We start from the raw sequence: 72,089 nt of genomic DNA, 5'->3' as shown, positions 1-72,089 counted from the left end.
TGTTGTACATTTTTACCGTAAACTGAACATCTATGTTTGATTCTCCTGTCGTCAAATTTCTTTCAAATTTAACGTTGGTATATCCACCCATCTCCGTGGCTTCAACTAGCTCAAAGTTGTTAACAGCATCTTTTGGTGGTGCTGACCTGCTGGTGCTCCAGTAATCCTGTAGGTCACATATACAGTCAGTTTGGGTTATTTTGGTGTAAGTTGTAATTGGAAGTAAAGTTTAGCCGTGTCTATGTCAGATATAAAGACACTAATTAAATATAATTTGTTTGTTTTTTCCTTTACGAATTATTAATGACTCTGGATATCACAAAAACCTCATCCAATAATTGTTTATCATCGTATGGAAAGACATAAACGAGTATATTTCTATGTAGTAACAAGTTCAGTAAACAGAATAGTGTGGGCAGTGATGCCTCTCCTCCTTCGTTCAGTACAAAAGTAAATGAGATTTTACTTTTTAGAATTCGTCCCACCTTATGTATCTGTCTCAAATCCTGAATATGTTAATAATAATAACAATATACAACTATTATTGTTATTGTCGTTGTTATTGTTGTTGTTGTCGATTAGAATTCTTGTTATTGGGTTTACTTGTCCTCTGACCATCTATTTGAAGTTTATTACGACAGCTTATTTTATTACAAAGTGCGATAGGTTTTTTATTACAAAGTGCGACAATTTTATTACAAAGTGCGACAATTATTACAAAGTGCTATATGTATCTATTCACCTAAGCAATCTTTGTCTGGCAACCAGGTAAACGATCAATTAACTTATAGTTTACTTCACTTCCGAAAAGTACAACCGGTCACATTATACAAACTTACCTCAAGATAAGATGTGTTATTAGCAGAGACCCCGCCGGCAGCGATATCGTAGTTTACCATACCTCCACCGCCAGGATTTTCTGTAAAACCCACTGCACACCAGCCGGTTGCTTTACAAGTCATGTTGAAGAGCAGCTTGTTGTTGCTATAGGTCCAATGCAACATGAAATTGCCGTTACCAGCACTAAACACAGCGTAATTCAATACGTCTACTACATGGAAAAAAAAGGAAACAAGATAAGTATAAAAATGCGTAGTTCTTGAGAATCGCCATCGAAACAACCCTAGGTTCGGATGCCGAGAATTCCCTGAACGAGTGAGCGGATGAAGCAGCAGGGAAATATTTCAAAATAGATTTACTAGAGCGCTGTCGAATTGTAAAAAAGAAGAAAAAAATCTGTGCAGAGGTTTTGGTCTCAGTTCGAAAGCCGGAAGAAAATGTGAGGTGCTGTACGATTTGAAATATGTGACTTAACGTTAAATCCCGTTTACCCAAGCAATTTGACATTTACAGTGGAAATCAGGGCAGTCAGTTGCTCGCGCGGGGTCTCGGATTATGCAAGATTATACATAATCATTTAAAGAACATATTTTATAAGAATGGCGAGGGTGAAATCTGCGAAATTCTAAGAATAAGTGCAGGTGACAAGAGGAGCCCTCAATCCTAATCTCCAGGTTGTTCTTGCGTATGCGTCGCATGTATGTAGCCACCCTTTTTTCAGACTTCCACTAAGAATGAATGCCGATGCACAGAAGGCAATTTGACCACGCGTGTTTGGACCTTCGATCACTCGTAATCTGATCACGCCTGTTTAGACAATCTGTCTACTGTTACTGGAATATTTGCTATAATTTTTTTGAATTGTGGGGTGATGAAAAGTTATTAAAGTAGAAGAATGATGTAAATCTTCTTTGTTTGGTCATTCATAGCTTTTTCTGACAAATTACGTACAGTGGAACTTCATGATATAACGAACCTCTATGTAACGAAGTCCTCGATATCACGAATGATTTTCTTTACCCTAGTAATAGTAAAATATATCAAAATCAACCTCGATATATAACGAAACCTTGTTATAGCGAGCAAATTTTGCCCGTCCCTTGGCCCTTCGTTATATTGAGGTTCCACTGCCAGTAATTGCGGGAAGTAATCAAGTTAATTAGAATCCGGGACTATATTATTTACATTAACATCTGTCATTACCTGTTGGTTGAGGCGTAGAAACAACAGATGTGGATGGCATCATCATGGTAGTGGTGGTAGGTGTCATCGCTGCAGCCATGGCCATAGCGATCAGGTTTTGCTTATTTGCTGATCTTCCCCTGTTAGTATGGAATGGGCTCAAAGTTGCCGACGCTGAATTGGCATCCGTAGTTGAGTGCATAGCCCAGACAATATAGACTTCAGTATTGAACTGATTTCCAAAGGTAGACAAAGAAAGAAACTATGTAAAAAGCCAGCAGTAACTTGTAACTGAAAATTATCAATTGACAAGTTTGCGAAGTGTTTTTTTAAATTAAAGGCCTACGGTACTCATAAAGTGCACTTGTTGCGATTTTATAGCCGAATTTAAAACGTGTTTTATAAACTTTTATGAACTGAAGGGAAATTTTAAGTTTGTTTTCTCAATTACTGCACGCGTTATCTACATTCCAATTGTCTATTAATGAAAACAGTAACGGTACCCTAACTCAAAAATGTCGCAAACAGATGAGTTTTATGGCTTTATAACTGAAGTTGAGAAAACATTCTATTTTTGTGATTGATTCCTTTTTAAAAGACAGTGTATTTACAGCAGTTAAAAGGAATGAAAGTTCTAAACAAGGTATGTTAAAGGGATACCGTTCGTCAATAGAAGGAGCTAGAAGGTATACGAAAGGGGTACCTTTTTCGTGAAAAATAGTATGATATAAAATAAAGCTTCAGACACAAATGATTCTTTTTTTACTTCAGGTTAACTTAAGTCTTTTTTCCCAGGCACGCAATATAATTAAGATTGATTGACATGCTTTGCCTCAAACAAAGCTCAAGAAAGCGCAAGTTCCGAAAGTTGGTTTTAAGGATGGTTTTTAAGTCACTTGAAGCTTTTTTTCTTGAATCGTTTTCAAGTTTCCGACTTCAATGAGATGCAAAGTAAAAGAACTTGAAATTGTTCTTAGGCCTTCACACACGTATCTTTGGTTAAGTAACACATAGCAGCTCGTAAGTTTTACTTAACCGTCTAGTGTAAAGGCTAGCTCGGCAGAGTTCACTCACACATGTTACTGGAATATTTGTTGTACATTTTTACCGTAAACTGAACATCTATGTTTGATTCTCCTGTCGTCAAATTTCTTTCAAATTTCACGTTGGTATATCCACCCATCTCCGTGGCTTCAACTAGCTCAAAGTTGTTAACAGCATCTTTTGGTGGTGCTGACCTGCTGGTGCTCCAGTAATCCTGTAGACACATATACAGTCAGTTTGGGTTATTTTGGGTAAGTTGTAATTGGAAGTAAAGTTTAGCCGTGTCTATGTCAGATATAAAGTCACTAATTACATATATTCTTTTGTTTTTTTTTTTACGAATTTTTAATGACACCACCCTCTAGTGTTTGACCATGCATGCAGTCGCCTACGAGTGCTCATTCTCGTAATCAGCACTTAAGTAACGACCAGTTTTTCGAATTTAAAAAAGCACTGGTTGCTTGCAAGAGCTTTGGCTGTAACTTAAACAAGTGTTCACATAGTGAGTTTTTGATGCCTGCAGAGGAAGTTTGCATTTTCACAAGTAATTACTTAGCTTGTCTGTTTTTCCTTTACTTTATCAATTTTTTCAAAATTTGATAAGCGTTCATTCTAAACTTCTGCTTGGTTTTATTGGTTATTGCATAATTTCAAGAGATTTTCTGCGTTTTCTAATTTACAGAAAACATTCTATGTGTTTCCTAGAAGTTTGTTGCAACTCCGCTTTTAGGTTTCGCTAGGAGCCCATGACCAGAAGCGAGCAAATCACATACTAGGACCAATTTATTTGTAGACACATTTTAGGGCACTGTTTGCACGAAAATAGAATCTCCACCATGTCTATGAGGGCATTCGAAGTATAAGATATCAAAAAGGGAGACTAAACGTTATTAAAAGGTAAAAAATATCATTTTTGGGTCTGTAGGTTTAAGTGACTGGTTTGTGGAATTTAAAAGATATTCAAAATTCGCGCCAAAACCGTTCTAAAAATAAACTGGTCGGTGAAAACGCCGTGACACGCGGAGCGCATGGAAGTTGCTCACTCAGGGTTATGGGCTCCTGGCTTGTCTAACTTTGGTTAATTGAAATTGAAACGTATCCATGGACGCGTGCATGCCTTGGAAGATTTCAAGCGATCTTGCTAAGGGCTGAAGGATTTGAAAATTCGTAAACGGTCTCCAGAGTAGATAAACTCTCGCCCGGTAAACGTTGTAAACGGATAAATGACGTTTTTATACACTGTACTTCATATCTGTCTTCTCATTGGTTAAGAGCCTACTGCTAATTTTAGAAACCAGTGCATCTACAGATTAGTTAGTTATCTGCTGAGCAGATAACTGTCTAATATGTAGGTTGCGAGCGCAATGTATGATTTACTGTAACAACATCAATTCAGGTTCCTTGCGACGGTGTGTTTGTCGTTCCTTTTTTTCAAAACAATGTATAAAAAAAACAATCTACCTGGAGTTATGAAAACTGGGATAGTAAACATTTTGTAATTTTTCTCAACTTCCCCTGTCTAATAGCTTGACATATGTTTACTGTGTTACTTGCTTATGCCGTTTTTTTTGCTTATTTTGTGGAGAATTACCGCCCTATTTCCCTTCCCCCTGTCATCTCTAAAGTTCTCGAGCGCTGCGTTCTGGCGGGTCTACGAGATGATATATCCCACCTCATCAGTCGCGAACAGCCTGGCTTATTAGCTGGTAGGTCCTGTGTGACTCAGCTCACCAGTGTCTTACATTACATTGGCGGTCAACCCGACGCCGGTAAACAAATAGACATTATATAGCTTGACATGAGTAAGGCATTCGACAAAGTGGATCACACCAAGTTACTTGGAAGGTTGCACCAATACGGCATTACTGGCAAACTTCACGACTGGTTCCGTTCATACTTACAGGGACGCAAGCAACAGGTTACAGTTCTAGGAGCCACTTTCCGAGAATTGCCGGTTACATCCGGGGTACCACAAGGATCCCTGCTAGGGCCGATATCGTTTCTGTTGTTTGTGGATGATCTACCAAATACTGTTAAGACATCGAGAGTTGCCTGTTATGCCGATGATACCATATTTTCAAGAGCATCGATTCCATCGCAGCCTGTAATGCCTTGTAATCAGATCTTAACGATCTTGTCAGTTGGTCCGAATCATCTGGGCTCATATTTAATCAGTCCAAGTGTAAATACCAGTGTATCACCCGCAAAAAACCGCCTGTACAGCCCAACTATAATATCAACGAAATGCCTTTGGAATCTCCCGATACAGAGAAAGACCGTGGTGTGTGGGTGTCAAGCAATCTTACTTTGGACAAGCAATTGACTGAACAGTGTGCGAAAGCCAACAAACTCCTTGGCTTTGTGCGCCGAGCTTCTACGTACATTAACGGAGATTTGTAAACAGAAATAAGGCACTACCATGGTTTTTTATCAACGTACTGACAATTTCGAATTTGAAAGTATGTAAACTGATTCGTGCTTACCTAAGGGTATTTTTGGTTAAGGTACGGTAAAAGGGGCACCAAACAACTTGTTTTGCAACATTCAGAGGTTTTACACTTAGAGCCGCTTTGTGGTTTCCGCAGTGGTTTTGTTTTTGCGAAGTCAGGGGCACCCAACGACAAGTTCGGAAAATATCTGTTCGAAAGACGATTTGAGATCTAGAATTTTTGGGAACATTTGTTGTAAAATTTCTTGCTTGCCTGCCTCTCCTAGGATTTTCGAACATCTTAAAAAGGGTATAACTGCCCATTTTTAACGGATTTTTACCCTAAAAAGGTCACCTAGAACTTTCGGGAGCCTTTTTTCTGGCTGAAATTTTCGAAAAGGTAAGTTTTCATCCCTATAATTTTCGGATCACTAGACTTTCAGCTAGGAAATCCGAACAGATGAAAAATTTTTAGGGGATAAAAATATGCCTATATCTACCGTTTAAATACTGAAATACGTCGTTGGGTGCCCCGCGAAGTGTCATGTTGTCATTCGACCTTTTTGCTATTTTCACCGTCAAGTGTAATCATTTTTTCTTCGTTAAGGACCAAACAGCTTCTTTTCAATTAAAGGAAATTTCTGTGTTTTTGAACTAAGAGTTCCGTGTGTGTATTTATGCGTGGTTGCTACCGAGTTTGAATTACAACCGATTCAGACTTCAGGGTACTGCATACAGTTAATAGTTTGAACTTTAAACATGAATTACGATCGAAAAGAGTAAAGCAATTCTGTTAGCTGTCCTGTATCATATAGACATTTTCAAACGATATTTCTAGGTTTGCCACTTGAAAATCGTGTTTTACTTTTTGCATGAATAAAAGCACAGGAGTAGTGACGTCACTGGACTGTATAAACGGTCGGTCTTTTCAGATATTACTCGAATAAATTGGATTAAATTCTGGCTAGATCACATGTATGAAAAAGCCAAAACGTCGGAGTTCTTTCATAATGTTCCAGAAAGACGGCGAACTATGCAGAAAGGGTACTTGTCGAGCCGGTCTTTTTCTTGTTGGTATTCAAAAGTCGGGTTATTAAACTTAAATCATTTTCATGTCATGCGAATCACAATGAGTTGTTTTTAGATCTGCTCTATACTAGAGCAATATCAAAAACGTACAATACTTCAGAGTGCGTCAAACCAACCGGCCTTGTATACATTCCAAAGATGTCTTTCATTATTGGAGAAATAACGCACTACCATGTTTATTTTATTAACGTATACTGAAAAAGTTGAATTTGAAAGTTTTTAAACTGATTCTTTGGTTATCTATTACAATTTCTTCACACTTTCATGACTTTTTAAAAAAATTCCCCTGAGAACTTTAATAGTCAAATTTAACATTTTTTCAGGTTATACACAATATCCTTAAATATAGATTCTAGGATCATAAAAAGAGTTTTGTTTAAAAAAGGCTTACAAGCTATTGTTGCATCAGAAACAATCGTACCAAACCAAACCAGAAAAGAATGAAACCTTGAGTATACAAAATCGTAAATATTAATAGACTTCTATGTCAACGAAAAATGTCTTGAGTAAAGCAAATAAATCATTCGTTCTCTAACAGCCGTTTTCTCGTGCCAGTGGCTACTCGTACCTGATGCTCATAAAGAATTTTCACGCACATTGGTTCTGCGCAAAGTGACTTGCAAGCGTGATTTCATATCACGCCGCACGGCTTGTGTCATATAGTTAGTTTTCGGCTGTAGTGAGGCAGATATAATGCTTTGTCCAAAGAATTGTGAAAACAGCTTTTTCATTTAAACACTAGTGTGGAAACAGGTTTTGCCTTCACAAAAGGGTAAATTGACGGACGAGGAAAAACTCTAAAAAACCTCCCTGGGAAAGGCCTTTTCCTGGGGACCCTCGCCGGCTGCCGGCTGAAGGCACGGAATCTCTTATGCCTGCTGCTACCCCGGAGACAATGATCACAACAGAATCTGGCTCTAGTGTAGAAGCTTAATCCAAGACCATATCGCTGGTACAGTCAAAAGATAACAAAGAAAACGTAACCAAGACTAGATGTAACCAAAGAAACCCTCACAACACTCTCGTTTTTAAGCCTAAGCTAGCGAAGCGTTACAGATCACGGACATTAACACAACGAGTCAAATTAGAGAGCACAAAAATCATCTCTAGAATACTATTGGTGGAAACCCAAACCTGTTTTGAAACTGTACCTACTTCCAAAGCTTCACAAATGGATAACGGCTTCTCACGGGTTGATTACAGTTTGAAGACTAAATACAGTTATGACTTTGTGAAATACTGTAACTTTATTAGTACGCCTAATGAACAGCAAGTTATTTGCAACTTGGAGAAGTTAAGACTAAAGAATATTGGATTTCTACATTGGCTTTTCATATTTTTATCAGCGAAAGCAAAATAACTTAACAACAATAAATTCTCTCTTCACAGAAAAGAAACGCTAGGGTCTTCAATATTGCCTTAAAATCCGAAAAAGGCGCTTTGGTGTCTCCAACTGATTTGTGTTTCTGACATGAATTATATTGCAGCAATAGCTGGGAAGATTTGAGACGCGAATGTTCTGAAGTCTAAAAGTCCAAAATTTCCGCAGAAGTATTTAGCGTAGTTGGCACACGATAAGGCGGACGTGCAGATGTTTCGTGCTGCGCTAACCCCAATTCAGTCAATGCAATGCTAGCTTCGGCGGTTTTGTTGAACACTATGCTTTTTCCACTAAGCAGTCTTAATTCAAATTAAAATCATTCTACGCCGTCTTTCACTGTAAATAGACTGAAAAGATAGTGGGTATCTTGGCAATCAACTGGACATTGTTCAAAAAGTAACTTTTTTTTTACCAAAACAACCAAGATGCAACACTGTCTTTCTGAGTACGCAAATTGTTGCTTTCTACTCGATCCGTATTTCACAAAAATAATAATTATTCTGAAGGCGAACTCATATCTTAGCCTAGATCGCCGCTATTCACATTACTGTCAAACGAATATATCATTATTCATCACTATTCATCCAAACAATCTTTCTTTAGCAACCAGGTAAAACGATCAATTTACCTATATTACTCCCCTAAAAGTACAGTCGGTCACGTACAAACTTACCTCAAGATAAGATGTATTAGCAGCGACCCCTCCGGTAGCGATATCGTAGTCTACCATGCCTCCACCGCCAGGATTTTCTGTAAAACCCACTGCACACCATCCGGCTGCTTTACAAGTCATGTTGAAAACCAGCTTGTTGTTGCTATAGGCCCAATGCAACATGAAATTGCCGTCACCAGAACTAAACGTAGCGTAATTCAATGCATGAACTACATGGAGAGAACAAGGAAACAAGATAAGCACAAAAAATGCGTAGTCTTTAGGGAACGCCATCGAAACAGCCCTCGCTTCGGATGAAATTCCCTGCAATTGTAAGTGCGATAATTGTGGCGCAATGGTTTGACTGAAGTACTGCCTTATCCAAAATTTACTTTATTTAAAACGTAAGCATTTTTGCATCCAAGATCATTATCTCAAGTGGTAACTATTGCTTAATCATTTGCCTAGTCATGAACTGATAGAGTGATTTTTTTTTTAGTAAACGTCGATTTAGATAGTGGACCTCTGTAGTTTTACAATCTAATTTCATTGTTTTCTTTTGTTTTAGTACTTGAAAGTATTTGGCACGACTAGTTAGATATTGTTCACCGGTCACTTTTGTTGTGATAATAGAGAGATTTAGGTTCAAATTTAAGACAAACAGCATTGATATGACAATTTTTACCACATGAACAATTTTGTCGGGATCTCGAGCCGTAGTGTCCTTATTAGCGAGAGTCTGTAATAGCGGTAGTTTACTTTAATTAGCCAAACGTCTGTATTAAAATTGTTTTTGCCTGGGATTTAGCTCTGTCCATATTATCGGAGTGTCCGTGATAACGGGATGTCCGCAAGGCGAGAGTTGACTCTATGGGAACCCCATAATCAGTGGTTTCTGGTCGGCTTCCGCGCTGACGTCATCCAGTGTGGAGTCACGGACCAGACAACAAAGTGAATTGAACGGTTTGCCACCTATGATCATGGTGCACCCATGTCTTAGGGTCTGTTTACAAGGAGAGAGGGTGACCCTTGAGTAGTCATAGAAGGATGAAATTAAGCCTCGTTGGTGTATAGGTATACGTATAGGTATAGGTAAATCATTTATATTAACATGCCTTTCCGCATACTAATTCGGTATAGGTTTACTAATGAGCGTCTCCCTTATACAATAGAAACAATAGGCTTGCCTTGGCTTGCCTGTTAAGTAACTTGAGCCCGGTTTTCAGACCGTCTATTAAAAGAAAATAGGAATAAGAGAAGCGATCACCTAGCAACGCTAAAACTCAGACATATAAACAAAACACATACACAAAGTGGAGTTGAAAAGTCTTTATTTCAATTTAGTTTATGTCTTCTTATTTAGCTCTAAAGCTCGGATATATATAAACAAAACACATATACACAAAGTGGAGCTGAAAACTCTCTATTTCAATTTTGTCTGATGTTTTCTCCGTTATATCTCGAGGACTGAAAAACTATTAGTCCCAGAGTTTCACGTACCGTTAGTCAGTTAACTATGCGAGTTCATAAGCCCAAAGTTGAATACAAATTAGCTCTACAGGATAAACAATATAAACAATATAAACAATTTTAAATAACTTAACAAGGATCAATTAAAACACGCCACTAATAATTGCTAGCAATAAAACCACAAATGAGATACCGTTTTAAAAACTTTATTGAAAAACAATGACAAAAAGAGTCAAATACACAGCGATTTGTAAGGAATGGAAATTAATTAATCTTCATCTTCGTTCTCCTCTTTAGAAGGGAAATAGAAATTGGTTTCCAACGTCTTCGCGTTTTTGTGTGTAACTGCTCCCCAATCGTGACACCGACGAAAGCCCTCTTTCATGTAATTTCTCCCATCGGGAATCTGGTGATCGCATATAGGACAGATCTTGTAGTAAACGTGCCAAACGCATTTAGGACATTTCATGATCAATGTCCAGTACACATTAGAGTTCTCGCAATGTTCACAGGGACTTTTAGAGTGAAAGGCGGTGGACGTTTCAGGGCTACTACTTTTCTGTTTCCTGACTGTCATTACGAGCCGCAAGGTCGATTTTCGCGCACGCACCAGGGATCCTTAATTTCCATGGAGATACCCACAAACTGGACTCAAGTAACTACAAGGCGTTAGTCTTGACACATTTCCTTGCGCACCTCAGGTGTGCACATTAATCGCTTTCTGTCAGTTCATCTGTCAAGAAACTCATTTTAGGACAGGACACAAAATTGCGTCGAATATCAGAGCTTGTCTTCTGCGCGCCGAATTTATACCATCGGAGCGAGATATTTTAACTCAGCTATGGTTCTCGTCAAAATCGCTTAAGGAAAATAATTGAATTCATGGTTGGTGTTAAAAAAGGGTCTTGTTGCAAAGTCTTGGAAAAATAGAAATATTTTTTTCGTTACTCAAGCGAAAGGCAAAATCTAGCGCTTCATGAAGGTCGAATTCGAACCCTCCAAAGTAATATTCAGTACGTTACCTGGTAAGTTACATATTGTCGCCGAAATGGTTTCAAAAGTTCAACGTGAAGAGTTCTGGATGTTATTTCGCATTATGTCCGAAGAACAGGAACTTTGTTCGCCGATATAAGGTAAGAGAGAACTTTATTATTTAAAAGGTAGAGGAGCAGCTTGTTATGGCTGTCGCATGCGGAGTTCGAGCACATCGGTGAAGCCGGTTTGACGACACAGAAATCGTGGTTCCAGGAAAAAGCAAACTGAGGAAAATATTTACTTGCCTTTGGTATTGTGTATATCCTCGATCACTATACAATAACGCGCAAATATTATAATTCAAAGGGCATTTACAACACGCGCCAAAAGAGCCGTGATCCCGCCGAAATGCTCGAACCATCTAACAGAGTGTAAAAGGGGGCTGGTAGGCAACACACGACTTTTACCTCGTGCCAAAATGCTGCTTGTTCCAAAAATTGTTTTCTCTGGTGGGTATATTATATTCTGGGTTCTACTCTTTGAATGAGTAAAAGTGAATTTTGCCGCTTGTTTCATACTGAGAGGTCATGACACGCATATTGATTTTCTGCGGTTATTATTTCTGGTCGGCATGATTTGCACTCTGATGCAAGAGCACTTTCTTCAACCTCTTTTGAAACGTAAATCTCTTCCTTTGCGGCTAAATAAGAGTTTTAGGTTGTTTATTCGTCTCCAAAGTGCCTCCTGGATCTGAATAGCTAAGGGGCCGGTCATTATTTATCGCCTGGGGGGGGGGGGGGGGGGGGGGGGTCGGAGGATTTTGGGCTAAACACGATGAAATTTAGCCGATCCCCCCTTTAAATGTTATTTTATTGAAGTGATCCCCCCTCATAACTATATATAACTTTCGTGACCCCCCCCTCCATGTCTTTGTACCCATATTCACCTTTCGACGTGTATATTTAGTGTTTTAAACGTTCATATACAGGTAGTATTTCTAACTATGATGTACTTACAGCATAATAAAGCCGTTATCGCGCAGTCTTTTTGTAAAAGTGTCTCTTGATCCGTGTCTTTTTCTAGTCTGGATCCAGACATCTGAATTCAGTTGACATACAAGCAATCTTGCTTAAAACTGCAAAGTGCTTGAAACTGCAATCAGTGCTTGAAACTGCAAAGTTACTTTTTTTAGAGTGCCAAATAGCAGTCCGCCAAGTCCCTATCAGCAGGTCATATTTAGCGACAATTCGGCCATCTGGAGGATCGGCCACTGTTCCTGTCTCCTTTTTTATTTTCATCTATAATGTAATAGATCAGCCTTTGTAGCTTTGCTCACATTTTTATAATTTTTTTTTGTTCGTTTTTTTGTTTGTTTTCTTTTTGTTTCCCTTTTTTTTTTTTTTTTCATCCAGTGTTTGCTTGTACAGTAACTTCAGCTATTTGGTCATCTGGTACAAAAGTTAAAACTGGCATACGAACAGTTGACTGTTAGCTAAGTCATGAGCACGTTAGAAAAGGAAAAATATAAAAGCGTTAAAACAAACCTTTCTCGATATAAATTGAAATGCACACATTCGCCAGTGTGACATACTTCCGTTTTTTAATTAAAGTTGTGTTAATAGAACAAATTGAGATTGCAAATGCCATCATCTCCCAGCAGAATGGGCACATTTATGTTGTATGCTTTCAAACTGGCATTGTTCAAGCAGATTTAAGTGGTCCCCCCTCTGAATCCTTCCAAAATTTTCAGTGATCCCCCCCTTTTGGGCTCTCAGTTACGACTGATCCCCCCCTCTGTTCTCCTAAAAATCAAGTGATCCCCCCCAAAATCCTCCGACGCCCCCCAGGTGATAAATAATGACCGGTCCCTAAAGGCGGCATTCTTTTGTCCGTGAATGTGATGGTTTCCTTTAATTTTTGTCACGCTGGGCGCAGCTCGTTTAGTATTTTCTGCAGGATGTTAAATTTTCACCGAAAGTGATTTACAGATCCAAATTTTGGAGAATGGATTATAGGAACGCATTTTGTGAAGAGAGGTTTTTTTAAGTAAACAGAACTCGGATCCTTAAATCGATTATATTTTAGCTAGCCAATTGCAGTTTTCATATTCTGTGTTAGTTTGGATGATTCAGTGGATTATTCTCCCCTCTCCCTCTTGGCTTATAGGCGGCGCGCCCAAGTTTAAGAGGTGAAGAGAGATTTTTTAAGGTAAAAAACTCGTAGATTGAATCGTCATGTTTTAGCTAGCTAGCCAATTGCAGTTTTCATGCGTTGTTAGTTTGGATAAATCAGTAAATTTTTCTCTCCCCTCCCTCTTGGCTTACAGGCGGCGCGCCCAAGTTTAAGAGGTGAAGAGAGATTTTTTTCAAGGGTAAAAAACTCGTAGCTTGATTAGATTATGTTTTACTAGCTAGCCAATTGTAGTTTTTATACGCTGTGTTAGTTTGGATAATTCAGTAAATTTTTCTCTCCTCTCCCTCTAGGCTTACAGGCGGCACACCCAAGTTTAAGAGGTGAAGAGAGATTTTTTTAAAGCGAATAGTACATAGCTAAAATCGATCGTGTTTTAGCTAGTAAATGCAGTTTTTTTACATTGCTTTAGTTTGGATAATTCGGTAGATTTTTCTCTCCTCTTCCTAATGGCTTACAGGCAGCGCGCCCATACTTAAGCGGTGATAAAGTATAAAGTAAATCACAGCTTGAATCGATCGTGTTTTAGCTAATCGTTACAGAGTTGTTGTTTTTGTACATATCGTTGGTGTATATAATTCAGTAGATTTTTATTTTCTCTCCCTCTTAAGTCTTTAGCTCTTATGCGATGCGCCCAATCTTACGACAAGTAGTGTTGGTTTTAAAAGTGAAATTTAGTAATTGTAATTTTTTCTGATCTATGGCTATCAGTCTGGATAATATTGAGCGTGATGCTTGTGTTTGATGTACACCGGAAACCGGAAAAAAGCTGTAGTTTTGTCCGCCGGCGGCAATTAATTTCGACAGTTTAAGGTAAAATATTAAGATAATGTCTAAATCATTTGTGACCTGTGATAGTTTTTTTTGCGTAAATATCTCTCTTCGATCAAATGTGACAATTAGGCCAGATTTATACTAGCGATGTAAAAATTTCCTCCGAACCGAACAAACCTGGCGGGTATCCGCTTTGACGGGTGATCTCCTTGAGAGATTATTGAGTTGTTGTTTTCATTGTTTATTTATCAAGTTCTCAGTTGTAATGATTTTTCGGTAGTATTGTTCTTATTTATTGTTTATTGAGTGGGTCGGCTAAAATTGAAGACGAAAGAGTGAGGCTCCAATGCAGAATTTTTGAAGTCTATTTGATATTTTGCTCCTGAGGAGTTGACATGAGTTGGCTCGGTTCTGTCTGCGAAAAATCCTTCAGTAGAAAAGATAATATGCAAAGGCACGTGATGTCTAAACATTGCAATGCTGGTCCCGCCCCATTTCAAACAGTTCCAATATTTTCACAGAAATGTCAGCGGTTTCGCTTCGAGCATCTTTTCACCTCCATGATTGCCGGAATGACCGGGTCCGGAAAAACGGCCTGGGTTCCATCTATTGCAACAAGCTTCAGAGACCATTTGCCCTCCCCCGGAGAGGATCGTTTGGTGTTATTCACAATGGCAGCCTGCGTATACACAAATGTTAGTCGCCATGCCACACATTGAATTCGTCAAGGGAATTCCTACGTCTTTGGAGCAGGATTCCTATTTTGAAGTGGACAAACGGAATTTGATCGTGTTTGATGATCAGATGATTGACGCCAGTAAAGACAAGAGAATTGTGAACCTCTTTACTCGTGGTTCTCATCATAGCAATCTGAGCGTGATTTATATCGTGCAGAATCTATTTTATCAGGGGAAAGGTAGCCGCAGCATAAGCCTAAACAGCCATTATCTGGTGTTATTCAAGAATCCACGAGACAAAATGCAAATCTTGACTCTGGCCAAGCAAATGTATCCCGGGCAGACGGATTTCTTTTTAAATCAGTACAAAGAGGCTGTAAAAAGACCTTTTGGTTATCTTCTCATTGATCTGAAAACTACTACCGAAGATAATTGTCGGTTGCGAACAAACGTCCTGCCCAGTGAAGAAGGCTTTAACCAAGCAAGGTTTCAAGAAAATATTCCTCAAAAGCTTCTAAAATATCTGAAGAAGCAAACTCTTTCGCCTGTCTCGCTTCTTCAAGCTATGCAAGAAATACAAAGCAACATGGATGACCTGCTTTCTCGAAACGATCTTCGGGACGATGAAAAAGCTAAACGATACTTTCAGTTGCAAAACAGATACCTGGCTTTTAAAGAACAATTAAATACAAGAACACGACCGGAAGAAATAATCAGCACTGTTCAAGACTTAACATCAAGGACACAAGATTCTTCGACAGCAACGACAGCATTCTCAACGCCCCTCAAACACTTCAATGTAACACCTGAATTAACACAAGCGGCTATCTCTCAAAAACCTGACAAAGAAAGCCTCACCCCATCACCACCCTTAAATCCTGCTTTCCTGACCCCTCCTCCCACAGTAGAAACTCCATCACAACAAGGCCCGAAGCGCAAAAGGCATCGGATTCAATTTGTAAATTATTTGGATGATCATAAAGCTCATGCCAAACAGCTGTGGACACGTCGGCATACGAAATTCAAACCTTACAAGTACTCAATGGGCGACGAAGATGAAGATTAATTAATTTCCATTACTTACAAATCGCTGTGTATTTGACTCTTTTTGCCATTGCTTTTTAATAAAGTTTTTAAAACGGTATCTCTCTTGTGGTTTTAGCAATTATTAGTCGCGTGTTTTAATTGATCCTTATTAAGTTATTTAAAATTGTTTATATTGTTTATCCTGTAGAGCTAATTTGTATTCAACTTTGGGCTTATGAACTCGCATAATTAACTGACTAACGGTGCGTAAAAAACTCTGAGACTTTTTAATAGTTTTTAATTTCCTCGGAGAAAACGTCAGACAAAATTGAAATAGAGAGTTTTCAGCTCCACTTTGTGTATATGTGTTTTGTTTATATATATCCGAGTTTTAGAGCTAAATAAGAAGACGTAAACTAAATTGAAAAAAAGACTTTTCAACTCCACTTTGTGTATGTGTTTTGTTTATATGTCTGAGTTTTAGCGCTGAATAAGATATAGGAAGCCATTTCTCGCGTTGCTAGGTGATCGCTTCTCTTATTCTTATTTCTCTTTTAATAGACGGTCTGAAAACTGGGCTCAAGTTACTTAACAGGCAAGCCAAGGCAAGCTTATTGTTTCTATTGAATAAGGGAGACGCTCATTAGTAAACCTATACCGAATTAGTATGCGGAAAGACATGTGAATATAAATGATTTACCTATACCCATACGTATACCTATACCTAAACCGAATTAATATGCAGGAAGGTATGTGAATATTAATGATTTACCTATACCTATACGTATACCTATACACCAACGAGGCTTAATTTCATCCTTCTATTATTACTCCCTTGGGCTAGGGCAACCTCGTCCCCAGTGCTTTTCCCTTAAAAAAATGGGTAAAAGCACTGGGGACGAGGTTGTGTAACGGTCCAAAATTTGAAATAATCTTGAAGTTCTCTACGGAAAACACGTTAAATTCACGATAAAAGGGAAAATATTATCATCATAGACAGAAAATAACTTTTTGTTTTTCATATGTTTATAATTAAGCTCCGAAATTGGATAATACCGTTCAAATTGGCACGATTACTGGTCACGCATGACGGCGGAAAGTTGACACGGGCAGGCGAGTTATCTTTAGCTGAACGTTTACAAGGCAGGTAGGGTAACCCTCCTGCTAGGGTAACCCTAGCACTCAAATAGGGTTACCATAGCGCTAGGGTAACCCTACCCTCCTTGTAAACACGTCATGTGAAAAAAGAAGAAATATGCGATTGCTGGGGTAACTCTCTTGCTAGGGTAACACTGGCACTAGGGTTACCTTCCCTCTTATCTTCCCTCTTTACCTTGTAAGCAGGGCCTTATTTAGCGGGGACTGTAAGTTATTAATGGATATGGGGGAGGATGTTTAGAGGCGGGGAGGAATAAATTATCAAAATCAGTGGAACCGTTGGAGTGTGTTTCAAATACAGTAGCATTTTTTTGGTGTGTTAGTTTTAGCTTAATAATGTTTCAACTCTTGTGTTACCGCTTTGCACAGATGTGTTAAACTTTATTTCCTCCACTGGTACCGAAGAATCTGGTTCAGCAGTTAGCCTGTTCACACACCCTCTATTTTCTTTTTAGAGATCGTCGAACGCACGTTTTGAAATAAAAACCGCAGGGAACTGTTATGTACTAGTGTATAGATTAACTCGAGCGCTGTCGAATTTTTAAAAAGAAGAAAAAATCTGTGCAGAGGTGTAGGTCTCAGTATTCGAAAGCCGGAAGAAAGTGTGAGGTGCTGTACGATTTGCAATATGTGACTTTTTTTATTCTGTTCCTAACAATAGCTTCCCAACAACACACAACCAACAACATTTCTGGTTTATTGTGTCGTAATAGGCTACTACGCTTTATTTGGAGACCAAACTGAGCCCACTAAACGAAATTGTGAAAAATACACCACAGAATACATCAAGGGAAATTAACAGAGTTTTGGACTTCGAGCCAGGACTCGAGACAGGACCTCGAGCCAGGATTTCGAGCCTTTCACTTTCCCACCATTTTCACCTCCTGCAGGTCACATGACCATTGAGAAGACGGTTAGGGTTAGAGGTTAGGGTTAGGGTAGGGTTAGGAAGTTGCGAGTTAGGTTAGAAGATCTTTTTGTTGCTTATATTTTACTCTTGTTTATTGGTTTATTAATTACTTTTACTTATTTATTTTTTTGCTTACAGAAGTCCTGGCTCGAGTCCAGGCTCGACGTCCTGGCTCGAGTCCAAGCTGGAGTCCTGGCTCGAATCCTAGCTTTGATGTTAGTTTATCTCGTTTTGGATGGTATTTTTACGTATCTACAAGAGACACTCGGAAGCCGGGAAAAACCTCTACAAAAGACCCGCGAGGAGGGCGGGAAAAATAGGGAAACCTGGGTAGGATCCAAGCCCAAAACCTCCACGACCTTCGATCCTACAAGGCCGAAAAAAAAAATAAAAGATAAAATATAGAATTAAACTTTCACGCAGAAAAGGAAGCGTAACGACTGGGGTTGACTCGCATACCAAACAGCCTATATTTACACCAAAATAATAGTCTTGCTAATTCCACTCTGCACGTATTAAACATCACAATTGCTTTCAGAAATACTTAGTGTCATAATCATTTAAAGAATCTCACAAGTAATCAACAGCTAAAATAATAGCGAACAGAAGTCAATTTTCTTCTAATGCCACACAACCGAAGAGAATTTACAAATCCCGTTAGCCCATGCAATTTGATATAGAAATCAGCGCGGTCAATTGCTTGCGCGGGGTCTCAGATTATGCAAGAGAGGGATTATTCCCTCTTAGTTTCTGTGTTTCAATATTGTAGTGCGTACGCATTTTGCCTAACAGCTTCCTTGTTGACTGTATTTAATATGCTGAGGATCTCAGATTGATCGCATTGAAGTGAACGTGTGTTTTTGGCAAACGGTATTCTATTTGAAACTATCAAAAAATTTCAATAACCTCAATAATATTAACTCTAGAATATTATAATATTTCTTGTTGATAGCATTGATCCTTTTATCTCAAGAGTTTTAGTTTTTTCTTTTTGTTTTCCTTTTTTTTTTGTGACAGGTGAGTGAGACAATGTTTGCATTCGCTGAATCAGGAGCAATTTCTCATACAAACACAATGGCAACGCTGGATTCAACAAGTGGCTGGAATTCCTCGTTTACCACTGAACTTCTCTGGAGCGAGAGTGCCGACTTGAAATCCATCGCGAGCAGCGAAGAAAAAAGCGGACAGCAAGAAAGCGCGGAACAGAGACCATCGTTTAGCACAACGAAGACAACACCGTCAGCGAGAAAAAGAGGAACAGGGGACTAGCATAGAGAGCGTATCCATTACATTTTCTTCCCAAAAACCTTTTACGTGTCTCAGGAAAAAGATAATATATGAAGCAGCTAATTTGTTGAGTTCAGGTGGCCTGCTCCCAATGTATGGGTCAGTCATAGCTCAAAAGGACGGTGTTGTGTCAACTGTTAAAATATCTAAAAAGGAAAGCTTTCCTTGTGTCCTTATTTGAATGATGTAAGGATGGATGTTACGATTTGTGGAAATTAAGTGCCTTTTAATAATGGCTCGTTTGTGTCTAGTGTGTCTAGATTTTGTACTCGGACAATGCTCTGTCCAGAGGCACATCCCCGTATTGGCCATATAAGGAAGTACGCCTCCCTCCCCCCCGGGTAACCATTGCATGCAGACCATCTAGCATAATAGCCAGGTTTAAGAATACAGAATTTTGTAAGTCAGATAACTAATCAAGATTGATGAAAAAAAAAATTGTTTAGCTCCCCCTGGACCCCCAGCACCGTGAATAAAGTTAAATGGTTTGAATAAGCGGAGATATGAATTATATAAGTAATTTTGTAAGTTACGTGCTTGAAGACGTCATCATCTTTGTTTATGACATACCATTCATGTTACTTTAATGTTGACGAAGTAAGTTCAATCACTCTCAATAAATTATTACAAAGTGCGATGGAATTATTACAAATTGCGTCAGCTTAGTTTATTATAAAGTGCAATGGACAGTTATTACAAATTGCGACACGGTTTATTACAAATTGCAACAGGTATTACAAAGTGCGATGAATTCATTACAAATTGCAACAGGTATTACACAGTGCGATGAATTTATTACAAATTGCGACAGCACACGTTACCACGGTAGCACTATTTCTGGATGACAAAACTAACGACGACGGCGACGGCAAGGAGAACGGCAAAAAATAATATGTTTACTAACAAACAACAACTTTGCACGTGAATCACGTTTTTTTGAACATTTCTTTGCCATCGTTGCACCACTACGACATGGAACTTCCTGATTTCACGAGCCCGCCTTCTGGAGTAGGTGAACACAACACAAAAATTGTCGCTTTCTTTTTCTAATCTTAGATAAGGATAGATACGGTCCCAAAAGAAAATTTCGCCAAGATTTGCCAAATTAAATGAAATTGAGTAAGATCGATGAAGTTTGAAATGGTGCGAATAGACTTTTAAGTGACTTTATTGGTTTGCCGTCATCCAAAAATTTTGCTACCATGGCAACATGACGTAAGCACTTCTCCTTTATATTCTACGGATCCCTATTCTACATGAAAATTTCGCGCGGTTTATGACGCATGCTTTGTTGCCAATGTTCCTGAGGGAGTCCAGGGTGCTAGGGTGAATCCGGATACGTGCCGGATGAGGGGCAAATTCGATTTGAATACGGATACGTGTGGACGGGGAAAGTTTTGAATCCGCTAAGAAAAATTTGCGGATTCAAAAATATCCGGACACGTACAATCGGTATTGAAAGCGCAGTGTATGTATGCAAGTAGAAATAGTTCAAAAACAGGAGCCCATAACCCGGAGCGTGCAACTGCCATAAATTCGTGCAACGGCGTTTTTACAAGTGAGTTTATTTTTAGATAAGCTTTTCCCGCGAAAAATGACTGTTGTCGCTTGGACCTTTTCACAGTCGGCTGTTTCGGAGATGATTTCGATTTCCCTTTCCGTGAATTATGCGTTGTCGCCGATGAAGTAGACGTCCCGGTCTCTTTTACGTTTTGCAGATCTTCCTCTGAACTGCTAGTTTCCGTGTAAATACTGAAATTGTCGCTTCAAGTACTGTCAGAAGAATCCTCTGAAGATTCCTCAAGTGCGTCCGCCATGCTTTTTTTTCAATGTGAAGGAGTTGTCCTGGTTACGCATTAAACGTTTATTATTGATCACGCACTTGCTTGTGATTGGCTTTTCGAAAGCAATTCGCGGGAAAGGCTTATCTAAAAATAAACCTACTTGTGAAAACGCCGTTGCATAAGCGCAGTATGGAAGTTAGACGCTCCGGGTTATGGGCTCCTGTCAAAAACAATTTCTGACTTGACTCCGTTTGCACAGTTTATTATATCACATGTAAGAATACAAAATCATTTCGTAAACTGAGACTAAAGCTAAAAAATGACATTTATTACAAAGGGGAATAAATTATTTTATGCAGCCTGCGCGGCGTTCTTAGTATCCCGGATGGGGTGCATCCGGGACTTACAATGGTAGATACTTAAACATCCGAACATGTGATTTTAGACCTCTTTCAGTTCAGCTTCGGTGCAGGGCAAATATTTTCCCACCCTATTACCCCGCCCATGGTTTCGGATCAGTCCCATTGGTGCGTTAAGTTCTCATTCGGTGGGTGTTTGCCCTCATCTTTGCTGTGATGAGGTTTTTATTTCCGGTTTTTGTGTAATTTGATTTGGTATTATCAATAAACGGCCACTTAACTGAGTAGCCAAATTACGGCAAATAATGGTGTCCGTTCAGTTCTCCCAGCAAACCGAGCTCACCCCTAGCAATGCACATTGTACAGCACATGGTTTATTGGCAAGCGAGCAAGGAGCATAAATACGACTTAAGAGCGGATGTCAGTAAATATCGACCAGAGGTCTACAAAAGTGAAAAATCGAAAATTCTCAAAAAAATTCACAAAGTAGCACTAGGTAAGCTATTAACATAAATGTAATTTTTACCTCGAGCCGATAATTATTTTCCACGTACGGGGGGGTTATTGGTTTCGCGGCTCTCGGACTGGGTTTTCCAGGCCCGAGACCATCTGTCACAAAAAAATCGTTTTAAAATTCAAATCCATTGTAATGCGGACAACAAATAACTTATTCAAAAGAGTACATAATTGCACACATTTTAAGTGGTGATTAACTCAGTTTGAACGAAAGTGTAATATTTTGGAGATTTTTCATTATTTTCAATATTTTGAACGTTTTCGTTCAAGGAAAAAATGGCAAATTTCAAAGCCCAAAATCGTCGACTGGTACCTCGATTTCAGTAACGAGTCTTATACCACGTTAAAGAACGTTATCTCTTCTTTCAAAATCTGTTTTCAAAACTATGGGCAACTGAAAAGAAAATTTTTGAGGCCAAAAAATACAAGTAGTATTTTTCTGAAATTTGAGCTTTCCAGACTCGGCGGGCCGATGCTAAAAACTCGGAAAAATACAATAACAAATCAGTTTGAGCAACAGTGGTTTCATGTTATCAGCTTTCAGAAACCAAGACGTGTTTATACAGCGATCTGATATAAATTAATGCCGTTTGCTATCAAGAAAGGCAGATTTAAGCTGTCAACCCCTGCCAAGTGCACCAGTCACGTGAAGTTGTCAAAGGGACGGCAAAGCACTAATTTAAAAAGTCTTAAAATTCAAAATGTTTTACGTCCATGAAATCAGATTTTAGCGTACAAAACAATGTTGTGAATGTCTGTTGTTCGTACCTTAGCATGGTGTTTCCATATATTGGAAATGTCAAGTATCCACACGGGAGAACATACCAAACAACAACGTTTTAAATCCAAGCGCCGAAAGATCGTAAACCGTAAAGATTGCGTTACATTTCACAGAACGACCGCTTACCACTGTTGTCACTCCTTTTGTCGCTGGAAGCTACGAGTAGTTTTCATTCCGTCATGAGTGATTCTTGATCAGCGCTTCCTTGAAAGTACGACCCCGGACAGATGATAACTGAGGACGTTTCGTCAAGACTCCTGTTGTTCAGTTTCAGGTTTTAGCAGGTGCGTAGTCAGGATTTTTCCGGACGTACGCCCAACTTTTTCTAGATCGTCTTCCCCCCCTCCCCACCCCCGACCCCAAATCTCAACATTTTTTTTTAAGGTGCCTTCATTAAAGGTGGGGTTAACGGTTGTAAGCAAAAGCATTTTTGCTGTTTATGAAATGACATAACCTCTAAAATTCTTTAATTCTGTCGGCTTGTTATATTCATTGACGTCAACCGTTTATCATTAATTCAGCTATTAAAAATCAAGCTTATAGTACCTCCGACTTTAGTTTACAAATGACTCTTTTAACCCCTATTTGTCACATTATTTTTGACCGACAAAAGCACCTCACATTGACGTAATTGTGCCCTACTTCGTCTACTCCGAAGACAGGTCGTGGAGAAAACAACGCGTTCACGCTTTACATCATCAAGCTTGCTATATAAATAAATCATCCAAGATTCGGTTCTCCAATTAATGTCGTCGCTTCTCTGGAAACCGATTTTTTTAGTTATGTTTATTTCATTCTTTTTTTTCTCCTCAACATTTTCGGGTACGCACGTGCGAACCGTGCGTACAAGTAGCTACGCCCCTGTTTAGTCTCCTTAGCCCTGAGCGTTCCTCTCTTGCGGTTTTCGCGGGAGTTCAGGATGTGGTCCACCCAGTATTTCACGTCTCTATTACATGAGAGGCAGCACTTCCTGTTTACCGTTTCGTTATCAGATAGCGCTTAGACTCTTAGCCTTTCATTTAATTGTGATCAAATTTTTATCATTTAGTTACTCAGTATACGTTCGATCCTGTCCTTGTAAACTTATACTTTTATACTTTAAGGGAGCTTAATACCTATATTAATTTTTTCTTCGTTTAGTGTCGTCCAACAGACCCAGTTTTTTTGGCATTTTTTAAAAAAGCAAGAAAAAGAAACGACAAGGTTTATTTTTTTTGGACTTAAATTAATTCCTTTAATCTAAAAAATGAGCATTCTAACAGCATTTCCAGGCATAAAACTTTCGGTGGTGTATCCTTTTTGGGCCTTTTTTTTATGAAATTGACCATCACATTTTCCGCTATATTGAGTTTGTGTCGATTTGGTGACCATGTCTTGTTGTTTTCAGGCTCCACGGCAATGATGCTGGTGTTTCAGGCCTCCTGTTCTCAGATTTCTTGTGTTTTTTTTTCACCCCACCGACCGACCCACCCAAAACCAGGAAACCTATTCGACGCTAAACGAACGAAAAGGGGATGACCTAAGCCTTATGGTTTCTTTTTGGGCTTCCTCACCACATTGTTTCTGCGTATTTCTGTATACTTGTCTTTTGCTTTGTTTTGTTCTTTTTTGTCGGTAAAATAAACTGAAACTGTACAAAGACCCTCAATATTCCCTTTGGAGGTTCTCGAACGCGCATAAAAAAAATGAAAAACGCGATGATTTATTGACCGCAAGGGCAATGGGGAGGGGTTAGGGCTCGTAAACTGCGCTCCGGTTCAATCGTGCGCTGTCAAATGGTCCCGAAATACAAAATGAAAAATGACTGTGGACAGACTATTCACGTCTAGACATCAAGCATCTTTTAAGATGGGACTTATCGCCTCTCCCTGTTCATGGAGTTGATTCAAGGTGTTGACGTCAATTTCGTGATGCCCAGCATGTTGCCGGACATGTTTCAAAAGGGCCTTTCCACAGCTACGGAGTCCGCCGTCACCTTGTCAACCGTGCAAGAAATGATGTACTTCACAAAAACAAAGAGAAGTTATTTTCGATTTGCCCCGCCCCCTACCCCCGAAAGTCCCCGACAGGACCGCTTCAAAGTGCTCCCCATCCCGGGGCCCAAATGGCTGGACTTGTTCCTGTGGTTGCGCGGGGGATAATAACAGGTCTAACTAATTGCACCGTGCATCAATGTCAGTTTAGCTCAATCAGAGGCCCCTTTTCTCTGGCTAGGTCAAGGTGTGTGCACCTCCTTTAAGTTGTTTTTTTTCGGTTCTTACTGAAATTTTTGATCTTGAGGAAATTCACAACGACAGGAGCAGGTTATGAGCTTTTTTCCTACCCCTAATCCTAGATCACGCGAAATTGGGAAATCCCTCAGGTTAGGCAAGAATTCGATAATCCTTCCATAATCATCCATTTTTTCACCGCGTGAATTGGGTATTTTTTAGCTTATTTCGAGGAAATGCTTTTTGCTTCAAATCCAGGGTGGGCTTTTAAACACATTTTTTAAGCCAAATGGTTTTTGCGTGAATCTGCTTACCCAAACGTTTCGTATGAAAAACAACAAATACCCGAAAAAAGCTCGTGTTGTTGGTGGTGGTGGCATATTTCCGATAAATTCAGTTCAATGTCTCGTGAAGAAGAGTTCAGATCCGTGCCGCGCGCCTCTCGAGGCAAGCGTTCCGTCGAAATGCGAGCCCAAAATCAGCTGGTAAGCGGCCAATCTGTGAAAAGTAACGCAATCTCCTTCGTTTGAGAGCAGCTGAAGATGCTCTTGCCGATGCTGTCCTTGATGTTTTTTTATTTCCAATATCTAGGAAACCCATGCCAAGGTATGAAACATACACTCGTAGGCATTGTTCTGTCCGCTAAAGTCTAATTCCTAGACGCAGAAACGTTGTGCTTTTTGAAGTTTATTACTGTGCTTTGCCCTTTGACAACCTCACGTGTCTCGTGCGTTTGGTAGCAGAAGATGGCTAAACTCTGCTTTTCTTGTTGAAAAACGGCTTTAAATTTTATCAGATCGCTCGATAAACACGTGTTGGTTTCTGATAGCTGATAACGTTAAGCCACTGTTGCTCAAACTGATTTCTTATTGCATTTTTCTGAGTTTTTAGCATCGGCCCGCTGAGTCTGGAAAGCTCAAATTTCAGAAAAGTACTACTTGTATTTTGTGGCCTCAAAAATTTTCTTTTCAGTTGCCCATAGTTTTGAAAACAGATTTGAAAGAAGAGATAACGCTCTTTAACATGGTATAAGACTTGTTACTGAAATCGAGGTACCAGTCGACGATTTTGGGCTTTGAAATTTGCCATTTTTTCATTGAACGAAAACGTTCAAAATATTGAAAATAATGAAAAATCTCCAAAATATTACCTTTTCGTTCAAACTGAGTAAATCACCACTTAAAATGTGTGCAATTATGTACTCTTTTGAATAAGTTATTTGTTGTCCGCATTACAATGGATTTGAATTTTAAAACGATTTTTTTGTGACAGATGGTCTCGGGCCTGGAAAACCCAGTCCGAGAGCCGCGAAACCAATAACCCCCCCGTACGTGGAAAATAATTATCGGATCGAAGTAAAAATTACATTTATGTTAATAGCTTACCTAGTGCTACTTTGTGAATTTTTTTAAGAATTTTCGATTTTTCACTTTTGTAGACCTCTGGTCGAAAGTTACTGACATCCGCTCTTAAAGACTGTTGGTCAACCTAAGGTTAATGAAATCACTACATGTACTTTACGCTAAATATTTGACAAATAGTACTAAGAAACAAAGTAAAGCTTTTGGAGCCTAATTCTGAGGAAAAGTTCAAATAGAATAAAAAAGGGGCAACAAAAGCCGTTCTCTTTTCACTGAATCCCGACAAAAGCACTGATTCGATCTGTTTGTCTGGGGAGAAAACAAACCGACTACAGAGATTTGTAAATGAAGAACCATGCTTTCAAGACCGAACCTTGGCATTAAATTTGAACTATCCGGATACCAGCGAAAACAAAACACTTATAAATCCTATAAATTCAAAACATCTGTTTGAGACCCAAACTGCTCATAAAGCCTTTGACTTGAAGTCCAAATCTTATTCAGCTATCCGTGGAGCTATCCGAAACAACACCTCTGCCAAAAGAGCCCAATCAAAGAACTATATTCATTTGTTCAGTCCGTGCGTCCACATCAGCCCTTGAACGAAACCAATTTGCCCCTATTCAAGATAGCCAATTAATTAAGTCCTCAGAAAGATACGGTATTTTACTGTCAAACTGTGACCCAATTTTGGGGCTTAAAACAAATCCTTTGAATTTACTAAACTGCAGCTGTACTTAAAATGACAGTACAATTTCGACCACGGTAAATTACTAATTTAAAACGACACCCTGAATGGATTTAGTATGCGTGACCAAATTTGCGTCGTAATTATACACTCCTCATATGACTGAATAAAAAAGGAGAAACAAAACAAAGAAAAAGAAAGCAAAAAATAAAATAAAATAAAGTGAGGTGGGGGGGGGGGGGGGAGGGGGGGGGAGTAGTGTAAAAGAAAAAAACACACACAAAAAAAAACAAAATAAAACCAAATAAAAGTAGGGTTTCAATCAGAATCGGGATGCTTCCGCCAACGACTATGCATTAGTCTCATTTACAGTGATGTAAGTAGCTGCACCTAAAGGTCTCTCTTTAGGACACCAGATAGACAACAATGGCGGCCAGGATCGCAGAAAGCATGACACGTGACTCCAGCATATTTGCTACACCTGGGACCAGTGTGTACTTGTCTGGAAGTACTCCTGTGGAGGTGTGCTAAGAAATATCTGCATTTCCATCCATAGCGGCTGTGTATGGCACACGCAATCTTGACTTCAGTAGCAGGCTACATTAAGAAATATGTCAAGAATTTCATTAGTTTGCTATTTTAATGTTATTTTTAACCTTCTGAAACAGCAGCAAGTTCCTAAGACGTGTATTTTTCAGCTCCGTCAATTTGTAATGTTTTTCTCTTTGCATTTCTTCTACTGGATTTTTGTCTTAGCTTAAACATTTCTATTAGCATTTTGTCTTAGTTTAAACATTTACAGAGGAATTATTTTCATGGGGAAACCAAAGAAACATCAATCGTCTGATGCTGCAGCGGACGAATTGAACTTGGAAACTCTTAAAGATGAAGGAGAATTGGTCTCCATTGCTACACTGAAGCAAATGCTTGATGTTCAGCAGTCCATGCTTAAAACGCTTTTCGATTCCTTTATCTCCACTGTCAATGCAAGAGTCGATAAGTTGGCAGACTCAGTCGCGTCTCTCAAAGCAAGCCTTGAATTTACACAAAAGGATGTCGAAGATTTGTCGTCCTTAAAATCGAAGCTCGTGGGCGCCGAAAAGGATATTGTTGAAATCAAAAACACTGTGGAGCTTCAGGGAAACAAAATAGAGTACCAGGAAAACCAAAGCAGACGGAACAACATCAGAGTATTCGGTATACCAGAATCGGCTGGCGAGACTTGGGAAATGGCTGAAACGAAAGTGAAGGACGCCATCAAGGAGAAGCTCAACATTGTAGTTGACATCGAGCGCGCTCACCGTGTTGAGCGTAGAAAGTCTGGAGGAATCAATCAATACCAAGCTGATGCAAAGCCTAGAGTTATTGTGTGCCGACTGAGTAGATGGAAGCAGAAAGAAGCTGTAGTAAGAAAGGCAAGAAAGGAAAAACCAGAAGGACTGTTTATTTGCGAAGATCTTTCGCAAGCGACGCTTGAAAAGAGGAAACCTCATTTGGAGAAGCTCAAGGCGGCCAAGCAAGCAGGAAATCAGCATATTTTATCTTAGATCGTGTGATCATTCGTGATAAGCCCTCCGGTTCTTCAAATGATTAAGATAAGTATATTGCAAAATGTTTTTTGTTCGACTCATTAATGGAAGAATTACCGTTTATTCATTTAAACGAAGAAGACTTTCGTTTGGCTATATTTGAGCAGTAAAATGGACCTATACGTTACGATCCCGATAGGTTAGCTAGTCTCAGGTTTAATCCTTTATTATCTGAAACATATAAAAAATTTAGCCTTTCTAGCCATCATGATCCTGATGCTAATTTCTTCACGGAGTTAGTTGACTGCGAATATTATACCGAAGAAAACTTCAATGAAATGTTGCATCAGAAAAATATATTAGAAGTCAATAATTGTTTATCGCTTCTGCATCTTAATATTCGTAGCCTTCATCGTAATTTGGATAGCTTAACCACTTTGCTAAAGAATTTAGAGTTGAGGTTCTCTTTTATTGGTATAACTGAGACCTGGCTTCGAGACTCATCGCATCATACCGATATCTCAGGTTATAATTTTGTCCACAATCCACGTAAAGATAGGACAGGTGGAGGTGTAGGTCTATATTTAGCGGACAATTTTGATTTTAAATGTCGACCTGACTTAGTTTTTTCTTGCACTGAATGTGCTGAGTCTTTGTTTGTGGAAATCAATAGGCCGAAAGAGAAAAATATAATTGTAGGTGTGGTTTACAGGCCACCAAATTCAAACTTCTTGGCTTTCTTTTCGTGATAAAAGTGGGAATAATGTCGCTAAGTTTAAAGATAGGCTTGCAAACGTTCATTGGGATGTATTATCTGAATGTAAAGATCCTGATTACGCTTATCGGTGTTTTCTTGATAAATACACTACCATTTACAATGACTGCTTTCCTCTCAAAAAAATGAAAGTAAAGAATGTTACTTTGAGCAAACCATGGATAACTAAAGGTCTTCTTAAATCGGTAAGAAAAAAGAATTTATTATACAAGCGTTTCCTTGCTAACCCAACTCCTTATCGTGAGAAACTTTACAAGAGTTATAAAAACAAATTGACACATTCCCTTCGCGTTGCTAAACGTCTCTACTACAATAAAAAGTTAGATGAATATAAATCAAATGCAAAATCAACTTGGAAATTACTTAACGATCTTATTAACAAGAAGAAAATTAAGTGTAAGTTGCCTTCCACCTTCAAATCTAATGAAGAAGAAATATGTAATCCTACTCATATAGCAAACCGTTTTTGCGAGTATTTTACGAATATTGGACCTAACTTAGCTAAATCGATTCCGGCGTCTGACAAATCTCATCGTTCTTTTCTGAATGGAGGCTTTATTAATTCATTTTTTTGTCAATCGGCATCAGAACAAGAAGTCACTGAGATTTGTAGCAGCTTTCGATCCGGTACTGCTCCGGGATATGATAGTATTTCAATGAATGTTGTTAAAGAGTCTTTTAACTTAATCTACGCACCATTGACGTATATAATTAACTTGTCTCTTAATTCTGGAGTTGTGCCCCAAGAGATGAAAATTGCACGAGTTATTCCATTGTTTAAATCTGGTGATAAATCTTTGTTCACAAATTACAGACCCGTATCAGTGTTACCAGTTTTCTCTAAATTCCTAGAGAGAATCGTCTACAATCGCCTCATTAATTTTTTAAATAAATATGATATTCTTTCCCGGAATCAGTATGGATTCAGAAAAAATTATTCTACTGCAAATGCTTTAATCCAATTGTATGACAAGATCTCAAATGCACTTGATAACAAAAGGGTAACTTTACGCCTATTCATTGACTTATCTAAGGCCTTTGACACAGTAAATCATGAAATTTTGCTCGACAAATTAGAACATTATGGAGTACGTGGTATTGCTTTACAATGGTTTAAAAGTTATCTATCTTGTCGAAAACAATTTGCGCAATATAATGGTTACAACTCTTCATCATTAGATATCACTTGCGGAGTCCCTCAGGGATCTATCTTGGGTCCCCTGTTATTCTTAGTATATATAAATGATCTATGTAATGTGTCAAAGGTCTTAGAGCTGATACTATTTGCAGATGACACTAATATCTTCTATTCGCATACTGATGCTTCCTATCTTATGGAAGTTGTAAATTTAGAATTGAAAAAGATAACGTGTTGGTTTTATACAAATAAGCTATCTATTAATGTTAAGAAATCTAATTTTATCATATTCAGACCGAGACAAAACAGGCAAACACTTGATTTAGCTTTTAATATTAGTAATTATTCGATTGACCGTGTTAAGGAAGCTACTTTCCTTGGTGTAATTTCGGATGAACATTTAACATGGACATCACATATACATAATGTTGCTAGGAAAGTGTCTAAAGCCATAGGTATAATTTATAAATCAAGTTTTTGCCTTAATAATTTCTCCTTACGGATGCTTTATTTTAGCCTTATCTACCCATACTTATTCTACTGCGTGAGCGTCTGGGCATCGACCTACCCATCAAACCTCAGAAGATTAATCACACTTAAAAAACGGGTCGTAAGAATAATGTCGAGGAGTGCTTTCGATGCTCACACTGACCCCTTATTTAAAAATTTAAAAATTCTGAATCTTGAGAGTATCTACAAACTTCAAATAGGAAAATTTATGTATCAATACAGATCTGGCTTACTTCCTTATAGCTTCAATAAAATGTTTCTGGTGACACGCGAGGTGCATTCTTATGGCACTAGAAGTTCGGAGCATTTTTATTTACCACAATGCAGGACTAATATAAGAAAGTTCTCCATCAGTTTCCAAGGTCCTAAATTTTTTAACTCTCTTAGTTGAAATTCGAAATGCAACAAGTACCGCTTCCTTTTGCTGTAAGCTGAAAGCATTCCTCTTATCATAAATAGTAATTTATATATATATATGTATTTTTTTTTCTTCCTTTGCTCTTTTATTTTCTTTTGTTTTGTTTTGTTTTTTGTTTTTGTCTTTTCGCTTTTTTAGCCTAGAACTATGATTAGTACGACTATCTAATATACTTATTTTAAGATTTACTGTAGCTCTGCCATTGATTTTCCCGTGTGTAATTATGATAATATTTTGTTCTAATTATCTAACTGAGGGAGCCCATTCCTTATAAGCCCGGTGGCTTCTCTTGGGCTTCCTCGCCATGAGAGTTAAGGTAATTAGACTTTATTTGATTTGTATAATTTTTTGGCAAACAAAACAATAAACAAAGACCAGGCGGTTTATATGGAGAAAACTTGTCTCGGATAGAGGGATCACTTGCCTACCCGAGCTAGTATACCAGCACCAGCGCTCACATCATAGTGAGTTTAGGATGCCTTTAGAGGAAAGAAGTTTACATTTTCAGAATAATTACTTAGCTTGTCCGTTTTTCCTTTATTTTACCAACTTTTTACAAATTTTCTTAGCGTTCATTCTAAAAATCTGCTTGGTTTATTGGTTACTGCATAATAGAGAGAGATATTTTGTGTTCTCTATTTTACAGAAAACATTCTCTGTGTTTCCTAGTTAAAGTTTTTTGGAACTCCGCTTTGAGGCTTGGCTAACTTAAGTTAATTGAAATTGTTTCTCATTCCTCGCCTCAAATACTGAAAATCTCAATCTACGACAATCAACACTAGAGTGCAAATACATTAATTTCACACTGAAATGATTTCTAATCTGTTAATGCAGGACTACTCTGCAGCGTCATCTCTTTCCTTTAAGGTTTCAAGGTTATGTGCAAATGAGTCTATAATTATAACTACGCATAGAAACGTATGCGTTGACACTTGAATGTTTTAGAAGATTTCAAGCGATCTTGCTAAGGGCTGAAGGATTTTTTAAATTCGTAATGGGTCTCCAGAGCAGATAAACTCCCGACTCGCCGTAAACGGGTAAATGATGACGTTATGATATGGAAAGCTATAAACAAATAAATTTCTATGCAGTAGCAAGTTCAGTGAAGAGAATCGATTGGTCTACTTTTCACAAAAATTGAAGAAAAAATATTGATCTTCCATTTTGTACTGTTTAGTAATACATAGTCTGGACAGTGATACCTCTCCTCCTTCGTTTCAGTACAACTGAAAGTAAGTTAGTTTTTAAACTACCATAATGAAGTTAAATTGTTTGGAAGATAATTGTCGGCACCATAGACCGCTCATTGCCAACCGTTACACTCTTTGAAAGCTTCCAGTTCGAAAAAAGACTCTGTTCAAAAGTTCAAGATGCTAAACAAGGAATTAAATACCCTCATTTAGGGCTCTAGACCCACTGAAAACTATACCCTGTTCAGCGGCACATACCCTTTTACGCCAATAAGGGAATGCCTGCCCTCCCCGGGATCATTCCAACCTGCCTTCCTCAGGAAAGAGGGAATGATGAATTTATTTGCTAAATCACATGTATAAAAAAGCCAAAACGTCATATCTGGGGTTCTTTATTAATATTCCAGAAATAATACTTGTAAATATGTCGAACGTTCACTTGTCCAGACGGTCTTTTTGTTGCCGGTACTCAAAAGTTGGGATATTGAAGACTTAACTCATTTTCATGTCGTTTGACTCCCACAAACAAAACACTTCTGTAGAGTTAAGAGTTATCAGAGACCTCTAACCATAGCATTTTTGGGGGGATTTTTGCAGGCATAGCAGAAAAACTTGTAATAACTGGCCAGATTTTTACAAGTTTTTTGATCTATTTCCATCCTTGCCACCCAAGGAACAGAAGACAGAAAACATTTTCAATACCTAAAAATAGTCGTCAAGGAAAAAACTGAGGTATTATTTTTGAGATTCAATTGATGCGAATATTAAATATGTGTTAGCCGAGAGAGCAAATAGCGTGTCTCCACTCATAGGCCCATTTTAAAGGTCGAAGGAAAAAAAGGGCAAAAATGCTACCTTTATAAGTAAGGGTTTTCTAAAACTTAAAATCAGAGATAAAAAACGGCGTTTCGACCGATCTTCGGTCATTTTCAAGTAAGTTAAAAAAAGTTAAAAGAATTAGCATATATATGTGTAAGGTGTAAAAATATGTTAAGAACTATAAAAAATGTTTGAAAATGATAAAAGAATGAAATAAAGCATGCAGAGAAAAAACAACTATAGAATGTAATTGAAAGAACTATTTAAAAACTTTTGCACGAGTTGAGTCTGATTGTACATTGAGACCAGGTCTCAGTTCATTAATAAAAAACGTTTCAAACACCAGGCAGTCATTGCTTTTACTGACACTTCTTTAAAATGCTAAAATTATTACTAGGATCTTAAGGTGTTGAAGAATGTTTAACCAGGAAGTGCTGGCCGATGGATGAACTTGTGCTTTTGTGTTCCTCAATTCGCCGGTGTAAATGGCGAGATGTGTAACCAACATAACCTGCATCGCACAGGTCACATTCAAATTTGTAAACAAGGAATTGCTGGTTGGCAAGAGGTGGCTAAATAGCTTCTCGCATTTTAAGATCGCGTTCAATCTTTTGGCTGACAAACACTGGAGACACGGTCGTGTGAATTTGTGACCCAAATCCTGAAGGCTAAAAAGGCTACCAAACGGGTAATTACTAATTAAAAACAGAGCCTAGAGAAGGTAGGAAAGCGACGGTTGCATTCAGGGTTTGTCGTGTTCACAAAAGATTAAAAGCCACCTTCTTGAAGGCTTGAAATTGGAAGCGCCGTGTATGAAAGCAAGGAGAAATAACTCAAACACAATTACTGACTTGAATCCGTTTGCACATTTTATTACATCAAATGTAAAAATACAAAATCATATCGCAAACTGAGACAAAATCTTAGAAATATGATTGAAAAACTGCAGGTAAAGGCTAATGAAATCACTACTTTTAGGCTAAATATGTGACAAATAGTACCAACAAACAAAGTAAAACTTTTGAAGTCTAATTCTGTTTAAAGCTTCTAGTTTTAAACTATATTAGTTTATATTAGAAATAAGGCAGGATTTAACCGTTTTCACCTAGGGGAGCTCAAACAACAATGACGGAGACGGCTTTGAAAACGTCTCTTAAAAAGTGAACTCGCACCGCTTCGAACTTTATCGCGCTTATTCCATCTTTGGTCAATTCGTCAAATCTTGTCAAATTTTTCTGAAGTTGAATTCTAAAAGACAGTATCAGAGTTCAGGAAAAGAAAACGAAAGTCGTCTTGATTTCACGTCCTCCACAAAACGTAAAATTAAGCACTTTCACGTTGTAGTCGTGCAGTGGTGTCGAAGAAATGTACAAAAAAAACGTGGTGCACGTCGTCGTTGACCTTGCTCCTATAGAGTGTTTTCACTCACGTGGCCAGCATCTATGCAAATTTCTTGGAACAAAAGAAATCATTTGCATAAGAAAAGAGTCCAACTCCCAGAGGATTGGTTTGGGACACCAACATGGCCGCCGTTTCATTGTTTTGGGACACCAATATGGCCGACGTGACGTCATGTGAAAATACTCTATTCTAGCCTCCTATTCTTTATTGTTTACTTGGGTATTGGCATCTAATTTGAACTGTGCGGATACTAGCGAAAACAAAAACACTGTATATTCAAGCCTATTCAGCTTCTCATGGAGCCATCGCCAACAATATCGCTGCCAAAAGAGCCTCACCAAAGCGGCTTTGAGACTATACTCAGTCCGTAAGTCCATATTAAATGGACTTAAATGAAATCAATTTACCCCTAATTTTAGATAGCGTTGGAAAATTAAAGTGTTTCTATCAAAAAGCACTATCTGTTTTAGGATGAACGACCGGCATTACGAAGTCATAGTGATTTAGAAATGTTTTAAAAGTGCCATGATAGTCTTATTCAACGTGGTGTTGAGTAAATGTCTCTCATTAGGACACCAAATAGACAGCAATGGCGGCCAGGATCGCAGAAAGCATGACACGTGACTCCAGCATATTTGCTGCTCCTGGGACCAGTATGTACTTGGTTGGTAACCTTTCTCTGTCGGTGTGCCTGGAAATATCGTCATTTCCATCCATAGAGCTGTGCATGGCCCATGCAATCATGACTTCAGTACCAGGCTACATAAAAAAATATGTAAAGAATTTCATGCTATTTTCAACCTTCTGAAACAGCAGCAAGTTCGTAAGGGCCCCCCGGAGGAGGGTTCCTCCTTATAAGAGGCTAATGGGGATGTGCCGCTGAATGGGGTCGCATTTTCAATAGAGTTTCTAGAATGGGGTCACATTTTCGGATTTTAATGGGGTAAGACAGACATATTTTAGGTTAGCAAACGTACCAGAATGTTTGAACTGTAGGTAAAAAGTAAAGTGTTCTTCATTCAGTTTAAAAAATGGGTCAATTCATAAAAACAGAAAGTGACTAAGTTAGGATCGCGAAAAGATGGGGTCTGTAATTGGTCACAGAATAGACTATAATGGGGTAGGGGCTCTGAGAGGCCAGCGGCACATACCCACCTCCCGGGCTAAGACTCCAAATAAAACATGTATTTTTGTATGTATGGAGAAGACTTGTCGGAGATAGAAGGGTCACTTGCCTACCCGAGCTTGTATCCTGGGTCAGCCAAATATTCCTACATTACCTTAAAAAACTAGGTGAACTGTTAACGAGAATTAAAGAGTTGGCTCGGCTGGTAGGATAACAGGCCTATCCAGGTTACATATTTCGTTGGTCAGGCAAACTTTTCTCCATATAATCAAGTTGGTTCGTCAAGCCGGGTCAACTCAGTCAAGGTGAGCATGCACTTGCGCTGTTTTCAGCTCTTGGTTTTTTCATATAAACGCTCTGCGCTAAAGATGACTCGGTGGGGAAGTGACCCTCTGTCCAGGGAGGACTTTTCTACATGCCTGTTCTCACTCGCGGCCGTCACAAACAAACGCCCCGTTGCCCTTTGGTCCTGCGTATTTAATTTCGCGCATCTGTGGATCCACAGGAAAACCGGCTTTACACAATATTTACGAATTTAGTGTAAATAGAGGTATTTTATCCTGTTTTTCCTCTCTTCGTTGACACGAACACCTGACAACAGGCTGTCGCACCATCCTCCTCCCCGCAGGGATGCCTCGCTTTTGTACCCAAAGTCCCGCTCCTTTCCATCTCCGGGTGGGGTGTATGGGAGTGGAGGCCACGGTCCCACCCGGAGATAGAATTTAAAAAAAGGAAGAACTTACCTTGAACTGAACATCGTTATCAGTGTCGCTTGTCTCTGGATCTCTCTCAAACTGCACTGTTGTATATCCACCAGCCTCGGTTGCAGTTCTAATAACAAAGTTATTTGCACTATCCTTTGATGGTTTTGTCGTTGAGGTGCTCCAGTAATCCTACGGGTAAAGAAACAAAGTCTCTTCTTTACCTCTTTAACACAGACCGTCACTTTTTACGGTATTAAATCTTAAATTACAACCTCGTGCTGTGTGCGAAATTTCTGAGACCTGATTGCCTCATTGGACTGCTTGAATGGCCTTCTACGCACGATTTTCAAGGTCATAATGTCTTTCTCTTCAGCCAACATACGAACACTGTCTATAGTCTCCTTAGTTTCCTTATTTCTATTCACTTACGTCCTCATTTTCACGTTCAGTGGATCGTTCACTTTTCTAACCAGGTTTTTCTTGTTCGGAGATCTTGTCTTAAAAACTGCGTTTTGAATTATGTTATTTAAGAATCTTTTTTTGACGACATAAAAGGTTTTCTAGATCTTTTATAAGAACAGATTTTGTTGTTATGAACATTGAGTATCCGTTGCGGACTAACTTACCGTGCACTTAACTACCGCTACATAGCTGCGGTAGGCATAAATATGAGCGATATCTACCTCCCTGTTGACTCAAGAGTATGTTAAAAGTTTATATCGTTGCTATGTATCGACTGACCTGTAAACTAGCTTTATGACTGACCTGTAAACTAGCTTTATACCTAAGTGTTAGTCACGTTAATAAAGTATGTATGTACTATGTATGCATATATATAGTGATCTCAGTGTTGTATAAGCTACTAGTAATGGTAATATTTACTTGGGTCTTACTGTAAATTTGGAAACGCTATTCAATACACTAGCCCATCTGGAGGACGTCAAATGTTCAAAAGCAGGGTAGTTCCTTATACAGAATGAAACTCCATCTTACTTACGTCAAGATAGTTGTCACCGGAAGCGACCCCGCCCAAGGCAATATCGTAATCCTTCATGCCGCTACCATCCCCTGTTGTAAAGGCGACTGCACACCAACCAGTGGTTTTGCATCTCAATGTGAAAAACAACTTGTTGTTGCTGTATATCCAAGTCAGCATAAATTTATCACCGAAACTAACGGTCGTGGCTGCTTAACGAAGAGATAAGGATTAAAAAGATCATGTTAAACACGGTTTCTTACCAAAACGCTAAAATAATGTACTATTCGTGTGGCTTACACGATCTTATACATAGATGCATTTTTTATTGTGTTTTGAGGCAAAAGTACAATTATAACATGCTCGCGGGTAGCTGAGCTAATCTAGGTGGGTTATGTTTACAGGAAATAAATACAACTAAATACAACTAAAAGTAACAAGAGAACTAAAAAAACTAAAATTGACAACAATGACTAGAGACTACTGATAAACTAACGGTATTACTAATAATACATGACAACAGTTAACAGTTTGGGGTAACTACAATCCTCGTCACAAATCTTGAAACACTTGTGTGATTTTCCCCTCCCCAATGTTGATTTGGGCTTGCAGTCATTTCAGTGGTCCAAAATACGCTCGGCTCAACATTGGGGAAGGAGAGGGGCACATTTGAGTGAGAGCAAAGGTGTGAAGAGTGAATGTAAGAAATTTGGAGAAAATTCAAGACAAGTGGCTTCTGTTTAAACGATTTGTGACGAGCATTGTAGGTTGAAAGCAAACGACGAGTCACGAGAGTTAGATCCGTTCATAAAATCAAAATAATTACGCTGAACGGTTTGTAGCTTATTTGCCAGTTTAGGTCCAACAGAAGCGAAATGGTCAATAAGAACGTTGGCTATTCTGCTTGGGTCACTGGTGACAGAATCATTGTCATTAGGGTCTTTAATAAAAGTAATAGGTCTTGTGTTCTTCAATTTACGGGCAAGTACATTGTTTATTCCCTCCAATGTTTTTTTCATATTAGTTAAGCTATCACTAAAAAATTTAGGATAATATTGCTGTTTACTTGAACGCATTAAGGTACAGATTATCCTATCAGACGTTTATAATTGTTAAGCTCCGGCTTCCCCAACTAAAACACTGACTGAAATTGGTTGTGTAGAAATAATATGATCTAACAAAAGTCGTATGTACATGTATCCGGTGTTGAATAAAAGTCAGTAATTGTGGCTCACACACCGGTCACAATATGCGCATCTTGCGAGAGAACCCTTGGGGGGGGGGGGGGGGGGAAGCTCCTTTATCCATATCCCCGCCCCAAAATCTTGCTCACAGTCTCTAACAAGTGTTGATACTGTGGTCTATTTTTTTCCTTTCAATGGTTGTCTGGTTTCTCGGGGATCATTTGGTTTTGTTTTCGTTTGGATCTTGGTGCTTTCCTTTACTTACGCCATGTCTGAGTTAATTTTTTTTGTTGGTTCTCGTCTGTTCTCCGTGAGATTTTTCTCTGAGTGCGCCGAATTTTCCCTCTCCTTATTTCCAGTTCGTTCAGGAATATTGCACCTTTAAGTAATGGTAACAGGACTGAGTGGAGTACAATTCAGCGAGTGATCGAGCGAGTAATTTTGAATTTGAAATTACGAGCCCGATTACCCGTGAGTTTACGACACGAAGTCCTAGTACCAACAAGAACGCTCTTAGTAGCGTTGAGTCTCGCTTGCTTGGAGATGAGTTTCGTTGTCAAAGGCGCCGGTGCCGTTATACTACTTTTTCGCTTGGAATATTAAACGAGTGCTATATGTCATAATGTAGATACTCAAAAAGTAAAAATTGCAAGGAGAGACAGGCCGTACATCTTAGCCTACATATTTATATTGCTCCATTGAGGGGCTTTACCTCGGTAAATGGTAAAGCCCACTGAGGAGTACTCTTTCAGGGATTTTACACTCAAAAAATTGAAAGATGATTTTTATCGGTATCAGGGGCCCATGACTCTGTCAGTATAAATATACTTAGCTTCTTTGTACCGGACCAAGATACGGCTCGGTACAGTATATGTTTAGCACAGGAAAAATGTGTAAGTTTAACAGAACCTTATACAACACACAGTTACTTCAGTTCGCGCGTATTCCTGCTGAATTTGTTGTCCGTTTTATAAGATATCAATATTACGTGAAAGCAATTACATTTTCCATAGTTGCTTAGTATCTACTTTTAATATCTCCGTACAGTCTTAGAGTACAATGTTAAGAGTTGTACACAGCATGCATTTTAGATAGATAGATAAATAGATAGATAGATAGATAGATAGATAGGTAGATAGATAGATAAGAACTTTATTTTAGTTTAGCACGATAAAAAGATCAGCATTGCTGGTGGGGTCGTGCATACAACAATTACAAGAAAAATAAGGAGTACTGAAAGCAAATGTACAATATTTTATTAAAAATTAAAAACTGTTAAAGTTTTTTCTTTTATTACAGTATCACTGGGATAAAGCGTTTCATTTTCCAGGAAAATTTCACTTTCTCGTCAAAACAATCACTGACTCAGACAGACCCGGATTAGTTTACTTGAATTTAGTGTTCAGTACAGCGAAAGGGGTTATGTTCTGTGAAATTTATCTACAGTCTGCGGCCCACATCACCGCTGATCCACGATTTATTTATTTATTTATTTTTTCAAGTTCTTTTTAAACTATCCTCGATCCCTTATTCCTCGATCCTGATTTTCTAGTAAACCTTGAAGTTTTGCTCATTAAGATTATTCTTTTTTTTTCGACCACTGAAGTGATCAGTTGTTCCAAAATAATCAACACTTTCAAGCGATAGAATTCTTGGACCAACCGTTCCGGAAAAGCTCGATATGGGATTTCTATTCTATGGACATGAAGTGCTGCAAGTAGAGTGCACGGATAGTCAAGTTCAAAGCTACCGTATAAACACATCGGTGACACATACGTAACGTTAGGGTGGATTTCTACTGACGCGTTTTTGGCTCCGCACGTTAACGCAAGTAAATTTTAATCACATAAATAAAATAGAGGTAAGATATAAAATGTTAAGATTAAACGTCAAGTTGAGTGAGTTTCTACTTTTATGCTTGCATAATTGAACTTGCGGCCTTTCATACATTGTTTCTATTTTATTTGCGAACGGCAATTTTACGCACGTAAAAATTACGTGACAGTGGATACCTGATATATATGTCAAGTATTTATAAAGTGCAACACGACTTCACATCTTAACAAATGCGAAAATCTATCAATTAAATACTTAAAACAAAGTGAATCTATTTAACCGTAGAAGACAATATTCTGAGAAACGTAACGCCTTAAAACACCATAAAATAGGATTTCCCGCTATAATCTTTTCTCATCCTACTTGGGGATATTTCCTTTTTAATCACTGCCTGCATGTCGTGCATAATTACACGAAAATCAAGGGCCTCCATTCAAGGAAAATTACATCATTGCCAAACTTAAGAGCGTCATTTCAGTCATCGCCGAAAATATACCGCATGCTAATAACGAGACTCATTTGCATACAGTGAAAGTCGCCACGATTCTTATCCCCAGTTTCCACGGTCTTCGCCTAGGAACGCGTGGCCTACAAACTAGGTCCCACCGACAAAAAAAAAAAAACGACTGCATTTTTAGAGTCTCACTTTGCTCAAGCAAGCTCGACTAATTAATTGAATCAATAACAAAATACGAGAATCTCAATCTCGTAAATATTCAGCCACTATTCACCCCGATTTCAAATAATAATTGAGAAATGTAATTAAAAGTCGCTGGACTAGTTAGTTTCATCCATTATTCTTTTCCAGTAGCAACTGGACAGCTTACCTGGTCACTATTTTTTCACTGATTTTGATTAGTTATCACGCGCTGTGTAGTTAACTTTTATTGGCTAGTTGTATTTTCTACTTGATTTTCATTGTTTTTTTAACTGTCCGATTTGACCTGTCCAATTACAAGCTTCTGGTAATCGGACAGGTCAAATCGGAAATTTTTGGAGTAAAATGAAGCTATAAATATAGGCTGTTAAGAACCAATCAGATTCAAACATTTTGTTATTGACACAGTTAGGTCAGGAATAAGATATATCGAAAGAAAATTTACTCATTCTCTCCTGAATGTAAGTGAACATGAAAATCAAGATTATTTTTCAATAATAAACTTCCCTGTTAGCTCGTGGCTTGAATCATCATATTTTAATTCATATCAAGACAGGATAAAGGGGACAGAGAAGGCATCCCCCATACACACCCTATTCCATAGGTAATTCGTCTCGAGCTATTTTTAGATACGGAATAAAGTTACCTCGCGCGCTGCGTGGATGTTTCGTGGAGGTTTCGCATGACTAAACGCCGTCCATGTCGCCCATGTCGGGCGAAAGGCAATGAAAGCGTAAAGAGATTGAGAGCATTCCTGAATATTGAAGCGAAATGAATCGGCGCTCACCTGGGAAAAGGGAATCGCTGGACTCTTTGACAACCCGTGAAATTAGTTTAACTCGAAGTTGTCGTAACCTCAGTGCTTTAATAAAATGAGAAATTTCGCCGGTCTATTGAAACCGGTCGTTTGTACAATAAAGCAAAAAGGACGCCAAGTGTTATTATTGCTGAATAATAAAAGACTAATAAAAGAATAAATATCAAACCAGAACTTGCACTCTTCAAACTGTAAATTATAAATGATCCTGAGAGAATATTCAGTGTGTTAAGGATTTCCCTGCTGTACTGTTAGCTCTAAACAAGAGAGGAAGGGCGATTCCTTTTTAATTTCCGTTTCCCTGACACAGCTTTAGCAGAAATCTCTGTGTAGTCGTTTTCGTCGACAAAACGAATAGTAATAGCAATATCGCTCTCCGCCATTTTGTTCTGCGTCAATTCGTGAAGGACGCGTGGCTCTGAGCGTGGGTCATCCACGCGGAACACATTCGAGCTATGTGATTGGCTGTTGTCTAATCCCCCTTGGGATCTGTGGGGTTAAAAATAACTCGAGACGAATTACCTATGGAATAGGGTGTGTATGGGGGATGCGTTCTCCGTCCCCTTTATCCTCTCTTGTTCACATCTTTTAAAATTTTTTTTTAGTATTTGCAGTTCTCAACAGTTTCGAAGATTTTCCAAGTTTTTGTTTGGCATAAGCTCAGTTTTTGTATTCTTGAGCATTAGAACTTTCCAACATATACAGCTGCATATAGTCGATTTTCAGATCAGATGCAGTGTCGTGTTGAAGCAGGGCTTACACAACAACAAGTCTTTGTCCATCCCTTATACATATATCTCCATCCTCTCTTGATATTTTAAAACTGGATCAATGAAATTTATAATCAGTGGTCAGCGTAATTATTTGGGGTTGGCTCTACGACTCCAATAGAAAAGTGCTTTAAACGGTGGTTATCGGAAATGATGAAAAATATGTTCGAGGTAGTTACTATCAAACATTAAATTACTACACAAGTAATCATGATTAGATAAGGCTTAGACGAGTAATTCTTTCATTATAATATTCGTTTTAAGTTTTTCATTTTCCGCGGCTCTGACTGTAGAGAAAGTGATTTTTTTTAAAGTTCACTGACAATATGCCGAATTAACAATGTCAACAATTCGCTTTTTATAATATTGGAAGAATAAGGTAAATCTTGATTAGCTATAACTTGTTCTTACAATTAAATTAACAGAAATGATTATTGGCTAGTCTACATTACCTGTTGATTGAGGCGTTAAACCAACTGAGGAAGAAGGCACCATCATGGTACTGGTGGTAGGTGTTATTCCTGAAGAAAAAGCAATTTTCGCTGAGTTTTAGGCAGCCAATTATTGAATGGGGGAGCCTGCGAAAACACACGTTTTTCCTCGCTCCTCGCCGCTGGGGGACGTTTCGCGAGGAGGGACATCTGCGACTCATCGACAGAAATTCCATACTGATGACGTAAAATCTGTTCAGAACATACAGATAATAGTTCGCCGTGAAAAATGTTCTGCCATTACTAGCTTCGCCATCACTTACCTCGAAACAACTCCCCAGGTTTTCTCGGTTTAACGGTTTAATAATCTGCAACTTTGCTTCACTTTTGACGTCATCGGTTCAATAGGGCAAAACTCTTCCAAATGTGGTCAACAGTAGCTGGTTTTGATGAATTATGCGTGTGATTTTAGCCACTCAGAAACGGAGAAATATTTTGAATGAATAATTAAAAGTTTTATTTAGTCCCCTCGAGCGTTGCCCGAGACAAAATCAGTTTCAGTATCAATATGTCCAGATCACAATTTTTGCTTTTAATTTTTCAATTGTGCGGTGATGAAAAGTTATTAGAAGAATGATGAAGATCTTCTTCGTTTGGTCATTCATAGCTTTTTCTGACAAATTACAGTGGAACCTCGATATAACAAACCTCTATGTAAGGGCATCCTCGATAAAACGAACGATTTTCTTTACCCCACTAATAGTAAAATATATAAAAATGAACCACGATATAACGAGACCTCGTTATAGCGAACAAATTTTGCCAGTTCCTTGGCCCTTCGTTATATCGATGTTCCACTGTAATTGCGGGAAGTAATCAAGTTAATTAGAATCTGAGACTATATTATCTACTGTTATTACCTGTTGGTTGAGGCGTAGAAACAACAGATGTGGATGGCATCATCATGGTAGTGGTGGTAGGTGTCATCGCTGCAGCCATGGCCATAGCGATCAAATTTTGCTTATTTGCTGATCTTCCCCAGCTAGTGTGCTGTGGGCTTAAATTTGCCGACGCTGAATTGGCATCCGTAGTTGAGTGCATAGCCCAGACAATATAGACCTCAGTATTGATCTGATTTCCAAAGGTAGACAAAGAAAGAAACTATGTAAAAAGCCGGCAGTAGCTTGTAACTGAAAAGTATCAACTGACAAGTTTGCGAATTTTTTTTTTTTTTAAATTAAAGGCGTGGAAATGATAAATAACCTACGGTACACAGAACGTGCACTGTTGCTGTTTTATAGCCGAATTTTAAACGTGTTTTTTAAACTTTTCATGTACTGAAAGGAAATTTTAACTTCTTTTCTCAATTACTGTACTCGTTATTTACATTCCAATTGAAAACAGTAACGGTACCCCTAACCCAAAAATGTCGCGAACAGATGAATTTTATGGCATTATAACTGAAGTTGAGAGAACATTCTATTTTTGTGATTGATTCCTATTTAAAAGACAGTGTTTTTACAGCAGTTAAAAGGGATGAAAGTTCTAAACAAGGTATGTTAAAGGGGTACCATTCGTCAATGAAGGTATACGAAAGGGGTACCTTTTTCGTGAAAAATATAGTATCATATAAAATAAAGCTCCAGACACAAATGATTCTTTTTTTTACTTCAGGTTAACTTAAGTAATATAATTAAGATTGATTGACATGCTTTGCCTCAAACAAAGCTCAAGAAAGCGCAAGTTCGCAAAGTCGGTTTTAAGGATGGTTTTTAAGTCACTTGAAGCTTTTTTTTTCTTGAATCGTTTCAACTTTCCGACTTCAATGAGATGCAAAGTAAAAAAACTTGAAATTTGTCTTAGGCCTTCTTAAGTAAAACTTAGGAGCTCATAAGTTTTACTTAACGGTCTAGTGTAAAGACTAGCTTCAGAGTTTACTCACACATGTTACTGGAATATTTGTTGTACAACCTTACCGTAAACTGAACATCTATGTTTGATTCTCCTGTCGTCAAATTTCTTTGAAATTTAACGTTGGTATATCCACCCATCTCCGTGGCTTCAACTAACTCAAAGTTGTTAACAGCATCTTTTGGTGGTGGTGACGTGCTGGTGCTCCAGTAATCCTGTAGGTCACATATAGAGTCAGTTTGGGTTATTTTGGTGTAAGTTGTAATTGGAAGTAAAGTTTAGCCGTGTCTATGTCAGATATAAAAACACTAATTAAATATAATTTTTTTGTTTTTTCCTTTACGAATTATTAATGACTCTGGATATCACAAAAACCTCATCCAATAATTGTTTATCATCGTATGGAAAGACATAAACAAGGGAATTTGTATGTAGTAACAAGTTCAGTAAACAGACTAGTGTGGGCAGTGATTTCTCTCCTCTTTCGTATCAATACAAAAGTAAAAGAGTTTTTAGTTTAATTTTAGAATTCGTCCCACCTTATGTATTTCTCTTAAATCCTAATTATGATAATAATATTAACGATAAACAACTATTATTGTTATTGTTATTATTATCGTTGTTGTTGTCGATAAGAATTCTTGTTATTGGGTTTACTCGTCCTCCGACCATCTAAAGGGTGTTTCAAAAGTTCGTTTCGATTCTTTATTCGCTTAAATTTAACTAATTATCAAAAAAACCCCTTTGTAAAACTTAGTATGTTATTCATTATTTATTTACATTGAGTAACTAAAATATTAGTAACCAGAATGTCTTGCTGTATGTTTTCTGACATTTTCTAAGCGGTGAGATATAGAATGTACGAGCTCCCAAGGCGCGTCCAAAGTCACATTCTTCCTGGCGAAGCGTAGTCATTATCTTAGCTCGTCCAGTGTTTTGGGGGCTGGATCTTTGTATGTTGTCTCGTCTACGATAATTCAGATGGTCTCTAGGGGGTTCACATCACATGAGTTTGCCGGCTGGTCCTCCTTTGGTATAAAGTTAGCAAATCCTTCTGACACCATGCTTGCATGAAGTGTGCACCGCCTTTTCCTCTTCAAGGCTTTCCAACTTATTTTGGTAACTTATCCCCGTACCGTTATGTTCGAAACTTTGATCGATAATGTGAAGTTGAAATTTTTTTACCTTTCTGTTTTGTGGAATTATTAAGCATATACTTACAGCTTTTTCGATAATATTTCTCAAAAAGTTTGTGATAAAACGGCCATGCACTCCTTGGTTTGTCTTCTAAGGTCTTTACTTTTGACCACTTGTTCGGTCATCGTTCAGACTTCTTCAACAATTTGACAATTTTTTTTGACTGAATGGCCAGAACACCATAAAAATAGATGCCTGAGCTCTAGCACAAACAGTGTAGGCCTTCATTTTTATAAAGGAGTAGAGAAAATGAAACAAAACGATAAAAATACCAGATAGAAAACCTACAAAATGGGCAGAAAAAGTATGGCGGGAAAAACCTCGCGTACGTGTACAGTTGGGACAAAAATTAAAAAAAACTATAATTTCTTCAAATTTTAGTTTGAAATTGCTTTTAACAGTTATTTAGATAAATTTCTTACCTGAATCAGGTTACATTTGCTAAAGAAGCATTAAATGCTTTGCGCAAAATGCAATTTACAATCGGAACGAACTTTTGAAACACCCTGTATTTCAGGTTTACTACAAGTTTATTACGACAGCTTATTTTATTACAAAGTGCAACGATTTTACTACAAAGTGCGATAGGTATTACAAAGTGCGACGATTATAATTATTACAAAGTACGACATGTATCTATTCATCTAAGCAATCTTTCTCTAGCAACCAGGTAAACGATCAATTAACTTATAGTTTACTTCACTACCGAAAAGTACAACCGGTCACATTATACAGACTTACCTCAAGATAAGATGTGTTATTAGCAGAGACCCCGCCGGCAGCGATATCGTAGTTTACCATACCTCTACCGCCAGGATTTTCGGTAAAACCCACTGCACACCAGCCAGTTGCCTTACAAGTCATGTTGAAGAGCAGCTTGTTGTTGCTATAGGTCCAATGCAACATGAAATTGCCGTTACCAGCACTAAACACAGCGTAATTCAATACATCAACTACATGGAAAAAACAAGGAAACAAGATAAGCATAAACATGCGTAGCTCTTGAGAAACGCCATCGAAACAACCTTCGCTTCGGATGCCGAGAATTCCCTGAAGGAATAAGCAGATTAAGCCGCAGGGGATTCGTTGGACAATAGATTTACTAGAGCGCTGTCGAATTGTAAAAAGGAAGAAAACATATGTGCAGAGGTGTTGGTCTCAGTTCGAAAGACGGAAGAAAGTGTGAGGTGCTGTACGATTTGAAATATGTGACTTACTTTTAAATCCCGTTTACCCATGCAATTTGACATTTACAGTGGAAATCACGGCGGTGAATTGCTCGCGCGGGGTCTCGGATTATGCAAGATTATACATAATAATTTTAAGAATATATTTTATAAGAATGTCGAGGCTGAAATCTGCGCGGGGTCTCGGATTATGCAAGATTATACATAATAATTTTAAGAATATATTTTATAAGAATGTCGAGGCTGAAATCTGCGAAATTCTAAGAATAAGTGCAGGTGACAAGAGGAGCCCTCAATCCTAATCTCCAGGTTGTTCTTGGGTATGCGTCGCATGTATGTAGCCAGCATTCGTTCGGAAAATGAACGCCGATGCACAGAACGCGATTTGACCACACCCATTTGGACCTTCGATCACTCGTAATCTGAGCACGTTGTGTTTAGACGATCTGTCACATGAAACTTACACAAAGCACAGAGCGTTTTGACCTTCAATCATTGTAGCCAGCACTCCGTAACCTTTGGTTATTACTAGTTTAAGAATAAACCCAAGGCTGAGAATTTGATAAATACAGCAGAATTTATGCTTTTCACTTAACAAAACGGCAAGCGCAATGGCAATTAAAACCCCCTGATACATCCTTAAGCGGATTTATCGCCATTTATAATTAAGAATAATTCCAGAATATTTTCAGCCTAGAATTGACAAAAAAATTAGAATGTTAATTTAGCCCGGGGCCAGAAAAACAACATTCTTGCTAAAAAAAAAGTGTACATAAAAAAGGCTTTCGTCCACACGTATCCGGTGAATCGGCCATACGAATCCGCAACTTTTTGAATCCGCTCTCCAGAGTGGAAATTTTTGCATGTGCCATGAATCCGGAATCGTTTAGACACTAAGTCCGGATTTAATATTGTTTTATCCGGTGAGGTAACAGGATCAAGCCCAGTTCTTTACCATGAATACTGTATTCAAGATAGCAACCTCGTTCCCAGGTTCCCTCTCTTACCCGTCGACGAAGGAACCTTAGCTCGCTCTTTGCAAAGCTCTTCTGGGGTGATTCTGCCATAATAGACCTTCTTACCGATACGGCGGCCATATGAAATTAATTCGATTTAAGGAGTATTATAGGATGCCCAGGGGGCATGAGCACATTTCGTATATATTTTCGAGCGCTTTTCGGGACATTTTTTCGTAAAGTTTTCTTAGAATAAGATTGTAATGGGAAAAAAAGATCCTTGTGCCGTGTTTGGATGTAATAATGATGGCCTTTTTCCCGAGAAATATACAGTGAAAGACCATATTTCTAACACTAAACTAGAAAAAGACGATCATTATTACATCCAAACACGGCACAAGGATCTTTTTACCCATTACAATCTTATTCTGAGAAAACTTTAAGAAAAAATGTCCCGAAAAGCGCCGGAAAATACAAACGAAATGGGCTCATGCCCCCTGGGCATCCTATAATACTCCTTAAATCGAATTTATTCAATATGGCCGCCGTATCGGTAAAAAGGTCTATTCTACATGCAGATTTCACGTGCTTTACGACGCATTCTTAGCTTTGTTGCCAATATTCCCAGAGCAGTCCTGGGTACAAGAGTGAATTCGGATGCGTGTCGGATACGCGCCGGAACGGGCAAATTCGATTTGAATACGAATACGTGTGGAAATGGAAATTTTTTCTTTGCGTATTTCAAAATGATTTGGATTCAAAAATATTATGTGTTATTTATTCCCTTGAAGCGTTGTCTGAGACAACGTCAAGGACACAAGATCAAGAGGTTTTGCTATCATTTTTTCAATTGTCGAGTGATGAAAAGTTATTAGAGGAATGATGTAAATCTTCTTCGTTTGGTCATTCATAGCTTTTTCTGACAAATTACGTACAGTGGAACCTCATGATATAACAAACCTCTATGTAACGAAGTCGTCGATATAGCGAACGATTTTCTTTACCCCAGTAATAGTAAAATATATGAAAATCAACCTCGATATAACGAAACCTCGTTATAGCGAACAAATTTTGCCCGTCGCTTGGCCCTTCGTTACGTTGATGTTCCACTGCCAGTAACTGCAGGAAGTAATCAAGTTAATTAGAATCCGGGACTATATTATTTATATGGACATCGCTCATTACCTGTTGGTTGAGGCGTAGAAACAACAGGTGTGGATGGCATCATCATGGTAGTGGTGGTAGGTGTCATAGCTGCAGCCATGGCCTCAGCGATCAGGTTTCGCGCATTTCCTGACTTTCCCCTCATAGTGTGCTGTGGGCTCAAATTTGCCGACGCTGGATTGGCATCCGTAGTTGAGTGCATAGCCCAGACAATATAGACTTTAGTATTGTTCTGAAATCCATTGGTAGACAAAGAAAGTAACTATGTAAAAAGCCGGCAGTAACTTATAACTGAAAATTATCAACTGACAAGTTTGCGAAGTTTTTTTTTAAATTAAAGGCGTGGAAATGATGAATAACCTACCGTACACATAAAGTGCACTGTTGCGGTGTTATAGCCGAATTTTAAACGTGTTTTAAAAAAATTTTCATGTACTGAAGGGAAATTGAAAGTTGTTTTCTCAATTACCGTACGCGTTATCTACATTCCAATTGTTTATTAATGAAAACAGTAACGGTACCCTAACCCAAAAATGCCGCAAACAGATGAATTTTATGGCATTATCACTGAAGTTGACAAAATTTTCTATTTTTGTGATTGATTCCTAGGATGAAAGTTCTAAACAAGGTATGTTAAAGGGGTACCATTCGTTAATAGAAGGTATACGAAAGGGGTACCTTTTTCGTGAAAAATATAGTATCATATAAAATAAAGTTCCAGACACAAATGATTCTTTTTTTTACTTCAGGTTAACTTAAGTAATATAATTAAGATTGATTGACATGCTTTGCCTCAAAGAAAGCTCAAGAAAGCGCAAGTTCGCAAAGTCGGTTTTAAGGATGGTTTTTAAGTCACTTGAAGCTTTTTTTTTCTTGAATCGTTTCAACTTTCCGACTTCAATGAGATGCAAAGTAAAAAAACTTGAAATTTGTCTTAGGCCTTCTTAAGTAAAACTTAGGAGCTCATAAGTTTTACTTAACGGTCTAGTGTAAAGACTAGCTTCAGAGTTTACTCACACGTGTTAATGGAATATTTGTTGTACAACCTTACCGTAAACTGAACATCTATGTTTGATTCTCCTGTCGTCAAATTTCTTTGAAATTTAACGTTGGTATATCCACCCATCTCCGTGGCTTCAACTAGCTCAAAGTTGTTAACAGCATCTTTTGGTGGTGGTGACGTGCTGGTGCTCCAGTAATCCTGTAGGTCACATATACAGTCAGTTTGGGTTATTTTGGTGTAAGTTGTAATTGGAAGTAAAGTTTAGCCGTGTCTATGTCAGATATAAAGACACTAATCATAACTATAACAAAATTGTCAAATCTGATTGGCTATCAACTGCCCTGATCTCAGCCTTAATTGGAGAGTTTAATAGGACAGTACGCGTCATGCCTAAGTAATTGGACAGTACGCGCCATCACGCACGCGCTTAAATGGCTTTTATTTTTCACTGCTGGCCAAACAAAATTTCGAATTTCTTGTGTTTTGATTTAAAAATAGCCTATTATATCACAAATTTTGTTAAAGTTATGATTAATTGGTAACAGAACTTCGTGTCGTCCAATTCGGTCTGTAATCATACTCGTGATTAAACAAATCGGACTCCCGCTACGCGGTCGTCCGATTTTGTTAAAATCACTCGTGTGATTACAGACCGAATTGGACTCCACTCAGTCCTGTTACCATTACTAATTAAATATAATTTTTTTGTTTTTTCCTTTACGAATTACTAATGACTCCGGATATCACAAAAACCTCATCCAATAATTGTTTATCATCGTATGGAAAGACATAAACAAGGAATTTTCTATGTAGTAACAAGTTCAGTAAACAGACTAGTGTTTGCAGTGATGCCTCTCCTCCTTAGTTTCAGTACAAAAGTAAAATAGTTTTTAGTTTAATTTTAGAATTCCTCCCACCTTATGTATTTCTCTTAAATCCTGATTATGATAATAATAATAACAATAAACAACTATTATTGTTATTGTTATTATTGTTATTACTGTTGTTGTTGTCGATTAGAATTCTTGTTATTGGGTTTACTTGTCCTCCGACCATCTATTTCAAGTTTATTACAAGTTTATTACGACAGCTTATTTTATTACAAAGTGCGATAGCTTTTTTATTACAAAGTGCGATAGGTATTACAAAGTGCGACATGTATCTGTTCATCTAAGAGGATCTAAGCAATCTTTCTCTAGCAACCAGGTAAACGATCAATTAACTTATAGTTTACTTCACTACCGAAAAGTACAACCGGTCACATTATACAAACTTACCTCAAGATAAGATGTGTTATTAGCAGAGACTCCGCCGGCAGCGATATCGTAGTTTACCATACCTCCACCGCCAGGATTTTCGGTAAAACCCACTGCACACCAGCCGGTTGCTTTACAAGTCATGTTGAAGAGCAGCTTGTTGTTGCTATAGGTCCAATGCAACATGAAATTGCCGTTACCAGCACTAAACATAGCGTTATTTAATACATCAACTACATGGAAAAAACAAGGAAACAAGATAAGCATAAACATGCGTAGCTCCTGAGAAACGCCATCGAAACAACCCTCGCTTCGGATGCCGAGAATTCCCTGAAGGAATAAGCAGATTAAGCTGCAGGGGATTCGTTGGACAATAGATTTACTAGAGCGCTGTCGAATTGTAAAAAGGAAGAAAACATCTGTGCAGAGGTGTTGGTCTCAGTTCGAAAGCCGGAAGAAAGTGTGAGGTGCTGTACGATTTGAAATATGTGACTTAATTTTAAATCCCGTTTACCCATGCAATTTGACATTTACAGTGGAAATCACGGCGGTGAATTGCTCGCGCGGGGTCTCGGATTATGCAAGATTATACATAATAATTTTAAGAATATATTTAATAAGAATGTCGAGGCTGAAATCTGCGAAATTCTAAGAATAAGTGCAGGTGACAAGAGGAGCCCTCAATCCTAATCTCCAGGTTGTTCTTGGGTATGCGTCGCATGTATGTGGCCAGCATTCGTTCGGAAAATGAACCCCGATGCACAGAACGCGATTTGACCGCACCCGTTTGGACCTTCGAGCACTCGTAATCTGAGCACGTTGTGTTTAGACGATCTGTCACATGAAACTTACACAAAGCACAGAGCGTTTTGACCTTCAATCATTGTCGCCAGCACTCCGTAACCTTTGGTTATTACTAGTTTAAGAATAAACCCAAGGCTGAGAATTTGATAAATACAGCAGAATTTATGCTTTTCACTTAACAAAACGGCAAGCGCAATGGCAATTAAAACCCCCTGATACATCCTTAAGCGGATTTATCGCCATTTATAATTAAGAATAATTCCAGAATATTTTCAGCCTAGAATTGACAAAAAAATTAGAATGTTAATTTAGCCCGGGGCCAGAAAAACAAGATTCTTGCTAAAAAAAAAGTGTACATAAACAAGGCTTTCGTCCACACGTATCCGGTGAATCGGCCATACGAATCCGCAACTTTTTAAATCCGCTCTCCAGAGTGGAAATTTTTGCATATGCCATGAATCCGGAATCGTTTAGACACTAAGTCCGGATTTAATATTGTTTTATCCGGTGTGGTAACAGGATCCAGCCCAGTTCTTTATTGTGAATACTGTATTCAAGATAGCAACCTCGTTCCCAGGTTCCCTCTCTTACCCGTCGACGAAGGAACCTTAGCTCGCTCTTTGCAAAGCTCTTCTGGGGTGATTCTGCCATAATAGACCTTCTTACCGATACGGCGGCCATATGAAATTAATTCGATTTAAGGAGTATTATAGGATGCCCAGGGGGCATGAGCACATTTCGTATATATTTTCGAGCGCTTTTCGGGACATTTTTTCGTAAAGTTTTCTTAGAATAAGATTGTAATGGGAAAAAAAGATCCTTGTGCCGTGTTTGGATGTAATAATGATGGCCTTTTTCCCGAGAAATATACAGTGAAAGACCATATTTCTAACACTAAACTAGAAAAAGACGATCATTATTACATCCAAACACGGCACAAGGATCTTTTTACCCATTACAATCTTATTCTGAGAAAACTTTAAGAAAAAATGTCCCGAAAAGCGCCGGAAAATACAAACGAAATGGGCTCATGCCCCCTGGGCATCCTATAATACTCCTTAAATCGAATTTATTCAATATGGCCGCCGTATCGGTAAAAAGGTCTATTCTACATGCAGATTTCACGTGCTTTACGACGCATGCTTAGCTTTGTTGCCAATATTCCCAGAGCAGTCCTGGGTACAAGAGTGAATTCGGATGCGTGTCGGATACGCGCCGGAACGGGCAAATTCGATTTGAATACGAATACGTGTGGAAATGGAAATTTTTTCTTTGCGTATTTCAAAATTATTTGGATTCAAAAATATTATGTGTTATTTATTCCCTTGAAGCGTTGTCTGAGACAACGTCAAGGACACAAGATCAAGAGTTTTTGCTATCATTTTTTCAATTGTCGAGTGATGAAAAGTTAGTAGAAGAATGAAGTAAATCTTCTTCGTTTGGTCATTCATAGCTTTTTCTGACAAATTACGTACAGTGGAACCTCATGATATAACAAACCTCTATGTAACGAAGTCGTCGATATAGCGAACGATTTTCTTTACCCCAGTAATAGTAAAATATATGAAAATCAACCTCGATATAACGAAACCTCGTTATAGCAAAAAAATTTTGCCCGTCGCTTGGCCCTTCGTTATGTTGATGTTCCACTGCCAGTAACTGCAGGAAGTAATCAAGTTAATTAGAATCCGGGACTATATTATTTATATGGACATCGCTCATTACCTGTTGGTTGAGGCGTAGAAACAACAGGTGTGGATGGCATCATCATGGTAGTGGTGGTAGGTGTCATAGCTGCAGCCATGGCCTCAGCGATCAGGTTTCGCGCATTTCCTGACTTTCCCCTCATAGTGTGCTGTGGGCTCAAATTTGCCGACGCTGGATTGGCATCCGTAGTTGAGTGCATAGCCCAGACAATATAGACTTTAGTATTGTTCTGAAATCCATTGGTAGACAAAGAAAGTAACTATGTAAAAAGCCGGCAGTAACTTATAACTGAAAATTATCAATTGACAAGTTTGCGAAGTTTTTTTTTTTTAAATAAAGGCGTGGAAATGATTAATAATCTACCGTACACATAAAGTGCACTGTTGCGGTTTTATAGCCGAATTTTAAACGTGTTTTAAAAAAATTTTAATGTACTGAAGGGAAATTGAAAGTTGTTTTCTCAATTACCGTACGCGTTATCTACATTCCAATTGTTTATTAATGAAAACAGTAACGGTACCCTAACCCAAAAATGCCGCAAACAGATGAATTTTATGGCATTATAACTGAAGTTGACAAAATTTTCTATTTTTGTGATTGATTCCTAGGATGAAAGTTCTAAACAAGGTACGTTAAAGGGGTACCATTCGTTAATAGAAGGTATACGAAAGGGGTACCTTTTTCGTGAAAAATATAGTATCATATAAAATAAAGCTCCAGACACAAATGATTCTTTTTTTACTTCAGGTTAACTTAAGTAATATAATTAAGATTGATTGACATGCTTTGCCTCAAACAAAGCTCAAGAAAGCGCAAGTTCGCAAAGTCGGTTTTAAGGATGGTTTTTAAGTGACTTGAAGCTTTTTTTTTCTTGAATCGTTTCAACTTTCCGACTTCAATGAGATGCAAAGTAAAAAAACTTGAAATTTGTCTTAGGCCTTCTTAAGTAAAACTTAGGAGCTCATAAGTTTTACTTAACGGTCTAGTGTAAAGACTAGCTTCAGAGTTTACTCACACGTGTTAATGGAATATTTGTTGTACAACCTTACCGTAAACTGAACATCTATGTTTGATTCTCCTGTCGTCAAATTTCTTTGAAATTTAACGTTGGTATATCCACCCATCTCCGTGGCTTCAACTAGCTCAAAGTTGTTAACAGCATCTTTTGGTGGTGGTGACGTGCTGGTGCTCCAGTAATCCTGTAGGTCACATATACAGTCAGTTTGGGTTATTTTGGTGTAAGTTGTAATTGGAAGTAAAGTTTAGCCGTGTCTATGTCAGATATAAAGACACTAATCATAACTATAACAAAATGTTCAAATCTGATTGGCTATCAACTGCCATGATCTCAGCCTTAATTGGAGAGTTTAATAGGACAGTACGCGTCATGTCTAAATAATTGGACAGTACGCGCCATCACGCACGCGCTTAAATGGCTTTTATTTTTCAATGCTGGCCAAACAAAATTTCGAATTTCTTGTGTTTTGATTTAAAAATAGCCTATTATATCACAAATTTTGTTAAAGTTATGATTAATTGGTAACAGAACTTCGTGTCGTCCAATTCGGTCTGTAATCATACTCGTGATTAAACAAATCGGACTCCCGCTACGCGGTCGTCCGATTTTGTTAAAATCACTCGTGTGATTACAGACCGAATTGGACTCCACTCAGTTCTTTTTTCCATTACTAATTAAATATAATTTTTTTGTTTTTTCCTTTACGAATTACTAATGACTCCGGATATCACAAAAACCTCATCCAATAATTGTTTATCATCGTATGGAAAGACATAAACAAGGAATTTTCTATGTAGTAACAAGTTCAGTAAACAGACTAGTGTTTGCAGTGATGCCTCTCCTCCTTAGTTTCAGTACAAAAGTAAAATAGTTTTTAGTTTAATTTTAGAATTCCTCCCACCTTATGTATTTCTCTTGAATCCTGATTATGATAATAATAATAACAATAAACAACTATTATTGTTATTGTTATTATTGTTATTACTGTTGTTGTTGTCGATTAGAATTCTTGTTATTGGGTTTACTTGTCCTCCGACCATCTATTTCAAGTTTATTACAAGTTTATTACGACAGCTTATTTTATTACAAAGTGCGATAGCTTTTTTGTTACAAAGTGCGATAGGTATTACAAAGTGCGATATGTATCTGTTCATCTCAGAGGATCTAAGCAATCTTTCTCTAGTAACCAGGTAAACGATCAATTAACTTATAGTTTACTTGACTACCGAAAAGTACAACCGGTCACATTATACAAACTTACCTCAAGATAAGATGTGTTATTAGCAGAGACCCCGCCGGCAGCGATATCGTAGTTTACCATACCTCCACCGCCAGGATTTTCGGTAAAACCCACTGCACACCAGCCGGTTGCTTTACAAGTCATGTTGAAGAGCAGCTTGTTGTTGCTATAGGTCCAATGCAACATGAAATTGCCGTTACCAGCACTAAACATAGCGTTATTCAATACATCAACTACATGGAAAAAACAAGGAAACAAGATAAGCATAAACATGCGTAGCTCCTGAGAAACGCCATCGAAACAACGCTCGCTTCGGATGCCGAGAATTCCCTGAAGGAATAAGCAGATTAAGCTGCAGGGGACCGGATTCGTTGGACAATAGATTTACTAGAGCGCTGTCGAATTGTAAAAAGGAAGAAAACATCTGTGCAGAGGTGTTGGTCTCAGTTCGAAAGCCGGAAGAAAGGGTGAGGTGCTTTACGATTTGAAATATGTGACTTAATTTTAAATCCCGTTTACCCATGCAATTTGACATTTACAGTGGAAATCACGGCGGTGAATTGCTCGCGCGGGGTCTCGGATTATGCAAGATTATACATAATAATTTTAAGAATATATTTTATAAGAATGTCGAGGCTGAAATCTGCGAAATTCTAAGAATAAGTGCAGGTGACAAGAGGAGCCCTCAATCCTAATCTCCAGGTTGTTCTTGGGTATGCGTCGCATGTATGTAGCCAGCATTCGTTCGGAAAATGAACCCCGATGCACAGAACACGATTTGACCACGCGCGTTTGGACCTTCGAGCACTCGTAATCTGAGCACGTTGTGTTTAGACAATCTGTCACATGAAACTTACACAAAGCACAGAGCGTTTTGACCTTCAATCATTGTAGCCAGCACTCCGTTACCTTTGGTTATTACTAGTTTAAGAATAAACCCAAGGCTGAGAATTTGATAAATACAGCAGAATTTATGCTTTTCACTTAACAAAACGGCAAGCGCAATGGCAATTAAAACCCCCTGATACATCCTTAAGCGGATTTATCGCCATTTATAATTAAGAATAATTCCAGAATATTTTCAGCCTAGAATTGACAAAAAAATTAGAATGTTAATTTAGCCCGGGGCCAGAAAAACAACATTCTTGCTAAAAAAAAAAGTGTACATAAAAAAGGCTTTCGTCCACACGTATCCGGTGAATCGGCCATACGAATCCGCAACTTTTTGAATCCGCTCTCCAGAGTGGAAATTTTTGCATATGCCATGAATCCGGAATCGTTTAGACACTAAGTCCGGATTTAATATTGTTTTATCCGGTGAGGTAACAGGATCAAGCCCAGTTCTTTACCGTGAATACTGTATTCAAGATAGCAACCTCGTTCCCAGGTTCCCTCTCTTACCCGTCGACGAAGGAACCTTAGCTCGCTCTTTGCAAAGCTCTTCTGGGGTGATTCTGCCATAATAGACCTTCTTACCGATACGGCGGCCATATTAAATTAATTCGATTTAAGGAGTATTATAGGATGCCCAGGGGGCATGAGCACATTTCGTATATATTTTCGAGCGCTTTTCGGGACATTTTTTCGTAAAGTTTTCTTAGAATAAGATTGTAATAGGAAAAAAAGATCCTTGTGCCGTGTTTGGATGTAATAATGATGGCCTTTTTCCCGAGAAATATACAGTGAAAGACCATATTTCTAACACTAAACTAGAAAAAGACGATCATTATTACATCCAAACACGGCACAAGGATCTTTTTACCCATTACAATCTTATTCTGAGAAAACTTTAAGAAAAAATGTCCCGAAAAGCGCCGGAAAATACAAACGAAATGGGCTCATGCCCCCTGGGCATCCTATAATACTCCTTAAATCGAATTTATTCAATATGGCCGCCGTATCGGTAAAAAGGTCTATTCTACATGCAGATTTTACGTGCTTTACGACGCATTCTTAGCTTTGTTGCCAATATTCCCAGAGCAGTCCTGGGTACAAGAGTGAATTCGGATGCGTGTCGGGTACGCGCCGGAACGGGCAAATTCGATTTGAATACGAATACGTGTGGAAATGGAAATTTTTTCTTTGCGTATTTCAAAATTATTTGGATTCAAAAATATTATCTGTTATTTATTCCCTTGAAGCGTTGTCTGAGACAACGTCAAGGACACAAGATCAAGAGTTTTTGCTATCATTTTTTCAATTGTCGAGTGATGAAAAGTTATTAGAGGAATGATGTAAATCTTCTTCGTTTGGTCATTCATAGCTTTTTCTGACAAATTACGTACAGTGGAACCTCATGATATAACAAACCTCTATGTAACGAAGTCGTCGATATAGCGAACGATTTTCTTTACCCCAGTAATGGTAAAATATATGAAAATCAACCTCGATATAACGAAACCTCGTTATAGCGAACAAATTTTGCCCGTCGCTTGGCCCTTCGTTACGTTGATGTTCCACTGCCAGTAACTGCAGGAAGTAATCAAGTTTATTAGAATCCGGGACTATATTATTTATATGGACATCGCTCATTACCTGTTGGTTGAGGCGTAGAAACAACAGGTGTGGATGGCATCATCATGGTAGTGGTGGTAGGTGTCATAGCTGCAGCCATGGCCTCAGCGATCAGGTTTCGCGCATTTCCTGACTTTCCCCTCATAGTGTGCTGTGGGCTCAAATTTGCCGACGCTGGATTGGCATCCGTAGTTGAGTGCATAGCCCAGACAATATAGACTTTAGTATTGTTCTGAAATCCATTGGTAGACAAAGAAAGTAACTATGTAAAAAGCCGGCAGTAACTTATAACTGAAAATTATCAATTGACAAGTTTGCGAAGTTTTTTTTTTTTAAATAAAGGCGTGGAAATGATTAATAATCTACCGTACACATAAAGTGCACTGTTGCGGTTTTATAGCCGAATTTTAAACGTGTTTTAAAAAAATTTTAATGTACTGAAGGGAAATTGAAAGTTGTTTTCTCAATTACCGTACGCGTTATCTACATTCCAATTGTTTATTAATGAAAACAGTAACGGTACCCTAACCCAAAAATGCTGCAAACAGATGAATTTTATGGCATTATAACTGAAGTTGACAAAATTTTCTATTTTTGTGATTGATTCCTAGGATGAAAGTTCTAAACAAGGTATGTTAAAGGGGTACCATTCGTTAATAGAAGGTATACGAAAGGGGTACCTTTTTCGTGAAAAATATAGTATCATATAAAATAAAGCTCCAGACACAAATGATTCTTTTTTTACTTCAGGTTAACTTAAGTAATATAATTAAGATTGATTGACATGCTTTGCCTCAAACAAAGCTCAAGAAAGCGCAAGTTCGCAAAGTCGGTTTTAAGGATGGTTTTTAAGTGACTTGAAGCTTTTTTTTTCTTGAATCGTTTCAACTTTCCGACTTCAATGAGATGCAAAGTAAAAAAACTTGAAATTTGTCTTAGGCCTTCTTAAGTAAAACTTAGGAGCTCATAAGTTTTACTTAACGGTCTAGTGTAAAGACTAGCTTCAGAGTTTACTTACACATGTTACTGGAATATTTGTTGTACAACCTTACCGTAAACTGAACATCTATGTTTGATTCTGCTGTCGTCCAATTTCTTTGAAATTTAACGTTGGTATATCCACCCATCTCCGTGGCTTCAACTAGCTCAAAGTTGTTAACAGCATCTTTTGGTGGTGGTGAAGTGCTGGTGCTCCAGTAATCCTGTAGGTCACATATACAGTCAGTTTGGGTTATTTTGGTGTAAGTTGTAATTGGAAGTAAAGTTTAGCCGTGTCTATGTCAGATATAAAGACACTAATTAAATATAGCTTTTTTGTTTTTTCCTTTACGAATTTTTAATGACTCCGGATATCACAAAAACCTCATCCAATAATTGTTGATCATCGTATGGAAAGACATAAACAAGGAATTTTCTATGTAGTAACAAGTTCAGTAAATAGGCTAGTGTTGGCAGTGATGCCTCTCCTCCTTAGTTTCAGTACAAAAGTAAAATAGTTTTTAGTTTAATTTTAGAATTCCTCCCACCTTATGTATTTCTATTGAATCCTGATTATGATAATAATAATAACAATAAACAACTATTATTGTTATTGTTATTATTGTTATTACTGTTGTTGTTGTCGATTAGAATTCTTGTTATTGGGTTTACTTGTCCTCCGACCATCTATTTCAAGTTTATTACAAGTTTATTACGACAGCTTATTTTATTACAAAGTGCGATAGCTTTTTTATTACAAAGTGCGATAGGTATTACAAAGTGCTACATGTATCCGTTCATCTAAGAGGATCTAAGCAATCTTTCTCTAGCAACCAGGTAAACGATCAATTAACTTATAGTTTACTTGACTACCGAAAAGTACAACCGGTCACATTATACAAACTTACCTCAAGATAAGATGTGTTATTAGCAGAGACCCCGCCGGCAGCGATATCGTAGTTTACCATACCTCCACCGCCAGGATTTTCGGTAAAACCCACTGCACACCAGCCGGTTGCTTTACAAGTCATGTTGAAGAGCAGCTTGTTGTTGCTATAGGTCCAATGCAACATGAAATTGCCGTTACCAGCACTAAACATAGCGTTATTCAATACATCAACTACATGGAAAAAACAAGGAAACAAGACAAGCATAAACATGCATAGCTCTTGAGAAACGCCATCGAAACAACCCTCGCTTCGGATGCCGAGAATTCCCTGAAGGAATAAGAAGATTAAGCTGCAGGGGATTCGTTGGACAATAGATTTACTAGAGCGCTGTCGAATTGTAAAAAGGAAGAAAACATCTGTGCAGAGGTGTTGGTCTCAGTTCGAAAGCCGGAAGAAAGTGTGAGGTGCTTTACGATTTGAAATATGTGACTTAATTTTAAATCCCGTTTACCCATGCAATTTGACATTTACAGGCTAGTGGAAATCACGGCGGTGAATTGCTCGCGCGGGGTCTCGGATTATGCAAGATTATACATAATAATTTTAAGAATATATTTTATAAGAATGTCGAGGCTGAATTCTGCGAAATTCTAAGAATAAGTGCAGGTGACAAGAGGAGCCCTCAATCCTAATCTCCAGGTTGTTCTTGGGTATGCGTCGCATGTATGTAGCCAGCATTCGTTCGGAAAATGAACCCCGATGCACAGAACGCGATTTGACCACGCCCGTTTGGACCTTCGATCACTCGTAATCTGAGCACGTTGTGTTTAGACGATCTGTCACATGAAACTTACACAAAGCACAGAGCGTTTTGACCTTCGATCATTGTCGCTAGCACTCCGTAACCTTCGGTTATTACTAGTTTAAGAATAAACCCAAGGCTGAGAATTTGATAAATACAGTAGAATTTATGCTTTTCACTTAACAAAACGGCAAGCGCAATGGCAATTAAAACCCCCTGATACATCCTTAAGCGGATTTATCGCCATTTATAATTAAGAATAATTCCAGAATATTTTCAGCCTAGAATTGACAAAAAAATTAGAATGTTAATTTAGCCCGGGGCCAGAAAAACAACATTCTTGCTAAAAAAAAAAGTGTACATAAACAAGGCTTTCGTCCACACGTATCCGGTGAATCGGCCATACGAATCCGCAACTTTTTGAATCCGCTCTCCAGAGTGGAAATTTTTGCATATGCCATGAATCCGGAATCGTTTAGACACTAAGTCCGGATTTAATATTGTTTTATCCGGTGAGGTAACAGGATCAAGCCCAGTTCTTTACCGTGAATACTGTATTCAAGATAGCAACCTCGTTCCCAGGTTCCCTCTCTTACCCGTCGAGGAAGGAACCTTAGCTCGCTCTTTGCAAAGCTCTTCTGGGGTGATTCTGCCATAATAGACCTTCTTACCGATACGGCGGCCATATTAAATTAATTCAATTTAAGGAGTATTATAAGATGCCCAGGGGCATGAGCACATTTCGTATATATTTTCGAGCGCTTTTCGAGACATTTTTTCGTAAAGTTTTCTTAGAATAAGATTGTAATGGGAAAAAAAGATCCTTGTGCCGTGTTTGGATGTAATAATGATGGCCTTTTTCCCGAGAAATATACAGTGAAAGACCATATTTCTAACACTAAACTAGAAAAAGACGATCATTATTACATCCAAACACGGCACAAGGATCTTTTTACCCATTACAATCTTATTCTAAGGAAACTTTAAGAAAAAATGTCCCGAAAAGCGCCGGAAAATACAAACGAAATGGGCTCATGTCCCCTGGGCATCCTATAATACTCCTTAAATCGAATTTATTCAATATGGCCGCCGTATCGGTAAAAAGGTCTATTCTACATGCAGATTTCACGTACTTTACGACGCATGCTTAGCTTTGTTGCCAATATTCCCAGAGCAGTCCTGGGTACAAGAGTGAATTCGGATGCGTGTCGGGTACGCGCCGGAACGGGCAAATTCGATTTGAATACGGATACGTGTGGAAATGGAAATTTTTTCTTTGCGTATTTCAAAATGATTTGGATTCAAAAATATTATGTGGTATTTATTCCCTTCAAGCGTTGTCTGAGACAACGTTAAGGACACAAGATCAAGAGTTTTTGCTATCATTTTTTCAATTGTCGAGTGATGAAAAGTTATTAGAGGAATGATGTAAATCTTCTTCGTTTGGTCATTCATAGCTTTTTCTGACAAATTACGTACAGTGGAACCTCATGATATAACAAACCTCTATGTAACGAAGTCGTCGATATAGCGAACGATTTTCTTTACCCCAGTAATAGTAAAATATATGAAAATCAACTTCGATATAACGAAACCTCGTTATAGCGAACAAATTTTGCCCGTCGCTTGGCCCTTCGTTATGTTGATGTTCCACTGCCAGTAACTGCAGGAAGTAATCAAGTTAATTAGAATCCGGGACTATATTATTTATATGGACATTGGTCATTACCTGTTGGTTGAGGCGTAGAAACAACTGGTGTGGATGGCATCATCATGGTAGTGGTGGTAGGTGTCATAGCTGCAGCCATGGCCTCAGCGATCAGGTTTCGCGCATTTCCTGACTTTCCCCTCATAGTGTGCTGTGGGCTCAAATTTGCCGACGCTGGATTGGCATCCGTAGTTGAGTGCATAGCCCAGACAATATAGACTTTAGTATTGTTCTGAAATCCATTGGTAGACAAAGAAAGTAACTATGTAAAAAGCCGGCAGTAACTTATAACTGAAAATTATCAATTGACAAGTTTGCGAAGTTTTTTTTTTTAATTAAAGGCGTGGAAATGATGAATAACCTACCGTACACATAAAGTGCACTGTTGCGGTTTTATAGCCGAATTTTAAACGTGTTTTAAAAAAATTTTCATGTACTGAAGGGAAATTGAAAGTTTTTTTCTCAATTACCGTACGCGTTATCTACATTCCAATTGTTTATTAATGAAAACAGTAACGGTACCCTAACCCAAAAATGCCGCAAACAGATGAATTTTATGGCATTATAACTGAAGTTGACAAAATTTTCTATTTTTGTGATTGATTCCTAGGATGAAAGTTCTAAACAAGGTATGTTAAAGGGGTACCATTCGTTAATAGAAGGTATACGAAAGGGGTACCTTTTTCGTGAAAAATATAGTATCATATAAAATAAAGCTCCAGACACAAATGATTCTTTTTTTACTTCAGGTTAACTTAAGTAATATAATTAAGATTGATTGACATGCTTTGCCTCAAACAAAGCTCAAGAAAGCGCAAGTTCGCAAAGTCGGTTTTAAGGATGGTTTTTAAGTGACTTGAAGCTTTTTTTTTCTTGAATCGTTTCAACTTTCCGACTTCAATGAGATGCAAAGTAAAAAAACTTGAAATTTGTCTTAGGCCTTCTTAAGTAAAACTTAGGAGCTCATAAGTTTTACTTAACGGTCTAGTGTAAAGACTAGCTTCAGAGTTTACTTACACATGTTACTGGAATATTTGTTGTACAACCTTACCGTAAACTGAACATCTATGTTTGATTCTGCTGTCGTCAAATTTCTTTGAAATTTAACGTTGGTATATCCACCCATCTCCGTGGCTTCAACTAGCTCAAAGTTGTTAACAGCATCTTTTGGTGGTGGTGAAGTGCTGGTGCTCCAGTAATCCTGTAGGTCACATATACAGTCAGTTTGGGTTATTTTGGTGTAAGTTGTAATTGGAAGTAAAGTTTAGCCGTGTCTATGTCAGATACAAAGACACTAATCATAACTATAACAAAATTGTCAAATCTGATTGGCTATCAACTGCCCTGATCTCAGCCTTAATTGGAGAGTTTAATAGGACAGTACGCGTCATGCCTAAGTAATTGGACAGTACGCGCCATCACGCGCGCGCTTAAATGGCTTTTATTTTTCACTGCTGGCCAAACAAAATTTAAAATTTCTTGTGTTTTGATTTAAAAATAGCCTATTATATCACAAATTTTGTTAAAGTTATGATTAATTGGTAACAGAACTTCGTGTCGTCCAATTCGGTCTGTAATCATACTCGTGATTAAACAAATCGGACTCCCGCTACGCGGTCGTCCGATTTTGTTAAAATCACTCGTGTGATTACAGACCGAATTGGACTCCACTCAGTCCTGTTACCATTACTAATTAAATATAATTTTTTTGTTTTTTCCTTTACGAATTACTAATGACTCCGGATATCACAAAAACCTCATCCAATAATTGTTGATCATCGTATGGAAAGACATAAACAAGGAATTTTCTATGTAGTAACAAGTTCAGTAAACAGACTAGTGTTTGCAGTGATGCCTCTCCTCCTTAGTTTCAGTACAAAAGTAAAATAGTTTTAAGTTTAATTTTAGAATTCCTCCCACCTTATGTATTTCTCTTGAATCCTGATTATGATAATAATAATAACAATAAACAACTATTATTGTTATTGTTATTATTGTTATTACTGTTGTTGTTGTCGATTAGAATTCTTGTTATTGGGTTTACTTGTCCTCCGACCATCTATTTCAAGTTTATTACAAGTTTATTACGACAGCTTATTTTATTACAAAGTGCGATAGCTTTTTTGTTACAAAGTGCGATAGGTATTACAAAGTGCGACATGTATCTGTTCATCTAAGAGGATCTAAGCAATCTTTCTCTAGCAACCAGGTAAACGATCAATTAACTTATAGTTTACTTGACTACCGAAAAGTACAACCGGTCACATTATACAAACTTACCTCAAGATAAGATGTGTTATTAGCAGAGACCCCGCCGGCAGCGATATCGTAGTTTACCATACCTCCACCGCCAGGATTTTCGGTAAAACCCACTGCACACCAGCCGGTTGCTTTACAAGTCATGTTGAAGAGCAGCTTGTTGTTGCTATAGGTCCAATGCAACATGAAATTGCCGTTACCAGCACTAAACATAGCGTAATTCAATACATCAACTACATGGAAAAAACAAGGAAACAAGATAAGCATAAACATGCGTAGCTCTTGAGAAACGCCATCGAAACAACCCTCGCTTCGGATGCCGAGAATTCCCTGAAGGAATAAGCAGATTAAGCTGCTGGGGATTCGTTGGACAATAGATTTACTAGAGCGCTGTCGAATTGTAAAAAGGAAGAAAACATCTGTGCAGAGGTGTTGGTCTCAGTTCGAAAGCCTTAAGAAAGTGTGAGGTGCTGTACGAGTTGAAATATGTGACTTAATTTTAAATCCCGTTTACCCATGCAATTTGACATTTACAGTGGAAATCACGGCGGTGAATTGCTCGCGCGGGGTCTTGGATTATGCAAGATTATACATAATAATTTTAAGAATATATTTTATAAGAATGTCGAGGCTGAAATCTGCGAAATTCTAAGAATAAGTGCAGGTGACAAGAGGAGCCTTCAATCCTAATCTCCAGGTTGTTTTTGGGTATGCGTCGCACGTATGTAGCCAGCATTCGTTCGGACTTCCACTAGGAATGAACGCCGATGCACAGAACGCGATTTGACCACGCGCGTTTGGACCTTCGATCACTCGTAATCTGAGCACGTTGTGTTTAGACGATCTGTCACATGAAACTTACACAAAGCACAGAGCGTTTTGACCTTCGATCATTGTCGCTAGCACTCCGTAACCTTTGGTTATTACTAGTTTAAGAATAAACCCAAGGCTGAGAATTTGATAAATACAGCAGAATTTATGCTTTTCACTTAACAAAACGGCAAGCGCAATGGCAATTAAAACCCCCTGATACATCCTTAAGCGGATTTATCGCCATTTATAATTAAGAATAATTCCAGAATATTTTCAGCCTAGAATTGACAAAAAAATTAGAATGTTAATTTAGCCCGGGGCCAGAAAAACAACATTCTTGCTAAAAAAAAGTGTACATAAACAAGGCTTTCGTCCACACGTATCCGGTGAATCGGCCATACGAATCCGCAACTTTTTGAATCCGCTCTCCAGAGTGGAAATTTTTGCATATGCCATGAATCCGGAATCGTTTAGACACTAAGTCCGGATTTAATATTGTTTTATCCGGTGAGGTAACAGGATCAAGCCCAGTTCTTTACCGTGAATACTGTATTCAAGATAGCAACCTAGCTCCCAGGTTCCCTCTCTTACCCGTCGAGGAAGGAACCTTAGCTCGCTCTTTGCAAAGCTCTTCTGGGGTGATTCTGCCATAATAGACCTTCTTACCGATACGGCGGCCATATTAAATTAATTCGATTTAAGGAGTATTATAGGATGCTCAGGGGCATGAGCACATTTCGTATATATTTTCGAGCGCTTTTCGGGACATTTTTTCGTAAAGTTTTCTTAGAATAAGATTGTAATGGGAAAAAAAGATCCTTGTGCCGTGTTTGGATGTAATAATGATGGCCTTTTTCCCGAGAAATATACAGTGAAAGACCATATTTCTAACACTAAACTAGAAAAAGACGATCATTATTACATCCAAACACGGCACAAGGATCTTTTTACCCATTACAATCTTATTCTAAGGAAACTTTAAGAAAAAATGTCCCGAAAAGCGCTGGAAAATACAAACGAAATGGGCTCATGTCCCCTGGGCATCCTATAATACTCCTTAAATCGAATTTATTCAATATGGCCGCCGTGTCGGTAAAAAGGTCTATTCTACATGCAGATTTCACGTACTTTACGACGCATGCTTAGCTTTGTTGCCAATATTCCCAGAGCAGTCCTGGGTACAAGAGTGAATTCGGATGCGTGTCGGGTACGCGCCGGAACGGGCAAATTCGATTTGAATACGAATACGTGTGGAAATGGAAATTTTTTCTTTGCGTATTTCAAAATTATTTGGATTCAAAAATATTGTGTTATTTATTCCCTTCAAGCGTTGTCTGAGACAACGTTAAGGACACAAGATCAAGAGTTTTTGCTATCATTTTTTCAATTGTCGAGTGATGAAAAGTTATTAGAGGAATGATGTAAATCTTCTTCGTTTGGTCATTCATATTATTTTTCAGTCATTTCCGTTATAGCTAAAGTGTTTGAAAGGATTGTTTATGATCAGTTGTATAACTTTTTGACCAATGAAGATATCATTTCTAATTATCAATCGGGTTTTCGCTCGTTACACTCAACTGCAACTGCCCTTCTGGAAGCTACGGATAATTGGGCCTTTAATATTGATCGTGGCAATGTTAATGCTGTGGTTTTCCTCGATTTAAAAAAGGCTTTCGACACCGTTGACCACGATATCCTTCTAGCTAAAATGAACCTTTACGGAATACAAGGTACAGCTCTTGATTGGTTTAGGTCGTATTTAACTAATCGTACACAACGATGTCTTGTTAACGGTTCTCTTTCTAGAATCTGCTCTCTTAAATGTGGGGTACCGCAAGGAACAATCCTTGGCCCCCTTTTATTTCTTATTTATATTAATGACTTGCCAAACTGCCTTACTTCGTGCCAGCCTAGAATGTATGCCGATGACACCCACATTACTTATGCTGGCGTTGATGTGAATTCAATACAGTTAACTCTGAGTCACGATTTAGATAACCTAAATAAATGGCTTATTTCTAATAAACTTACTTTGAACACTTCTAAAACTGAATTCATGCTAATTGGCTCCAGACAAAAATTGAGTACTTTGTCGAACCCACTTGAGCTCTCGATTAATAATGTTCCGATAGAACACGTTTCCTCTGTCAAATCGCTTGGAATATTTATTGATGAAAATCTACGGTGGCAAACACACATTGATAAATTATCTAAAAAGGTCGCTTCCGGAATTGGAGCAATAAAAAGAATTAGACCTTTTGTCCCTCCACCTACCCTTCACTATATATACAACTCACTAATTCAATCTCAATTCGATTATTGCAATCTTGTCTGGGGTAATTGTGGTAAAACATTATTTGACAGGCTACAGAAGCTTCAGAACCGTGCCGCTCGCGTTTTAACCTTCTCTAGCTATGATGCTGATGCTAACCGTTTGATTAGACAACTCGATTGGAAAGACTTGAACACTCAATTTCAAATACAGAAATCCATAATGGTATACAAGTCTTTAAATGGCCTTGTTCCTGAATATTTATCATCTAAGTTTGTTAAACGAAATGAAACGCGTTACTCCCTGAGGGACTCTGTTAACAAACTATTTGTCCCATTTCCGCGAACTAATTTCATGAAAAACAGCTTTACTTATAGCGGAGCAGTTCTCTGGAACAGCCTACCCTGTCATGTGAGAGAAGCCGAATCTCTTAGTCAATTTAAAAGATTAGTTAATGTTCATTTTTAATGTTATACACGGCATTCATGAAAAACAGGTTTTAGTTAGATTAGTTGTAGTTAGGTTTTGAATTTTGTTTAGGATAGTTAGGTTATCTTTAATTTTTAAATTCCTGATGGATTTTACCGTGTTTAAATAAAGATTGATTGATTGATTGATTGATTGATTCATAGCTTTTTCTGACAAATTACGTACAGTGGAACCTCATGATATAACAAACCTCTATGTAACGAAGTCGTCGATATAGCGAACGATTTTCTTTACCCCAGTAATAGTAAAATATATGAAAATCAACCTCGATATAACGAAACCTCGTTATAGCGAACAAATTTTGCCCGTCGCTTGGCCCTTCGTTATGTTGATGTTCCACTGCCAGTAACTGCAGGAAGTAATCAAGTTAATTAGAATCCGGGACTATATTATTTATATGGACATCGGTCATTACCTGTTGGTTGAGACGTAGAAACAACTGGTGTGGATGGCATCATCATGGTAGTGGTGGTAGGTGTCATAGCTGCAGCCATGGCCTCAGCGATCAGGTTTCGCGCATTTCCTGACTTTCCCCTCATAGTGTGCTGTGGGCTCAAATTTGCCGACGCTGGATTGGCATCCGTAGTTGAGTGCATAGCCCAGACAATATAGACTTTAGTATTGTTCTGAAATCCATTGGTAGACAAAGAAAGTAACTATGTAAAAAGCCGGCAGTAACTTATAACTGAAAATTATCAATTGTCAAGTTTGCGAAGTTTTTTTTTTTTAATTAAAGGCGTGGAAATGATTAATAATCTACCGTACACATAAAGTGCACTGTTGCGGTTTTATAGCCGAATTTTAAACGTGTTTTAAAAAAATTTTCATGTACTGAAGGGAAATTGAAAGTTGTTTTCTCAATTACCGTACGCGTTATCTACATTCCAATTGTTTATTAATGAAAACAGTAACGGTACCCTAACCCAAAAATGCTGCAAACAGATGAATTTTATGGCATTATAACTGAAGTTGACAAAATTTTCTATTTTTGTGATTGATTCCTAGGATGAAAGTTCTAAACAAGGTATGTTAAAGGGGTACCATTCGTTAATAGAAGGTATACGAAAGGGGTACCTTTTTCGTGAAAAATATAGTATCATATAAAATAAAGCTCCAGACACAAATGATTCTTTTTTTACTTCAGGTTAACTTAAGTAATATAATTAAGATTGATTGACATGCTTTGCCTCAAACAAAGCTCAAGAAAGCGCAAGTTCGCAAAGTCGGTTTTAAGGATGGTTTTTAAGTGACTTGAAGCTTTTTTTTTCTTGAATCGTTTCAACTTTCCGACTTCAATGAGATGCAAAGTAAAAAAACTTGAAATTTGTCTTAGGCCTTCTTAAGTAAAACTTAGGAGCTCATAAGTTTTACTTAACGGTCTAGTGTAAAGACTAGCTTCAGAGTTTACTTACACATGTTACTGGAATATTTGTTGTACAACCTTACCGTAAACTGAACATCTATGTTTGATTCTGCTGTCGTCCAATTTCTTTGAAATTTAACGTTGGTATATCCACCCATCTCCGTGGCTTCAACTAGCTCAAAGTTGTTAACAGCATCTTTTGGTGGTGGTGACGTGCTGGTGCTCCAGTAATCCTGTAGGTCACATATACAGTCAGTTTGGGTTATTTTGGTGTAAGTTGTAATTGGAAGTAAAGTTTAGCCGTGTCTATGTCAGATATAAAGACACTAATTAAATATAGCTTTTTTGTTTTTTCCTTTACGAATTTTTAATGACTCCGGATATCACAAAAACCTCATCCAATAATTGTTGATCATCGTATGGAAAGACATAAACAAGGAATTTTCTATGTAGTAACAAGTTCAGTAAATAGGCTAGTGTTGGCAGTGATGCCTCTCCTCCTTAGTTTCAGTACAAAAGTAAAATAGTTTTTAGTTTAATTTTAGAATTCCTCCCACCTTATGTATTTCTATTGAATCCTGATTATGATAATAATAATAACAATAAACAACTATTATTGTTATTGTTATTATTGTTATTACTGTTGTTGTTGTCGATTAGAATTCTTGTTATTGGGTTTACTTGTCCTCCGACCATCTATTTCAAGTTTATTACAAGTTTATTACGACAGCTTATTTTATTACAAAGTGCGATAGCTTTTTTATTACAAAGTGCGATAGGTATTACAAAGTGCTACATGTATCCGTTCATCTAAGAGGATCTAAGCAATCTTTCTCTAGCAACCAGGTAAACGATCAATTAACTTATAGTTTACTTGACTACCGAAAAGTACAACCGGTCACATTATACAAACTTACCTCAAGATAAGATGTGTTATTAGCAGAGACCCCGCCGGCAGCGATATCGTAGTTTACCATACCTCCACCGCCAGGATTTTCGGTAAAACCCACTGCACACCAGCCGGTTGCTTTACAAGTCATGTTGAAGATCAGCTTGTTGTTGCTATAGGTCCAATGCAACATGAAATTGCCGTTACCAGCACTAAACATAGCGTAATTCAATACATCAACTACATGGAAAAAACAAGGAAACAAGACAAGCATAAACATGCATAGCTCTTGAGAAACGCCATCGAAACAACCCTCGCTTCGGATGCCGAGAATTCCCTGAAGGAATAAGCAGATTAAGCTGCAGGGGATTCGTTGGACAATAGATTTACTAGAGCGCTGTCGAATTGTAAAAAGGAAGAAAACATCTGTGCAGAGGTGTTGGTCTCAGTTCGAAAGCCGGAAGAAAGTGTGAGGTGCTTTACGATTTGAAATATGTGACTTAATTTTAAATCCTGTTTACCCATGCAATTTGACATTTACAGGCTAGTGGAAATCACGGCGGTGAATTGCTCGCGCGGGGTCTCGGATTATGCAAGATTATACA

General features: G+C 38.1%; 1 protein-coding gene across 2 annotated transcripts; it reads right to left on the bottom strand.

Annotated features, from left to right (window-relative positions):
• Positions 1-35,047: 35,047 nt before the first annotated feature.
• LOC140935829 (uncharacterized) lies at positions 35,048-45,134 on the bottom strand. 2 transcript variants are annotated; one of them, XM_073385403.1, is made up of 6 exons: positions 45,041-45,134; positions 43,985-44,195; positions 43,086-43,154; positions 37,390-37,580; positions 36,432-36,581; positions 35,048-35,321 (listed from the first exon to the last, which is right to left on the bottom strand). In XM_073385403.1, the coding sequence occupies exons 1-6, from the start codon at positions 45,113-45,115 to the stop codon at positions 35,130-35,132; spliced, it is 888 nt and encodes a 295-aa protein (XP_073241504.1). In that variant the 5' UTR covers positions 45,116-45,134; the 3' UTR covers positions 35,048-35,129. The 2 variants fall into 2 exon arrangements, with proteins under 2 accessions (XP_073241504.1, XP_073241505.1); XM_073385404.1 differs by having other exon boundaries at positions 37,390-37,577.
• Between the last annotated feature and the right edge of the window lie 26,955 nt (positions 45,135-72,089).

This window comes from Porites lutea, chromosome 4, assembly GCF_958299795.1.
Source record: "Porites lutea chromosome 4, jaPorLute2.1, whole genome shotgun sequence".
Taxonomy (NCBI): Eukaryota; Metazoa; Cnidaria; class Anthozoa; order Scleractinia; family Poritidae; genus Porites; species Porites lutea.
The sequence above is the reverse complement of the archived record's forward strand: the minus strand, read 5'-3'. Positions and strand labels throughout refer to the sequence as shown.

Coding starts and splice junctions, on each gene's coding strand:
- LOC140935829 (XM_073385403.1), bottom strand. CDS start 45,115: ATGGGTGGATATACCAACGTTAAATTTCAAAGAAATTTGACGACAGGA. Junction 43,155..43,984: donor TTCTACGCCTCAACCAACAG/GTAATAACAGTA, acceptor CTTTTTCTTCAG/GAATAACACCTACCACCAGT. Junction 37,581..43,085: donor TTTAACGCCTCAATCAACAG/GTAATGTAGACT, acceptor CTCTTCGTTAAG/CAGCCACGACCGTTAGTTTC.